General features: G+C 40.8%; 1 protein-coding gene and 1 pseudogene across 1 annotated transcript; one reads left to right on the top strand and one right to left on the bottom strand.

Annotated features, from left to right (window-relative positions):
- The first annotated feature begins 20,301 nt into the window (after positions 1–20,301).
- Positions 20,302–49,712, top strand: ERCC4 (ERCC excision repair 4, endonuclease catalytic subunit). Its single transcript, XM_050774078.1, has 11 exons — positions 20,302–20,660; positions 22,310–22,490; positions 26,837–27,032; positions 28,302–28,509; positions 30,984–31,164; positions 32,154–32,282; positions 34,169–34,279; positions 35,132–35,729; positions 37,785–37,877; positions 44,833–44,945; positions 47,700–49,712. The coding sequence occupies exons 1-11, from the start codon at positions 20,454–20,456 to the stop codon at positions 48,431–48,433; spliced, it is 2,751 nt and encodes a 916-aa protein (XP_050630035.1). The 5' UTR covers positions 20,302–20,453; the 3' UTR covers positions 48,434–49,712.
- Positions 22,609–22,955, bottom strand: LOC126944543 (40S ribosomal protein S26-like; annotated as a pseudogene).
- Positions 49,713–72,089: the final 22,377 nt, after the last annotated feature.

The following is a 72,089-nucleotide window of genomic DNA, read 5'->3' as shown; positions in this document are numbered from 1 at the left end:
CTCCCAAGTAGCTGGGATTACAGGCACCTGCCACCATGCCTGGCTAATTTTTGTATTTTTAGTAGAGACAGGGTATCACCCTGTTGGCCAAGCTGGTCTCCAACTCCTGACCTCAGCTGATCCACCTGTCTCAGCCTCCCAAATTGCTGGGATTACAGGCATGAGCCACTGTGCCCGGCTTTGCTATTACTTTTAATGACATTTTATAAATTTAGATAACCTTATATAAGAATTTTAAAAATCATAATTAAGTAATTTTTAAAATTACGATATCCTTACATAAGGATGAGTGTGCCCAGAAGCATAGAAGGAATGATGCCTTCTAAGAGTGATGGGGTGATGCAGCTGATGCCCCAGTCTTAGTTCTGGCAACCAAAGTAAAAATAAATTTCGGGGCTTCTCACTTACTGTGCACACGAATCACCTGGGAATTTTTTTTTTTTTTTTTTTTTTTTTTGAGACGGAGTCTCGCTCTGTCGCCCAGGCTGGAGTGCAGTGGCGCGATCTCGGCTCACTGCAAGCTCCGCCTCCCGGGTTCACGCCATTCTCCTGCCTCAGCCTCCCGAGAAGCTGGGACTACAGGCGCCCGCCACCTCGCCCGGCTAACTTTTTTTGTAGTTTTAGTAGAGACGGGGTTTCACTGTGTTCGCCAGGATGGTCTCGATCTCCTGACCTCGTGATCCACCCGCCTCGGCCTCCCAAAGTGCTGGGATTACAGGCGTGAGCCACCGCGCTCAGCCCACCTGGGATTTTTAAATGCCAATTCTGATACAGTAAATCTGGGGCGGGCCTGAGATTCTGCATTTCTGCCAAGCTCGCCGGTGAGGTCCATGCTGCAGGTGAGGTCCATGAACCACACTTTGAAGAGCAAGAAACTAGACAGTAATGACACAGGAGCCTGGGACACTTGGGAAAAACTGGCTGGCAGGGTAGAAAGCGGCAGTCTCATGACTTCAGAAACAAATGAGGCGGCCGGGAGTGGTGACTCGCGCCTGTAATTCCAGCACTTTGGGAGGCAGAGGCAAGCAGAACGTTTGAAGTTGGGAGTTCAAAACCAGCCTGGCCAACATGGAGAAACCCCGTCTTCACTAAAAATACAAAAATTAGCCAAGTGTGGTGGTGCCTGCCTGTAATCCCAGCTACTTGGGAGGCTGAGGCAGGAGAATCACTTGAACCCAGGAGGCAGAGGTTGCAGTGAGCCGAGATCGCGCCACTGCACTCCAGCCTGGCGAGACTCCGTCTCAATAAGTAAATAAATAAAACCAGTGAGGTTCTCTGCCACCTCATTGCAAGAAAAGCATTTAGGAAATCAGAAAAATGTGACTCCTTAATATAAAAACTGCAGGAAGATGAAGCTTGTTTGTGGTTTTATATTTCTATCTTGAAAAATTATTGGTGGTATGCAAATACCATCCTTTCCTTCTATTACCATATGCTTTCATTACCGTGACACACCCCAATCATAAATCATTGTTACTGTGATTTTAAATTTAATTTAGAGTTTTCTTTTGTGTTACAACCATGCTTAAAAGGAAATGCAAAATCGGTATATCATGCTTTTGGTGTTTTATTGGTTGGGATTTAAATTCATTTGTTCATTTGACTACTCACTGATTGCATCTTTAAGTATAACATATTTTAATGATATTTTTCTACTGCACACAAAATATTTTAAGGCAATACAATGTTGTGATAAATAGTAACTCCTTTTATAAACCAATGGATCAGTGATTCCTTTGAAGAATTTTTTGAAATCAACCTTTCAAAGATGCTATGACGTGGCTGTGTCTATGTGACACCAAAAACATCTGAAACAGAAGAGTTTTGTCTATATTGAGCCAAGTTTTTTTATATTTCCATGCATTTGAAGATAGAGAGGGAAAAGCATTCTAGCGAATGACTGAATTTTCACTTGACGTCCTACTCAGAGCAAGTAAAGAAATAGAGCACAGCAAATAATGTTTAATTAATGAAAATAAGAACGCATATTTAACTTACAAGCATACAGAGCAATCCATTAACACAAAGCCCATGCATTCCCACACCAACCAGAAAACCTTCCTGCTTTAGAAGGAATGGAACCAAAATATGACTAAATCGTGTTTTCAAAGGAACGCCAGGACAAAGCAGAAGTTAAAACAGAGAAAGATAAATAAAGAGTCAGCAGCAGCCACGAAGCATCCAGACACCCTGTGGAAATGGTAGTGCTCTTCAATCAATTAATGGCAGCTCCAAATGGAATCCAGACCACAGCTAGAAATCGGGGCCAAAATATTGTGGGGCAGTTTATATTAATACATCTGAGATGATGATTCCATCGAGTTTAGAGTCGAACTTGGCTAATTCTGTTGCAACGTGCACCATATTTTAAAAGTGGAGATGATGATTGGAGAGATCAGGACTCCACCGTGAGGGAACCCCAGATGTATCAATTATTATCACAATAATTCTGCATAACAATTCCTCCCTACCCCCTGCCCAAAAAAATTCTCAGTGGTTTACAAGAAGAAACATTTATTCTCATACTCACAGGTCTGTAGATTGGCTGTGGTTTGGCTGATCGAGGCTGTCAGCTGGGTGCCACAGCTCCAGGCTGTCGGTTCAGTTCAGGTTTGTTTCAGTGGCCCAGGCTGAAGGGGCAATGGTTTTGTGGTCACTAGAATGCAAGAGGACAAGTCTGACTGTAAAAGCACATTGCAAACCTCTGCTTCCATCGTAAGCTCTAATAACCCATTGGTTAAAGCAAATGGCATGGCTAAACTCAAAGTCAAGAAATGGGATCAAGGAATAAAAAACTGGGGCCAATAACGTAATCTACCACAGTAGCTATACCAGTATATCTCGATCTTGTCTTCTTTTCCCTTTTTTTTTTTTTTTTTTTTTTTTTAACAGCATAGCTCTATTTATTTTTCTTTTTAAAAAATTTTAAGTTCTGGAATATATGTGTGGGACGTGCAGGTTTGATACATAGGTAAACATGTGCCATGGTGGTTTGCTGCACCTATCACCCCATCACCTAGATACTAAGTCCCACATACATTAGCTATTTATCCTGATGCTCTCCCTCCCTGCGCCCCACAACAGGCCCCAGTGTATGTTGTCCATCTTGTTTTCATTATCAGCCCTCTAAGCAGCCTTTTTTAGACGTCTTTTTCCTAATCTCCCCTCCCACCATGAAAATGTTATTCCACAGATGTACTGCATATAATTCTTTTTACTATATCTGTCCTTTAAACATAAAAAGAGTAGTGTTTTTTACACAGACCCCAATAAGCACTTTTCCCCACTTTGGAGGCAACGCTGACTGTGTTGAGCATGCATGAGATGCATGACATGTACTTTATCAACACGAACATGAAATCGGCTCATCCTTCTGAACCCAATGTTGCAATGTGAGCCTACCTTCCCTGCTTTACGGGAAGAATAAAGCGGATCACAGCGCTTGGGTACATACGAATTCCCCCATCACATTTTTATTCCCAGAGTCAGTTTGCTGTGTATCCCTACTCAAGGCGCTGCTGTGGCCTGGGTTCACACACTGATGTGCACCATTTTATTACAATAAATCATCGCATTTTATGCATTAAATGAAGCATGCGTGTTACTACCCTCACCTAAGTTTGCATGGCCTCTCAAACAACCACCAAATCAGGAGGCACTGCTACCAAGATCCTGGCTGTGGGCCAGGAGTGGTGGCTCATGCCTCTAATCCCAGCACTTTCGGAGGCCAAGGCAGGCGGATCACTTGAGGCTAAGAACAGAGACATCGTGAAACCCTGTCTCTACTAAAAAAATATAAAAATCAGCCAGGCGTGGTGATGCAAGCACCTGTAATCCCTGCTACTGGAGGCTGAGGCAGGAGAATCACTTGAATCTGGGAGGCAGAGGTTGCAGGGAGCCGAAATCGCAGCACTGCACTACAGTCTGTATAACAATGCGAGATGCTGTCTCAAAAAAAAAAAAAAAGATAAAAGATCCTGGCTGTAGCAGCAAGTGTTGTATCCTATTAGGGTAATGACAGCTTGCAGCTATCTTCAGATCATACTATAAACGCTTCTTATTGATATTACTAGCTTAATGCTGAAGTTTAATTCCCTCTTAATAAAAACACTGCAGTTTTTCACATTAATTACAACAGTGAGTAATGGTTACTATTTGCCTATAAACATTCCACACTTTTAAATAACACAAGATGTCTCCACAACAGCTACGAATTACATTTATCAGCTAGTGACAAATCCCAAAAAGATAACAGTGGCTTCACAAATTAGAGGTTTATTTTTCTCACATATGAAAAAAGTCCAGAAGTAGATAAGCCAAGGCTAGAGGTAGATGTACATCACAAAAATTAAGTTTCTGCAATCTTTCTACTCTGCTATTCTTTCTCTCTCTCTCTCTCTCTCTCTCTTTTTTCAGATGGAGTCTCACTCTGTCATCCTGCTGGAGTGCAGTGGTGTGATCTCAGCTAACTTCAACCTCCACATCCTAGGTTCAAGTGATTCTCCTGCCTCAGCCTCCTGAGTAGCTGGGATTACAGGCACACACCACCACACCTGGCTAATTTTTGTGTATTTTGTTGTTGTTAGTTTTTTTTGTTGTTTTTTTTTTTTTTTTTTTTTTAAGATGGAGTCTCACTCTGTGGCCCAGGCTGGAGTGCAGTGGCACGATCTTGGCTCACTGCAATCTCCACCTCCCAGGTTCAAGTGATCCTCCTGCCTCAGCCTCCCAAGTAGCTGCGACTACAGGTGCATGCCACCACATCTGGCTAAGTAAAGACGAGGTTCACTGTGTTAGCCAGCATGGTCTCAATCTCCTGACTTTGTGATCTGCCTGCCTTGGCCTCCCAAAGTGCTGGGATTACAAGTGTGAGTCACCGCGCTCAGCCTAATTTTTGTATTTTTAGTAGAGATGGGGTTTTGTCATGTTGGCTGGACTGGTCTTGAACTCCTGACCTCAGGTGATCCACCCACCTCAGCCTTCCAAAGTGCTGGGATTACAGGGGTGAGCCACCATGCACCACCCTACTCTGCTAGTCTTAAAATATGGCTTCCATCCTGAATGTTGTCTAATGGTCACAAAATAGCTGCTGGAGCTCCAAATATCACATCCATATACCAGGCAGGAAAAAAAGAGAATGAATAGAAGGGCAAAAGGATGTGCCTCCCAGCTGATTTAGTTACTCATCATTTTTTGATGCTATTAATGTTATTTCTATTTACCATCTAAAATTATCTCAGGTATCATAGAAGATACGTGCTGCACACTTTTTCCATAAGTATGTGGGTGCATCATGGTCACTCTTGAGTCGGCTCTGCTCTGAAACATTTATCTTCCCCTTATTGCACTGTCATTCATTCTCCCCAAGGCCATCACCACGATGTATGCCAGTACTGTATTGTGACATTCTGTATTGAAGGGCTGGGACAGTTGCAGAAGGAATACTCAATATAAGAAAGAAAAGTTTAAAGTCATCACTGCTAAGGGTTTCCACTGAGTTGCAAAAGGAAGTAATCTAATGACATGGACCCGGCCAGGCGCAGTGGCTCACTCACTCCTGTAATCCCAGCACTTTGGGAGGCCGAGGTGGACAGATCACTTGAGGTCAGGATTTCAAGACCAACTTGGCCAACACGGCAAAACCCCATCCCTACTAAAAATACAAAAATTAGCTGGGTGTGGTGGCGCATGCCTGTAGTCCCAGCTACTAAGAAGGCTGAGGCAGGAGAATCGCTAGAACCCAGAAGGCAAAGGTTGCAGTGAGCCAAGATCGCGCCACTGCATTACAGCCTGGGTGACAGAGTGATCCTCCATCTCAAAAAATAAATAAAAAATAAAATAAAGACATGGACCCATCACAAGTAGTAAGATCTTTGCTGTGCCATCTCCCTCCCCTTAATCTGCTTGTTCAGTCTCAGCTCTGCAGCCCTCCCCAGAAACTCATTCTCCAAATCTCTTAAAAATTTTTACCACCTCCCTGAGAAAAGGGGAGCAAGATCCCTCATCTTCTTAAAGGGAAAGGCCTCCCCTCCCTGGACACACGTCCCTCTCCCCAACTTGCAAAGCCCTAAGGCTGAGTCAGTTTGCAACTACTGAAGGGATTGCTAGTCACCTACTAATTTTCACTTTCTCTCTTCTCTTCTAAAAGAACCTCATTTCATGGAGCAGTGTTACCAGCTAAAGGAGTATTTCCTGGCCTCTTTAATCCGTGGGGTTAATCAATGTTATACATGCAAAAGTTGTCGGGTGGAGTTTCCAGGGAGTTTCTTAAAAAGGCTGAACCAACTAAGAGATGTGCGTTTTTTCTTTCCCCTTTGCCTCCTACTTCCTGTCTGGAAAAACTGATGTGATTGCAGGAGCTCCAGCATCTATACTGAGCTATGAGGCACTTTGAATATAAAAGCCTACATTGTAGGGGGAAAAAAAATTATAAGGATCCTAAGCCTTTGATGATCATGAAGCCACCCTACCAGCTCTAAACTGCTACCCATCTGTACAAGGAAAATGAACATCTATCTTACGTAAGCCATTCTTATTTTAGTTTTCTTTATTATGCAGCTGAATTTTATCATAATTGACACAGTAATCCCTAGCTTAAATATTTTATTCCAAATTCACAAACTCAGTAGTTCTCAAACTTTGATGTGGATCAGAGTCATGTGGAGAGCTTAAAGTACAGATTGCTGTGTTCCATCCTCAGAGTTCCTGATTTGGTTGTGCTGAGGTGAAGGCTGAGAATCCACATTTCTGACACATCCTGTGGGTGCTGATGCTGATGTTGATGCTGATGCTCCAGGGACCACACTTTGAGAACCACTACACTAGTTGATTGCTAATATATTTGGATAATTTTCTTCTTGGAGACTATAAAGAAAACAAGCCACTGGGAACTGAGTCATTCTTGTTTTGCCTTTTATTCCTTTCCTAGACATATTGAACTGTACCTTTTGCCTATTTCCTTTTCTTTTTTGGCAGTGTGCCCCTCCATGTCTGCCATTATAAGAAAACTTGCTAAGTTGCTAATGTGGACTTTTAGTCCTGGCAGAGATCCATGTAGTTAATGTAAACCTACAATTTGTGAGCACTTTAACTTTCTATTTTCCCTTGATTTTTAATGCCAGGGTTTTCACAGACAATAGTTCAAAACCGTGTTGTGCAAAAGGTTTTTCTGTTTACAGCTTTGGGTTTTGCTGTTTTATTTTGCACTTGAAGATAGTGTCCATTTGTTTTCTCTAATATATGATTTGATTCATTATCTCTATAGCGGTTCAGTTCATCCCACTGTCAAACATGAATTTTTTTCTTTAGCATTCTTTCTCATCAGCCCACACACTTCCAGCTTCTAGAGCCCCCAAAGCAATAGTAATGTCACTGGACAAATTCTTTTGCCACCCAGCATCCTTTTACTGTATTTTAGTGAAAATATCCTGGTTTCTACTTAAAAATGATCTCCCCTCACTCAGCCCCAGTGGAACACACTACCCAGCCATGGCCAATCAGACCCCATCATCCCTTTGTTGGGGGCTACATTAAGTCCCCCTCCAAAGTCACGTGTTGACGTCCTAACCCCTGGGACCTCAATATGTGACTACATTTGGAGACTGGGTCTTTACATAGGTAATTAATTTAAAATGAGGTCATTAGAGTGGGCTATAAACTAATGACTAGTATCTTTATAAGAAGAGATAAAGACACAGACATACACAGAGGGAAGACTATCTGAAGACACAGGAATAACATGGTCATCCATATGTCGAGGAGAGAACCCTCGGGAGAAATCAACCCTGCCTATACCTTGATCCTCAGAATGTCTAGCCTCCAGAATTGTCAGAAAACAAATTTCTCTTGTTAGATTAACTTGGTCTGTGGTTCTTTGCTATGGCTGCCCTAGCAAACTAATACACTCCTGGCCCTGGGGTTGGCAGAGTTTTTTCTGTAAAGGATCAGACGATAAATAATTCAGATTTTGTGGGTCACATAGAGTGTTAGTCCGTTTTCACACTGCTATAAAGATACTATCAAGAGTGGATAATTTACAAACAAAGGAGATTTAATTGACTGAGAGTTCTGCCAGGCTGTGGAGGCCTCAGGAAACTTACAATCATGGCGGAGCGGGAAGCAGGCACATCTTACATGGTAGCAGGTGAGAGAGAGGAGAAAGTGAAGTGGGAAGACCCCCTTGTAAAACCATCAGCTCTTGTAAGAACTTGCTCACTATCATGAGAAAAGCATGGGGGAACCACCCCTATGATACAATCACCTCCCTCCCTCTACCTGGGGACTACAGGTCCCTCCTTAGACACGTGGAGATTACAATTCAAGATGAGATTTGGGTGGGAACACAGAGCCAAACATATCATATGATCTCTGTTACACGTCCTCACTTCTGCTACTGTAGTGGCAAAGAAGCCATAGTCAGTACTTTAAATAAATGGGTGTAGCCATGTTTCAATAAAACTTTATTAACAAAAATAGACAACCTGCCCATAGCCTGTGGTTTGCTGACTCCTGCCCTTATTGATTGGTTCAAAAGTGAGCATGTGACTCTGGCCTGGCCAATCAGTATGATTCCATTCCTCTATCCAGAATGATGCAATGCGCGTAGCCAGCTCAGGTAAATCCAATTAGGGCTACTGTCAGAACTTGCTCCAAACAAATGGGAAAAGGCACTCTCTTTCCAGTGAACTATAGTTATGAGAATGTGAGGCTGCAGCTGTCATCTTCAGAATAAAACCCAAAGTCCTTTGCATGTCTCCAAGACATCCCAAAATGCAGGCACATACCTGCCATCTTTCATTTTTTTTTTTTTTTTTTTTTTTTTTTTTTTTTACCAGATACAAGTGTTCAGCAGATGCACCACAAATGCCTTAAGAACAAATGAGTAGTAATCAACAATTTACTTTTAAAAATATCCAGATAAGTGGGCTTGGCTTCTTGCTTGGATCCAGTTAACTAGAGAACCGTCAATTTCGGTTTGCTCTGCTCACTCTTCTGTGGGTAAATGAAACCTCTGGTGGCAGACTTCCATTTATAGTCTTGTCTATTGGCAGTCTTTCCTGGGTATTTTTCTGGGTACTCACTCATTGCTATGAATTTTGGGACCAATCTGCTTCCCACTTCTACTCCAGCAATGATTTGTCTTTTTTCCTCTCCAAAATCTGTGCTTGCTAAAGTCCAATCCATTGAACATTTGCAAGTATTGTTACCTTTGTGCATACTTTAAGATATAATTTGTGGGTCAGGCATGGTGGCTCACGTCTGTAATCCCAGCACTTTGAGAGGCTGAGGCGGGTGGATAACTTGAGGCCAGGAGTTCAGGACCAGCCTGGTCAACATGATGAAACCCTGTCTGTACTAAAAATTCAAAAACATTAGCCGGACATGGTCATGGGTGCCTGTAGTCCCCCAGGTTCAAGTGATTTGAGAGGCTGAGGCAGGAGAATTCCTTGAACCTGGGAGGCAGGGGTGCAGTAAGCCAAGATTGTGCCACTGCACTCTAGCCTGGGGGGGGGGGGGCGGGCAACAGAGCCAGACTCCATCTCAAAAATAAGATAAAATAAAATAAAATAAAATTTGTAAAAATTCCAATATGCTGGGGTTGTATTCATGTTCTTAAATCAGGCTCTGCAGTTTACTATTGCCATGTTCATTACTAAGTGGATTTTTTAAAAATTTTAAATAATAATGTTAAAATACTAATATTTTACTATTTTTATTTAAAGTATACAATTTGATACATTTTGACATATGTGTACATTTTGAAACCATCACCAAAAGCCTGTTCTTGGGAGTAAAAGAAATAGTGGTTGACTGTCCAAATGCCTCCATCAAATCAGCTTGTGTCTGGCTGGCATGTACATGCCCTTCTCTCTGGATAATGCATGGGTTTCTCAGCCAAGGAAATGTCATTGTGCAGAATCGAGCCACCTGGCAGTGCCACAACCACCAGTACAAAAGTCCAAGTCTTTCACATTCTTCTTAAGTGAGGAATCATTGGGGTTTTGCCATTCAAATATTTTTGTAGAACTGTTGACTCTGCTTATCTGTACTTTCAGCCATAGTCAAAACAGATTGTAACACACTACGCTCAAAAACTGAAAACTCTTGTCAAGGCATAAAATATTTTCAAAGTCCAACAGTTTATACATTCTTTTCAAATACACATAAAATATGTACCCACAAAAATGCCCTTGTGTTTAAGCCACAAAGGAAGCCTCAATAAATTTCATAAAAATTGATCTCATATTGATGACAGTGTAATAAAATTATAAATCTACTCAAAAAATTTATTATTCAACCTCTATACATTTAGAAACCTAAAAATACTAGCTGGGCATGGTGGTTCACGCCTGTAATCCCAGCACTTTGGGAGGCTGAGGCGGGGGGATCACTTGAGGTCAGGAGTTCAACACCAGCCTGGGCAACATGGTAAAACCCCATCTGTACTAAAAATACAAAAATTCTCTGAGTGTGGTGGGGCACGCCTATAATCCCAGCTACTCAGGGGGTTGAAGCAGGTAAAAATTGTTTGAACCCAGGAGGCAGAGGTTGCTCTGTCATCCAGGCTGGAGTGCAATGGTGCAAACTTAGGAGCCGAAATCGTGCCACTGCACTCCAGCCTGGGTGACAGAGCAAGACTTCGTCTAAAAAAAAAAAAAATAATAAGACCTAAAAATGCTTTTTATTTAATGGGTTAAACAAGAAATCCAAGTAGCAACTACAAAATATTTGGAACCAAATGACAGTGAAAGCGCTATGTGCAATGTAGACAAAGTGGTATTTGGATGGATGTTTATAACCATGTACATTAATATACTAGAAATGCAAATTTAAAAATTGAGAAAAGAGTGAACTAAACATTCACCTGAAGAGCTTAGAAAAAGAACAACAAAATAGAGCCAGAGATCCTTGAGAAAAAAATAAAAATAGAAATTAAATAGAAAAAGTGCTAGAATTGATCTACAAAGACACAAGCTGGGTCTTTGAAAAGACACATAAAATAGATAAATTTCAGCAATTTTGATTCAGAAAAACAAAGAAGTGACAAGTAAACAATATTAGCAATGTAAAGGATGGCATACCAATGGGCGTTGCCATGATTTAAAAATCAAAAGAGATTCTAATGGACTTTATGTACTATTAAATTTTAAATCCTGAATGAAATGCAGTTTCCAGTTGTATTTATTGAATGTGGCCAAAGACCAAATAAAAAACTTAGAAACTAATTACCATAAAAGAAATTTCAATCGTAGTCAAAGGTCTATCACAAGAGAAAGAGGAAAAAGGCGCCAGGCCCATAGAGTTTGACAGACAAGTTCTCCCAAATCCTTAAACAATAGATTCCCTCTTCAACAGTAAAAATAAAAAACTACCTGACTCCTATTTCAAAATTATTGCAATCTTGACGTCTAATTCAAATTAACATAGCAAGAAAACTCAAACCCTACTTCACTTAGGAAAACAAATGTAAAAACCCTTCATAAAACATTAGCAAGTCAAAAGTAGCAGTGTAGTAAAAGGATAGTAAATAAATAGTTGGAGAATATCTAGGGAGGCAGAACAATTTTAGAAAGAGCCCTGGACTAGGAGTTTTGAGTCCTGACTTACTGGGTAAAGATTATCAGCTTACATAAACCTCAGTTATGAGCCTCAATTTCCAATATTACAGTTAGATAGAGCCACCATTTGTTGAGTACTTAGTCTTGTCAGGAACTGTACTGAATGTTCTACATGGATTACATTAATTTAATTCCATGATGAACCACAAAAAAAAAAAAAAAAAAATCCCTCCACAGCCAAGGCAATCATGAGCAAAAAGAACAAAGCTGAAGTTATCACACTATATGATTTCGAACGATGCTACAAAAACAGATACACCAACCAGTGGAACAGAAGAGAGAGCCCAGAAATGATGCTATGCATGTATAGTCAATTAATTTTCAACAAAGGTGCCATGAATACACAATGGGGAAAGGACTGTTTCTTTAATAAATGGTGTTGGGAAAATAGGATATCCACATATAAAAAAAATAAAATTGGACCCTTATCTCATATCCATACATAAAAATCAACTCAAAATAGATTGGACTTAAACATAAGACCAGAAACTGTAAAACTACTAGAAGAAATATAGGACAAAAACTATATAGCATTGGTATAGGCAATGACTTTTTTTATTTGACCCCACAGGCAACAAAAGCAAAAATAGACAAATGGAATTACATCAAACCAAAACGTTTCTTCACAGCAAAGCAAAAATAATATGTAGAGACAACCTATGTATTAAAAGGAAACGTCTGCCAGCCATATATCCAATAAGAAGTTAATATCTAAAATATAGAAGATGCTTGAACAAGTCAATGGCAACAAAACAAGCAAACAAAACTGAAAAATAAGCAAGGCTGGACACAGTGACTCACACCTATAATCCCAACACTTTGGGAGGCCAAGGTGGGCAGATCACTTGAACCCAGGAGTTGAAGGCCAGCCTGGGCAACATTGTGAAACCCCACCTCTACAAGAAAATACAAAAATTAGTTGGGCATGGTGGCATGCACCTGCAGTCCCAGCTACCTGGGAGACTGAGGTGGGAGGCTCTGTTGAGCCCAGGAGGCTGAGGCTGTAGTGAGCCGTGATCACGCCACTCCACTCCAGCCTGGCTGACAGAGCAAGACCCTGTCCCTAAAAAAACTAAAACTAAAACTAAAACTAAATAAATAATGGGTAAGTAACCAAAACAGGCATTTCTCAAAAGAAGACATACAAATGGCCAACAGATACATGAAAAATAAAAAATGCTCAACATCACTAATCGCTAGAGAAATGCAAATTAAAACCACAATGAGATAATCTCACACCTGTCAGAATGGCTATTACCAAAAAGACAAAAGGTAACAAGTGTTAGCAAGGATGTGGGTAAAAGAGAACCCTTGTACACTATTGGTGGGAATGTAAATTAGTATAGCCATATGGAAAACTGTAAGGAGGTTCTTCAAACAACTGAAAATAAAAGCGCCATATGATTCAGCAATCCCACTTCTGGATATTTACCCAAAAGATCTGAGATTATTTTGTCAAAGAGACATCTGCATTCCCATGTTCACTGTGGCGCTATTCACAATAGCCAAGGTATGAAATCAATCCAGCGTCCACGACACTTAGCTAGCTTGGCTGCAGCTCGCTTTTGCTTCCTATAACCTGCCCCTGCCACTCTTCCACAGAAGCTGCTGTGCCTGTATTTGCAGACAACAAAATGTGCCTGGGAGTTTACTCCCCTCCCCTCGGCCAATAGAAAATAATTGATAGTGCAAGTTTATGAAAGCCCAGCTCCCTTGCCTCAGGGCAGGATAGCTCTGAGGGGTAACTTCAACTCCTTGTACTCCTGTAGGATAAACCTAGGCTTTGCCTGAAATCACACCTTGCTTGGCTTCTTTCCCTTTCCTATTCTCCTTCCCCCACTTCCTTACCAGTTTCTCCTGAGATCCCTCCCTCCCTAAATCACTTGCACAGCACAGTGATTTGCACTGTTGACGCAAGACAAGCAAGCCCCACCATTGGGGCTTATCCCAGGAGGGTTCTTGGCTTCACCCAGGAAGGAGTTCAAGGGCGAGCTGGTGGTATTAGACAGCAGTTTTTATTAAAGCGGCAGTCCACAGCAGCAGAAGAGGGACTGCTCCTTGCTGAGCAGGGCTATCCTAAAGGCGATGTGCCCAGAATACCTAGTTCTGCAGTCATAGTTATACCCACTTTTCATTATATGAAAATTAAGGGGCAGTTTATGCAGAAATTTCTAGACAACGGTGGTAATTCCAGATTACCGGGTTGTTGCCATGGAAAAGGGCAGTAACTTCTGGGTGTTGCCATGGCAATGGTAAGCTGACATGGCACACTGGTGGGTATATCTTATGGAAAGCTGCTTCCACCCCATGCCTGTTTTAGCGAGTTCTCAATTTGGTCCTGTGTCTGAGCCCCACCTACAGAGTTGAGTCCCACCTCCTGAGTTGAGTCTCGCCTCTTACCTCACATGTCCGTTTAGCTAAGCTGGAACCACATAACCTAGAATTCCCTTCCCTATACAGTTCTGGAATAGGTTTGGCCACAGAATTTAGCATCCAATGGGGAGGGCAAGAGTGAAGCAGCATCCGACAGCAGATGAGGGTCACGTAGTGTTGCAACTCATCTATATTGTCATTGGTTCCCAGGCTTACCTGGTTGGTGAGGGGTGGTGAGCAGGTCCACAGCTACTCCATCTCCTGACAGCCCTCCCCATCCAGTCTTTCCCCTTTTAGTTTCTCCTCCTTCTGCATCTCTGCTTCCTGGCCAAGGTGAGTGTCTAAACCCATGATGACAGGCACCACCTTCCCCTACAAGAGACTCCACATCATGGAAGTCGGAGGCATGCAAGTGGTTAACAAACCAACATGCGTTCCAGCTTATCCCCATAGGATTCAGTTCTTCCTCCCCTCCTCTCTTCTACACCCATCTTTCCTTCCTGTCTGCCTGCCCTGCTGACTTCAAGCCCAGCACCAAACACAGAAGCGATGACCGTAAACAATTCAACCATCTCCCATCACTGTGTTTGGCCACAACCCTATAACCAATCCCTTATTCCATATTACTCCTTGTAGATCTGTTTCTCTGATGGAACCCTGGCTGATACACACAGGAATCCTCAGATTCTCCTTCTGGGAAATATGACCTAAGACAGTTGGGTTTTTGTTTTTTTGTTTGTTTGTTTGAGTTAGGATCTCACTCTGTCACCCAGGCTGAAGTGCAGTGGTACAATCTCAGCTCACTGCAACCTCTGCCCCACCAGGGGTCAAGCAATTCACCTGCCTCAGCCTCCCGAGTAGCTGGGACTACAGGTGCATGCCACCATACCGGGCTAATTCTTGTACTTTGGGGTAGAGACAGGGTTTCACTATGTTGGCCAGGCTGGTCTTAAAGTCCTGACTTCAAGTGATTCGCCCACCTTGGCCTCCCCAAGTGCTAGGATTACGGGCATGAGCACCCGGCCACCTAAGACGTATTGTTTAATAAATGATGGGCTTTGTGACTTACCAAGGCCAAGTGGTTATATGGGCAATGCTGGACCTCAGTCCAGGTCTGCATGACTAAAGGCCATGTTCTGTCCCCTAGAGCACATGGCCACTGTAGATACCGAGCCATGCCAAAGCAGTGGATTCAGAGGGACCTCTGGTTCACAGTCATCTAATGCATATTGACAGAATTCCTCCAGATGTGCAAATATTATATTTAGTACTTAAATTCATTAAATTCAACATGCGCAGCCTGCATGCCAGCAACAAGAGGGAGTGACCATTGCTGAGAATCATTCAGCAGGGAGTCTGAGGGCAGAAACTCACTAATTCTCAGCACAAGCACTCTTGTGGAATATTGATAGCTGGTCTGATATCTAAATAGAATATCTCTGGCTCTTCCTACACCAGCAGGTGTTTCTTGCTTCCGGCGCCTGAAATGTGTGTGCCTTCTAAGACTGTAAAAATAGGCACTTCTCATATTTCTATATAGGAACACTTAGAAACAAACAACATTTGGAAAGCTGCGTACATCTTATGTGAAGCCATTCCACTTTTACAAGAGTCTTGCTAAGCCTGATGTAGGAGCATAGATATTTGTATGTCTATAAAGTTCTGGTGCTGATGTCCTTAAAATTCTCTGTTCCAGAGAAAAGTAGGGAGAGGCAGGACAACTGTGACTAAGCATTGCTTTGCTTGAGAGCTCTTCACTAAACACACTGACTTTCTAAAAACTACGGACAAAACTATTTAAAATTACTTGTTGTGGTTCCAGGACTCCCCCAATCCCTATATATTAATACCAAATTCCCTGATGCTCAAGTGCCTTACATAAAATGCTGTAGTATTTGAATATAACTTATGTACATCCTCCCATACACTTGAAAGCATCTCTACATTGCTTATAATACACAATACAATGTAAACTTTATGTAAATAGTTGTTATACTGCATTGATTTTTTATTTGTACTTTTATCGATAATTTTTTTCACATTTTATTCACTCTGAAATTATTTTGTTGTTGTATTGTTATTTTTTATTGGTTTTTGTTTTCTATATTTTCAAACCACAGTTGGTTGGATCCACAGATGCAGAACCCACAGAGGGCCAACCGTAAGTTTCTATCTATCTATATCTGTGGTTTAGATATAGATAATGTATATTTATATCTAAATATATCTAGGTAGATATATAGATAATCTGCATATATCTAAATCTATGTAGATATAGATAGTTTAATAAATATAAATATAAAATCAAGAAGTTTCTATGAAACAAAAGTAGGGAGCTATAGAGGTAAAGGCAAAAATGCAGAACAAAAAGCCAAATTAAACAAGAAAAGATTTCAAGAAAATTTAAATTCTAATAGAATAATTAAAATCCACACTGGAGATAATTTAAAGCAGAAAGGACATCAAAAACTACGTGTGATATAAAGAACAAACTTTAGGCCGGGTGCAGTGGCTCACGCTTGTAATTCCAGCACTTTGGGAGGCCGAGGCAGGCAGATTACTTGAGGTTAGGAGTCAGGACCAGCCTGGCCAACATGGCAAAGCCCCATGTCTACTAATAATACAAAATTAGCTGGGCATAGTGGTGTGCGCCTGTAATCCCAGCTACTCAGGAGGCTGAGGCACGAGAATTGCTTGAACCCAGGAGGCTGAGGTTGCAGTGAGCTGAGATCATGCCACTGTACTCCAGCCTGGGCAACAGGGCAGGACCCTGTCTCAAAAAAATAAATAAATAAATAAAAAATAACTTCACCTTAAATTGAAAGCTTTTACCCAGGGACAAAAGTAAAATGTGTAGACACAACCTGTCACAACTTATAAAAGTCTATTTTCCCAGATACTAACATTTGACATGAAATGCTGCCCACCACATACATTTAAATCTAGGATTCACAGGTGATATTTTTTAGTACTGATGAAGTATTTATACAGTAGCTGGGAAGTTTTCTTCTTTCATTTTTATTATAAAAGCAATATAAGTTCATGATAAGAAAGTCAAACAGAGCAGAAAGGCATATACTGAAGTACAAAGGTCTGATCCTGAAACCCACTACTCATTTCAACTCCCCAGAAGTAAATTGCTGCGGTTATGATCTGTTTGTTCAGCTGGGCGCGGTGGCTCACGCCTGTAATTCCAGCACTTTGGGAGGCCAAGGCAGGCGGATCACGAGGTCAGGAGATCGAGACCATCCTGGCTAACATGGTGAAACCCCATCTCTACTAAAAATAGAAAAAATTAGCCGGGCATGGTGGCGGGCACCTGTAGTCCCAGCTACTTGGGAGGCTGAGGCAGGAGAATGGTGTGAACCCGGGAGGCGGAGCTTGCAGTGAGCCGAGATCTCGCCACTGCACTCCTCCCTGGGCGACTGAGTGAGACTCTATCTCAAAAAAAAAAAAAAAAAAAAAAAATCTGTTTGTTCTAGAACTTTTCTACGCAATCACATGCAAGTACCATTTACCGTTTTGTTTTTATACAAATGGGACCATACTATACATTACTGTTTTGCAACTGCTTTTTTCAGTATGCAATAATGCATATTGGGTATCTTTCCATATACAGGTTTTCATGGCTAATATTCTACTTATCAGAGACGCATGAAGAAATTTTAACTACTCTCCTATTCTTGGACATTTAGGAGAAATATATAGTCCACACAATGATATAACAAATACACATCTTCATATACAAGCTCCTCACTAGAATATAAGTTCTATGCCTGCTTTGCCCACTAGTAAACTCCCAGCACTTAGAGCAGTGCCTGACACATTGGGTGCCCCATAAACTCTCACCAGATGACTATGTGTATATGTATCTATACATGTATTTAAAATTTCTATGTAGATTGACCAATCGCCTTCCAAAAAGATTATTTCACTGTATACTCCTATGTATAGTTTTTTTGTTTGGTTGGTTGGTTGGTTATTTTGAGTCGCAGTTTTGCTTTTGTTGTCCAGGCTGGAGTGCAATGACACCATCTCGACTCACCACAACCTCTGCCTCCTGGGTTCAAGCGATTCTCCTGCCTCAGCCTTAGCTGGGATTACAGGCATGCACCACCACGCCTGGCTAATTTTTGAATTTTTAGTACAGATGGGGTTCCACCATGTTGGTCAGGCTGGTCACGAACTCCCGACCTCAGGTGATCTGCCCAACTCCGCCTCCCAAAGTGCTGGGATTACAGGTGTGAGCCACCACGCTTGGCCCTATCTATAGTTTTTCAATGTTGTTTTGTTTCGATCAGCTAGGAATGTCATCTGATCAAACGGGCTTAACACAATACAAATTCATTATCTTCCAGTTCTGGGGGTCAGAAGTCCATAATGGGTGGGTAGAGCTGCAGTCCTCCTGGGAGCCCTAGGAGAGAATCCATCTCCTTGCCTTTTTCAGCTTGGAAGGGCCGCATTGCTTGATGCAGTGCTCCTTCCACATCACTCTGAACTTGGCTTCCTGTCACATCTCTGAATCTGATCCTCCTACCTCTCTTTCTCTTATAAGCACATTTGTGATACATTGAGTCCACCTGGATAATCCACATAATCCCCCCCATCTCAAGAACTTTAACATAATCACATCTGCAAATCCCCCTTTGCCACGTAAGGTAACATGCAGGCTCCAGGGATTAGGATGTGAACATCTTGGGAAGCCAATATTCTGCCTATCACCGCTTGGGAATCAGGTTTGAATTTCAGCCTTGTCATTTCAAGCTTCATTTCCTAAATACGTGTTGAGTGCCCTCATATCACGTCCTGAAATAGATCTAAGAAATTCACTAACTAGCTCCCGTGGCCTCGCCCAAGTTATATAACCTCCCTGTACCTCCATTTTTCTCATTGGCAGAACTGACTAAATTAATATCTGCCTCGCAGGAAACGCTGTATGTAAAGTGTTTGCAGGCAACCCCTTCCACTTAAACAGCATTCAGGAATTATATGCTATTTTCATCTTGACAAAATGTAAGCAAAATACCGGATTAAGCAGTAAAGAGGTAGAGGAACAGATCCTCTTGGAAACGGCTGGTGTGAATGCAAATTGGTAGAGGCTTTCTAAAGGGCAATGTGGCAATGTGAATGTAATGAAAAGCCTTACAATTTTTTTTCTCTTTATCCCAGTAATTATTCATTTCCAGATGTGTATCTGAAGGCCATGGTTGAATTTACATACAAAGATGTTTAGTGAAGTATTATTTATATTACTGGAGGGGGAAGAAGCAGAAACAGACTAAATGTCCTCTAATAAGCAATTAGATAAGTACACCCACATTATGGAAATCTGATCGGCCATATAAAAGGACTTTGTAAAAGAATATGAAACATCATGTTCAGAGGTTTGCCAAATGTTAATGACAAAGTTGGGGATTTAAATCAGAGATATTAATTATCTCATATCGGTAAAAAAAAAAAAAAAAAAAAAAAAAAAAAACTCTTGTGTGATGAGAGAAAGTGTGTATAGATAGAAAAAAAAAGGAGTAAATAAAATAGATTTCATGATGTTAACAGTGGTTATTTCCACGTAATAGAAACGAGTGATTTTCATTTTTGCTTACTCGTATTTTCTATCTTCTAATAATAAAGGTGGGGAGTTTCTATACAAAACAATTCCTCTGCTAGTTCAATTATCAGGCATTTCTAGGTATAGAACAAATACTGCGGGATGTGTCCCTCTAGTGGAAGGAGGGATTTTTAAAAATAGTTTATTGTATTGAAGTCTTTTGGAGGCAAACAGGGGTCTGATGTTAGTGAAGGATTCTGCTTATTCCACAACCACTGCACTCCAGCCTGGGCAACATGTCAACACCCTGTCTCGAAAAAAAAAAAAAAAAAATTAAAAGAGGGATGGAGACCAATCGCAAAAGGAAGGGCCAAAAACCACCCTAGGAAACAGGTGCTACTAACTCTAGGAGCATTTGGAATATTGACCAGTAACTTTTTCAGTTGTCGACGTATGGGGATTAAGCTCCTTAGGCTTACTTCCCCTCCCCTTGCTTTCTGGCAGCTTGCGTCTATGGTACCACGGAATGTGGACCCTCAAAAAAGACGTGGATGAAGCCTTTTGCCTGCGAGCTACACCTATACGGAGCGCCAGCCCCTCCAAGTGACTCTGAATCTTCGGCTCCACTCGGCTCTTCTTCGGCTGAGTTCGGTCGACGCTTGCCTTCTCAGGCTCGGCTCTCTTCGGCTTTCTGAGCGCACTCTCGTCCTGGCCTCGGCTCCTCTTCGGCTGCGTTCGACCCACGACCGCCTCAGTCTCGGCTCTCCTCGGCTACATTCGGCTGGCTTTCGTCCTCTCGGACTCGGCTCTCTTCAGTTGAGTTCGGCCTACTCTCGTCTCTGAGTCGGCTGCCCTTCACTCTCGTCTCTGAGTCGGCTCCCTTCGTCTGCGTTCGGCTGCGACCCGGAAGAGCTTCGATGGAGCTGGAGCTGCCGGCTCGACGGACGGCTATGGCGCCACTGTTGGAGTACGAGCGGCAGCTGGTGCTGGAACTGCTCGACACTGACGGGCTGGTAGTGTGCGCGCGCGGGCTCGGCGCGGACCGGCTCCTCTACCACTTTCTCCGGCTGCACTGCCACCCAGCCTGCCTCGTGCTGGTGCTCAACACGCAGCCGGCCGAGGAGGTGCGGCCGCGCCGGCACGGGAGTGAGGGAGTGTTGGGGGACTCCTGAGCGGATGCGAGGCCTCTGACAGGGATGGAGGGGCTCTGAGGGGGATTCAGGCCCCTGACACTACGCAGTGACACAGAGAAGGATGTCAGGGGTCCCCAGGGGGATGCAGGTGTCTCACACTGCGCGGACACAGACGTATGGGAGGGGTCGCGAGGAGGATACCGGTCGCTCACACTGTGCGGGGACACTGAGAAGAATTGGAGGGGCCCGGAGAAGGCTGCAGGTCCCTGGCAGGAGTTAAAGAACACTAAGAGGAATGCAAGTCCCTGACACTGTGCGGGGACTCTGGGAGGACAGGGAGGGGTCCCGAGAAGGATGCAAGTCTTTGACCAGAGTTCAAAAACATTAAGAGAAATGGGAGGGGTCCCCAGGGGATGCAGGTCCCTGACACTGTGCAGGCACAATGAGACTGATGGAAGGGTTCCCGAGAAGGATGCAATTCCCTGACAGCACTAAGAGGGATGGGAGGGGTCCCCAGAAGGATGCAGGTCCCTGACATGGGTGCAAGGGCATTGAAAGGTGAAGGGGCTCTGAGTGGTAGGAGAGGATCAGAGGTCCCTGCAAGGGAAAGGGGAGATGTCGAAAGCAGGATCTGCATAGGAATAACGGGAGAGTCCTGAAGTTGGCCATTAAGGGAGTTTCTGGGGGCAGAAGGATGGTCCCTGAAAAGGAACAGTGATGAAGATGGAAGGATCTCTGAGGGTGATGGGGAGACATGAAAGGAGATGGTGAGGCTGGAAAACCCCAATAGGGAAAAGAAGGGACCAGGAAATAGGGCATTCACTAAGGCTGTGTTAAGAGGGCCATCGGGTCAGAAACGGATTGGATCTGGAAGCTGAGGATGTTAGCAAAGGTTAACGACAGTTAGGGAGAATAAAGAACACTGAGAAAGATGGAAAGGCGCAACACTTGGGGCTGGGGGATGTTGAGAGGGGACACAGCTTGGTCTGACAAGTCTGATGATCCCCTAGATAGATCAGGTGGCCAGGACAAAAATGTCAGCTGAGAAGAGTGAGCACAGTCTCTTTGAGGCAGGGACCCTGTTTGATTCATCTAGGTATCCCCAGTACTTGGCATAGGGGCCTAAGGCAACACATAGTGCCTAGTAAAAGTGGTTTTAAACTGGGGATGTAAATAAACCAAGCCAAGGGATCCAGTGACATGAAGTCCCTCTAGGATGGATCAGCACAGAACTGATAATCTAAAACATTGTCTGGGAAAAGGATTCCCTTGTTATCTTCTCATAGAATGCGCTTGGCTACAAACCTGGCTTTGATGGGAAGTATTTTTTAGGTAGCAGAAATCTTTTACTCCACGCTTTTAAAAGTTTGAGGTTTTGTGTGTGTGTGCATATGTTATTGTAGTTGAGTGCTGATAATGACTGAAGTTCAATTATTCCTTAGTGTAAACCCCAAAACAAGAAAAACCTCATTAAATGTAGACTGTTTGGTTGAAGTTACTATAAAGAAGTAACTTAGTTTGTATATTCATTATTAAGTTCATTATCTCAGAGAAAGACAGCACATTATTTTAAATATCTGCAACCTAATAAAAACTGCCCTGTATTAGGTTGCCTACTAATCAAGTTTGATTTGATTTAGGAGTATTTTATCAATCAGCTGAAGATAGAAGGAGTTGAACACCTCCCTCGCCGTGTAACAAATGAAATCACAAGCAACAGTCGCTATGAAGTTTACACACAAGGTGGTGTTATATTTGCAACAAGTAGGATACTTGTGGTTGACTTCTTGACTGATAGGATACCTTCAGATTTAATTACTGGTAAGAATTTGGATTCTTATTTGTATATGAATTTGTACTTTCTTTTTTTTTAAGTACAATTTCTATTTTATTTTTCTCCAGAGAATAGTCTGTCTTCAATCTGGAAGGACTCAACTCCCTACATGGGCTTTGGTGGGGGTCGTGGAGCAGCACCCGCAGGTCTAAATCGGGGTGGGGTGTTTGGTTCTTGCAGGCTTCACAAGATCGATTCCTTACTACTTTGTTGTGAATTGCACAACTCACACAGTGATGTAGCTTCACGTACAGCTTGGGAAGCACATAAGCATCGAAGACGCTCTCTTCAGAAATATCCCTGACTGCCGCAGCCTCCACTATGTTTCGAATGACAGATTTCTTAATGGCCTTGTCCTTGGGCACGCCTCAGGCACCGTTCATGCATCGAGTAGGCTGTACATGGCCGCAGCCCATTTTGGCACGACCATTGTTCCTTCTTTTCTTTGTCATCTTGGAGGCACAGACCGGAGAGAGCAATTTGTACATTTTTATTTTTGTCTGTCCCCTCTGCTAAACGCTCTGTTAGAACCTTCTAGTGGGCACTACTGGAACCTTTTGCTCAACATTGTGCTTCCAGCTTTCAGCCTGATACCTGACACATTGTAGATGCTCAATAACTATCTGTGACCTGAATAGGTAACTAAATGTAAGATTAACTTTTCCTTGTTTTCTAAGCTCTTATTCAGTAAATACTTGCAATTCATTAGCATTTGCTTTTAGAACGTAATCAGATTTGAAATGTTTATAAATAATATTTGTGTATTTCGTAAAATATTTAGTTTTCCTCTTTAAGATTTTTTTGGCATTATTGGAAATTAAATCAAGTAGTTACCTGCTTATTTCGAGGAAAAAGTTTTTTAGCTAGAATTAAATAGAAAAGAAATTCATTTTCATTATCCTTTCCAAAACCTTTTCTGATGTCCCCAAAGCTAATGTAGGGGCTGTGCCTCTGTGCCCTCATATTACTCTGTATTTCTCCCCACTCATAGTGCTCACAATACTACATTGTATTTGTGTGTTTGTCTGTCTGTCACTCACAAGATAAGCTTAAGCACAAGGAACAAGTTGTTTATCCCAGGGTAAGTAACTGGCACATGGTAGGTACTAAAGACATATTTGTTGGGTGAATGATGGACGTATATAGTACTGTGATCATTGGTGAACTTCTGGAGGCGAGAGACTCTGAAATTCATAAACTTACTTCCCACCATATCTGTCATATTACCCTGAACCTAGATGACCCTCAAGAAAAATTTGATAAATGTGTGAATGAATGCTTCAGTGGTAAACCGATTGAAGAAGTTTGGTTACTCTTTTATAACTTTTATAATTGTTATAAACAGTATCATAGGCTCACCTGATTTTGAATGCGAACACCCTGCTTACGAAGCAAGCTTCTTAACTTTCATTCACCCCAGTTTTCTCATTAAGAAAACTGTTTCCTAAAGTTATTGTAAGGATTAAGTTAATAAAATAATTGCTTAGTCTAGTGCCTGGTACACAACAAACTCTTAGTAATTGATACCAAATAAAATTGGCCTTTTATAACCAGAAATCTTGATACACCAGTCTTTTACCGTTTGCTGCTTTCTTATAAGCTGGTTTTACTTTATTTTTTAAATTGATTAAAAAAAATTTTGTGTTGTGTTTGAAACTACCACTAGGTGTCAGTAATACTCTGTGACTTTCAGTTACAGTGCAACCTAATCAGGCAGAGAGCAATGTGAATCTATGCAATGTTGAAGTCTGGCTTATATGTAGCTCCTAATGAAAAATGCCAAATTTCCTCTTCCTTTCTGATCAAAGCCCAACCAATAATGAAGCTGAAGCTGTTACTGATGCTTGGCTGAGTGGAATGTAAATGAATGCCAAAAATGACTTCTTTCTAGTTCTTTCATTCCCTGGAATCATCCCCCAGGACTGACCAAAGGGCAGTCCATGAAGTGCAGGTGACCCTCTGGAAAGGCTGAATCCCCCAGCCCCAGCTTCTTCACCTGTCACTACCCATTAGTCCCACCACACCCCACCCTGGGAGTCCCTGCTAACCAGAACTCCTAACACGTGGGAGAACTGTGTAAATACCTGCTGAGATTGTACTTGGAAAAGAACAGGACAGGAGGATGCTTTCATTACCAGAATGACCGTGACATCTCCAGACGGAACTAGGAACACACTTTCTGGGGAATATATATGTGTTTTTCGGTTACACTTTAGATTTGTGTTCCCAGTGCTGTGCCCCCACCTTACGTTCATTCAACAAATGTTTAACTCACTGAGGGTCCCTTGCGTGGCAGGAAGGGTGCTGAAGATAGACGGATGAATGGGACAGTATGGTGACCTCGTGAGTTAGACTGCTTCTGGGTTTGAGTTCTCTTCATCTCGCACCAGCTGTGTATTTTTAGGCAAGTTTCTTAATGTCTCTGTGCCTCAGCTTATTCACCCGCACATTGGTGATAAACATAGTACCTTCCTCCTAGGATTGTCAGGGTGAAATGAAATGCCGTATGTAAAATACTTGGTATCATGGCACATAGTCAGCATTCTGTGATCTCTATGATCTCTGCCTGGTGGTGTTACGATGTTCCTGTTCTCGGGCAGTTTAGTGGAGGAGACAGATAAGTAAAGAAGTAATTATAGTACAGTATGAGATACAAAATGTTACAGGAACAAAAAAATCTACAGTAGGCTTTTGTGGGACCAAAACTCCTTCCAAAAACCCAACCTGCTTCTATTATTTTTATTTTTATTTTTCGAAAAAGTGTGTCTTGAGTTGGTGTGACTAAATAGAATACCATGATTTTACATGTGATTTGGAACCTTCAGCCTCCCTCTTACTTGCTGGATGACCTTGGTCAAGTTGCTTCCCTTCCTTGGTCTCGTCATGATACCTACTGCATGGAATTATCATGAGAATTAAATGAAATAAAAATCTATAGAAACACCTAACCCAGTTATCTGGGATGTAGTATTAGTTCTCTTCTTCCTCCTGGGTTCCAACCAAAATGAAGACAACTTTTTGGAGCACAACATTTTCTTAAATTGAGTTGCTCCTTTTCTTTAGAAGTTCATTTTTATTATTCTTGACTTTATGTAATATTTCACTCCAGGCTAACAAAATGTGGCCTCTTAGAGTCTTTGGGAAAGCCCACCCACTAGGTACAGAATCTCTTCTGAGTAGTAAATTAGTTATGTACATGTATTGGGGGGTTATTGAAAATCCTTTGTCTATAAATTCCTAAATAACACTATTAATTTTTACCATATTTGAAAGATAATTAGCTGAGCTAGAGTAAATTTTAGCTCCGTCTACCTCTAAACAAAACTTAAACATTAAAATAGAAAATCTGAGTTTATTGAACTCTTAGAAGGGTCGTAAATCACTGTTAGTATCATTGTCCAGACCCTTCCAGACAGGAGAACTGGATCAAAAGCATGCAAGCACATTATCCCAAATATATGTAAGGTAACCAACTTGATTTAGGTCTAAAAGACAGACTCATCATGGAGTAACTGAGGTTTTGATCTAGAAAGGATGTCTGTATGCCTTTATGTCATCTCATGTTTCTCCCTAACTTAGCACTAATCACTGCATCAGATGACACAATATGTGTGAAAGATCTGGGTCAGTAGTCTCATTTCGTAAATAATGAAGCATGTATAATTGTTCTTATTTTTGAGATTCAGAGGTGTTATCATCACACACACACCCCCGAGACACATTAAGTATGTCGATTGAAGGCTTTTGTTTTAAATGGACCAGTTGACCTCTGAATTGACTATCTTCTGATTCTGAAAATTGAATTCATCTAATAGGTGATATAGATGTTGTCCAGACTTCTAAACTGCGGCTATTTTGTATAGTCCACATCTGATTCATATATTTTTTTAAAAAATTCCTGACTTACTTTGCTTTCAGAAATTCTTCCCCTAACATGCCAGAAACACCCCACCCCAGGGCCTGCACCCTCATTGTCCCCTCAGCCTGGCAGTCTGGAACTCTCTTGGCCCAGATGGTCACAAGGCTCCATCCAGCCTTTATTCGGGTATCACATTGGTGAAACCACCCCTCATACATACTCCCTCTCCTCCTCCTCTCATTTTTTCTTGTCAGCACTTGTAACATACTAAATATTTTACTTATTTATACTGTTTATAGTCAATTCCTTGAGGACAGGGATTTACGTCTGTTCTGTGCGTGGCTATATGCCCAGTCTAGAATGGTGCTTGTTCATTCTCATGTAGGTCCTTAAGAAAAATGTGATGAATGAATGGAAATGAGCATAAAAATTACCTACTTGTTCTGTAATTTAAATTACGTTTCTCCCTCTCAGGCATCTTGGTGTATAGAGCCCACAGAATAATCGAGTCTTGTCAAGAAGCATTCATCTTGCGCCTCTTTCGCCAGAAAAACAAACGTGGTTTTATTAAAGCTTTCACAGACAATGCTGTTGCCTTTGATACTGGTTTTTGTCATGTGGAAAGAGTGATGAGAAATCTTTTTGTGAGGAAACTGTATCTGTGGCCAAGGTAAAGAACATTGTGTGACAAATAATGATGACGTTATTTGTCATCTTTTTTTGTGAGACCTACTGTATCTTAGTTGCACTTTGATGTAATGTAATGTAAAATTCATTGTAATCTTGTTTGATAGAACCTAGTCAGGTTTGTAACAAACATATCCAGCTATAAATATGTATGCACCAAGTTTGTGATTTTATTTAAGTCGCGAGCAATTTGACGATTACTTTTCTGCTGCTCTATCAAATCCATCCAAGACAGCCACTTTATTCTTATATATTTAGTGAAACTCCCAGGGATCTAGAGACCCACATATACAACAGCTTTAGGTGTACTGCAGATTTATTGGCTAAGGTACCACTTCTGCTTTGAAAATTACTCAACGGGGAAATAAAGCACAAAGATTTTGAAGAAGTTTTGTTAATTTCTAGGAATAACATTAAGGTGTCAGTTTTCAAACATTTTTGCAACCTATGCTACCATGTATTTTGGTTATATGTTATTTTAAGAGTAGTTGTACACCAGGTGCAGTGGCTCACACCTGTAGTCCCAGCACTTTGGGAGGCCAAGGCAGGCGGATCACCTGAGGTCAGGAGTTCGAGACCAGCCTGGTCAACATGGTGAAACCCCGTCTCTACTAAAAATACAAAAATTAGCTGGGCGCGTTGGCACATGCCTATAATCCCAGCTACTTAGGGAGGCTGAGGCAGGAAAATCACTTGAACCCAGGAGGCAGAGGTTGCAGTGAGCCGAGATTGCGCCATTGCATTCCAGGCTAGGCAACGAACGAAACTCTGTCTCAAAAACAAAACAAACAAGCAGAAAAAGGGTAGTTATAGTATTTTTTACTTTCTTGATTATACCTTTGTTTTGGGAGTCAACAAACTCTTCCTGTAAATGGCCAGGTAGTAAATGTTTTGGGCTTTGCAGGCCATATAGACTATCACAATTACTCAACTCTGTTATTGCCCAAAACCAAGTATAGACTGCTTACATAAGTAATGGGTGTGACTGCATTCAAATGAGACTTTAAAAACAGGTACAGGATTTGGCCCAGACCGTAGTTTGCTGACCCTTGCCTTATCTGAATAATATAATACTTCTCTTCATTGAGGTTCAAAGTGTTTTTGAAAACGTTGTTCTTTTGCTTTTCATTTGTTTGTTATTTTGCTTTTCATGTTGTTTGTAGCATTTATAAAAATGGAGTGTTAAACCAAGACCAGAAATATATAGCTGCTGAAACTGTAGAAAATTGTTGAAAAATATTTGTCTCTTTAGGTTCCATGTAGCAGTAAACTCATTTTTAGAACAGCACAAACCCGAAGTTGTAGAAATCCATGTTTCTATGACACCTGCCATGCTTGCTATACAGACTGCTATACTGGACATTTTAAATGCGTGTCTAAAGGAACTAAAATGCCATAACCCATCGCTTGAAGTGGAAGATTTATCTTTAGAAAATGCTATTGGAAAGCCTTTTGACAAGGTACTGTTTTTCCTTTTAAGCACAGTTTATTATGTTGTAATTTTAAAGAATGCAAGTTATTTTAATATTTGCAATGTTGTTAATAGGAATTTGCTGTTGTTTAAGAATAAGATTGGAGGTCATTTAAAACATAGGTTATTTGGTTTACTGGAAAGTAATAATTTATAGTAAAATAGGAGTGGCATATAAGCATCACTCTGACTTTTGCAGTTATATAGTAATTATCTCTTATTATAACTATAATCAAGAAGAAAATAAATAACTTTTTTACTTTGAAGTGACAACATTTGGATATCTACAGGTAGAAGAGTTTTACATAAGAATGCTCCATAATTGTACATGAATTTATGATCTCTTACGGAATAAAAAATAATTTGGATGAGTTTTCATTACTGAGGAGTGTGAAACTTGCTCTGTCTTAAAATTACATTCTGAATTGAGGAAATGGTAAGACATCAGTTCCAGGAATTTTTATTCTAACTAATTTTTCTATTATTGATTAATATTGCAGATATATAAATGTCTACTTTTTCATTATAGATTAATATTATTACAAATACATAAATGTCTAGTATTGAACTGGAGATCTAGAAAATGCTGACCTTTTAGAAATTCTTGGCAGCTTTTTTGTCATATTCTGGTAGAAAAAGTTCCTGTCTTTTAAACTGTGAATCAATCTCTCTGTCACTGGAAATAATGCATGGCGATTATAAAAAAGGAAAAATTTAACTTCTTATTTCTCTGATTCTTCAAAAGAGTCAGTTGACTATGAAATATTGATACATAAAACTAATTTTATATATTCTGTTTTCCTCTATGCTTAAAGTTTTTTATAATTTAGTCCTTGGTGATTTTTTTTAAATCCCACACAATCTTTTAATAGAATGTATATAGCCCTAGAAAAATAAAATTGTAGCCTAACATGTTTCACACTAAATTTCTGTTGATTATCCCCCTGGTTAGTAACAGTCACTTCATTGTTTTAGATATTCTTTTAGTAACCATATCTAAATATAGATATCACATGTGTCTTGTTAAAATATTTAAAGTTTTGTAGATAATTTTACAAAAGAGGCATGTAGTTAAATATCCCAGTTTGTTCAGGACAGTCCCAGTATCTACCTGTTGTCCTGGAGTGATTATAAAGAGTGTATCATTTCTTTTTCCACAAGTGTCCTGGTTTAGACAATAAACTATATGGTCATCCAGATACTACTCCTGCTCATTATTAAATTTGTTAGATAAGATTCCATGCAATGGTACTGCTTTTATATCAGGCTACAAATCTCTGATAAGAAAATCGGATAATTCTTACCTAAAAAGTTACAGAATCAGTCTGTGAAGGAAACATACATATACATAGCTGTGGATATGTAGGTATGTACATAGTATATACATAAAGCTGTTCTTTGTTTTAGATAGCATTTTGGAATCTTAAAAAATAATCAGCCGGGCGCGGTGGCTCACGCCTGTAATCCCAGCACTCTGGGATGCCAAGGAGGGCAGATCATGAGGTCAGGAGATGGAGACCATCCTGGCTAACACGGTGAAATCTCGTCTCTACTAAAAATACAAAAAATTAACTGGGCGTGGTGGCAATGCCTGTAGTCCCAGCTACTTGGGAGGGTGAGGCAGAATCGCTTGAACCTGGGAGGTGGAGGTTGCAGTGAGCCGAGATTGTGCCGCTGCACTCCAGCCTGGTGACAGAGCGAGACTTCATCTCAAAATACTACTACTACTAATAATAATCAAACTTAGTCCATTGTTAATTTAACAAATATTTTCCTATCATGAATCCACTTTAGAAAAAACACTAAAGAAATTTTTACATCAACAAATTACGTTGTTATTTGATTTGGTAATTGTTATTTAATTTGTACATGAGCATCAAACTAAATTTTTCATTTCTTGGTTATACCTTATTTTAAAGGTCAAAAAACTTGATACTCATGTACAAATTAAATAACAATGTACCTTAATTTGTTAGTAAGTCATCGTGCTTGGTTTATGCCCTCTGCTTGGTCCATTTGGATCCCATGTCTTTATCCATCCAGGATAGTCAGAGTCAAACATGGCAGGAATTGAACATATCTGAGCTACATGCTTAGAGTCTGTTCATAAAAACAAATAATTGATTATCTGATGTTTATCAGGTCTTTTCTTTCCTAACAGTAGTATATATTTGGATAATGATAGATTGACTCTATCTGATCATAAAGATTCTAGCAGTAAGACATTCTTCTATATTTGGAAATTTAAACATTATTATTAGAATTTTATTAACTGAAATGTTCTAGCCACTTCCTTGAATAATGTTTGGGGTTTTCTATTGTAGTAAAACATATATGACATAAAATTTACCATTTTAACCATTTTTAGTTATACAGGAAACAATCCTTTTGAAAATATGATTTGTATTAAGAATAACTATACTTAACATATTTTAGCAATACCCAATTTTATTCTTGTTTTAGACAATCCGCCACTATCTGGATCCTTTGTGGCACCAGCTTGGAGCCAAGACTAAATCCTTAGTTCAGGATTTGAAGATATTACGAACTTTGCTGCAGTATCTCTCTCAGTATGATTGTGTCACATTTCTTAATCTCCTGGAATCTCTGAGAGCAACGGAAAAAGCTTTTGGTCAGAATTCAGGTGAGAGATTAAAATACTAATAATATTCTAAGAGCTGATTTGAATAAAGTGTTAGGTTTTAGGGGGAATCAGGTGTGAAAAATGCTATATTCAACTATATGTTATACTGAGATTTCAAATTATGTTTTATGTTCATAGCACAAAGATGTAGGTTTTATTGATAGCTAATGTTTCCGCCTACTTAACGTCTGTTCTGTGTAATAATAAATATTCATATCCGTTCCGGGCAATTTTATTTCTAGAAAAGACTGTGTAGTACAGGCAGTCCTCAACTTAGAAATAGGTTGTGTTCTGGAAGTTTAGTTGTTAAGAACTTAAAATTCATTTCCCTCAAAGCAAAAGCAAGGGAGTATGGGGTTTCCATCAGCCAGAGTGCCAACGACTGAAGAGCAGAAGAGATTTGTAGGGGAATATACATATACAGCTGGCCACCATCTTGTTTTGCTATCACTGCTTTGGCCTCTGCCACTGTTTGACCAGACCAGCGGTTTCCAAAGTGTGGTCTGTGAACCCCTGGGGTCAAGATTTAATACAGTTAATAATTTTGATGCTTCTTTAGGGACATTCTTAAGTGATGAACTGCAGAAGCATGACAGTAAAGAATGCATTGAATGCCAGTACACTTTCATGGCACTGCCTTGGTTCGTGCTACGGCACCAGCAGTATTACCCAGCATTGCTTTTACACCATCACTGGAAATGTCAACACAGTGAAAAAAGTCAAATAATGTCATAGTATTGTTATGAGAAAAGTTTTGACATCACACAGCCCTGAGAACATCTTGGGGACCCCCGGGAGTTCATGGACCACACCCAGAAAACCACTGGTCTAGCCAGCCGAACAGTGAGAGATCACAATAGTGGGAGGAGGTGTGATTGGTAGGAAAACAGGATGGTAGCCGGTTACATATGTAGGTCATGTGACCATCAGAGACTATATTAAATTAACCGTAAATTGATGGCACTTTTTCTTTTAACTTTTCATATTAGGTTGGCTGTTTCTTGACTCCAGCACCTCGATGTTTATAAATGCTCGAGCAAGGGTTTATCATCTTCCAGATGCCAAAATGAGTAAAAAAGGCAAAATATCTGAAAAAATGGAAATTAAAGAAGGGCAAGGTATCTTGTAGGGTTAAGTCTTTAAATGTGTTTTTTATTTCAGTATTTGGTATAGATATTTAAAGCGCAATTTAAAGTCTCCTTTGGCCATGTGAAAAGTGTGTTCCTTGATGAAAAGTGTATGTATGTTTGTTATATGTAACATGTAATGTATGTCAAAAGTATATGTGTGAAGTATATGTGTAATGTATGTCGAAGTATACAGCATGACAAGTCTTGAAATCTATTTCCCAGGGGTTGCAAATAACGAATGCCAAATATCAATCAAAAGTATGCTACATAAAGAACTATTTATTGATTTTTTTTAAACTTCAAAGTAATTATTATTTCTGAGTTAGGGTGAGGTTGGGGCATGGTGGCACACACCTATAATACCAGCCCTTTGCGAGGCTGAGGCAGGAGGATTGCTTGAGCCCAGGAATTCAACACCATCCTGGGCAACAAAGCAAGACTCCATCTCTACAAAAAAAATTTTAAGACCAGGCACAGTGACTCATGTCTATAATTCCAGGACTTTGGGAGGCCGAGGCAGGCAGATCACCTGAGGTCAGGAGTTTGAGACCAGCCCGGCCAACATGGTGAAACCTGGCCTCTTATTAAAAATGCCAAAAATTAGCCAGGTGTGGTGGCGGGCACCTGTAATCCCAGCTACTTGGGAGGCCGAGACAGGAGAATCACTTGAACCCAGGAGGCAGAGGTTGCAGTGAGCTGAGATCGCACCACTGCACTCCAACCTGGGCAACAGAGTGAGACTCCGTCTCAAAAAAAAAAAAAAACTTTGAAAGTAGCCTGGCAAGGTGATGTGCACTTACCATCTCAGGTACCTGAGAGGCTAAGGTGAGCCCAGGAGTTCAGAGTTACACCAAGATACCATCACACCACTGTATTCCAGCCTTGGTGACAGAGTACGACTGTGTCTCAAAACTAATAAATAAAGTCAGGGTAGAATATTTGAATATCCTTTTTAATGTTTAAGCAACATAAATATACTAGAATGAGGCAAATATGGGTTTTATTCCAGCATCTATCTAGTGATATCATAAATATCACTAGGTTTTTAAGGCATGGGATAGGGTTAATGCCTGCTTTCTGCCTAGTTTAAAGGTCTGTTTCAAAACTTAATTGTGGCCAGGCGCAGTGGCTTATGCCTGTAATCCCAGAACTTTGGGAAGCCAAGGCAGGCGGATCACCTGAGGTCAGGAGTTCAAGACTAGCCTGACCAACATGGTGAAACCCTGTCTCTACTGAAAATACAAAATTAGCCAGGAGTGGTGGCACATGCCTGTAATCCCAGCTACTTGGGAGTCTGAGGCGGGAGAATCGCTTGAACCCAGGAGGTGGAGGTTGCAATGAGCCAAGATCACGCCATTGCCTCCAGCCTGGGCAGCAAAAGTGAAACTTCGTCTTAAAAAAAAAAAAAATCTTTTTAAAGAAAACATAATTAAATATATTATTGATATGTTTGTGTTGGAATGCTTATAGAAACAAAAAATTTAATTATTGTCTCCTTTTATCCATGTTCAGGATTATGAAAGTCGTGGAGATTTTAGAAATAATAAATACTGTCATTCTGTACCAATGCCTTTATTTTGTATAGCTGCTTATATACAGTGTCAACAGAAACAACTAACACAGAATGGTCTCTCATTAGTGACCATGCATGTAACTTTCTACTAAGGCATTTTGAAAGCCATGTTAATGGTTTGAAGTATCTTTCATTTAGTAGATCTTTTTCAGGAAAGCAGAGTCCATCTATCATTATAAAGAAAGCTTAAATAAATGGGCATATGTACTGATGCTTGTGTTATCTGTTGTTTTAAAAGCCTTTGGAAGACTTCATGGGTAAATGTTATCACATAGAATGGGATATTTTTATTTCTCTACAGAAGCAAAAAAGGAACTGGTCCTAGAAAGCAACCCAAAGTGGGAGGCACTGACTGAAGTATTAAAAGAAATTGAGGCAGAAAATAAGGAGAGTGAAGCTCTTGGTGGTCCAGGTAGGAAAAAAGGAGATGAAAACACTTGCTTTCAAAATCTATCAAATGAGTCCTGATTTAATTAGCTCTTTAAAAGTAGTTCAAGACTAGCCTGACCAAAATGGTGAAACCCTGTCTCAATTTGAAAACCCTGCTATTTTATCTATAAAATGTAGACAAATAAATGGCAAATGAACACTGGGATCCTAGTGGCAACCTCATTTCTGTTCATTTGATGTAATTTTCTCCAGGTTGAATCATTGTATATTCATGAAAGCTTTTCATGAAGGCTTTTTCACTAGTTGGGTTCTTAGAACTTCTATTTAAAGATTGAGCTAATCTCTACACATATTCACCAAGCTTTAAATCTGGAATCTCAAAGGAATAAACTAATGGGTCTCCTGTTTTATATCCTCAGCCAAGTATCTTTCCAAAGAAGCCTCAACTCTTTATTACTTTAATATGTAATGAGCCGATACAAACTGAAGACATTGTCTAAATTGGCAAAGGAGACTCAGACAATTCACAAAAGAGGAAAAATCCATTTGAAATTAATTTAGGCATATATAAGACCCTCTGAAAAAAATATATTAATTAAAAAGAACTTCTTTAAAGCCACCATTATACCACAGTTGTACTTTCATAAGATTGAGTAGTCCGGCTTCAACTTTACTGAAAAGATCTAAGTAATCTTGCCAGAGAGGAGAAAGCATTTGATCAATACCTAAGACCCTTTTTAAATAGTTTGTAAATTGTGGATCTTTAATACCAACGGGTAAGATGTCTTCCCTTCAGGTGAAGGAATAAGGGGACACAGGGAAACTAGGAGGACAAGTGAGGTAATAGTAACATAATGTTGTTTTCTATTTTCAGGTCAAGTACTGATATGTGCAAGTGATGACCGAACATGTTCCCAGCTGAGAGACTATATCACTCTTGGAGCGGAGGCCTTCTTATTGAGGCTCTACAGGAAAACCTTTGAGAAGGATAGCAAAGCTGAAGAAGTCTGGATGAAATTTAGGAAGGAAGACAGTTCCAAGAGAATTAGGAAATCTCACAAAAGACCCAAAGACCCCCAAAACAAAGAACGGGCTTCTGCCAAAGAAAGGACCCTCAAAAAAAAAAAGCGGAAGTTGACCTTAACTCAAATGGTAGGAAAACCTGAGGAACTGCGAGAGGAAGGAGATGTCGAGGAAGGATATTGTCGAGAAATAAGCAGTAGCCCAGAAAGCTGCCTGGAAGAAATTAAGCATGAAGAATTTGATGTAAATTTGTCATCGGATGCTGCTTATGGAATCCTGAAAGAACCCCTCACTATCATCCATCCGCTTCTGGGCTGTAGCGACCCCTATGCTCTGACAAGGGTACTCCATGAAGTGGAACCAAGATACGTGGTTCTTTATGACGCAGAGCTAACCTTTGTTCGGCAGCTTGAAATTTACAGGGCAAGTAGGCCTGGGAAACCTCTGAGGCAAGTTATAAAGAATCAAAGCTTTCAGTTGCACAGTTCTTTAGGATTTAACCCAGAAACTATACCAGTTGCATGTTAGTTTTCTTTAATATCCGTTACGATGCTGCTTATGTTTATGAAACCTTATTTTGCTTCCTGATGAATCTGGGAAGTTGGATAGGAAGGATGTCAAGTATCATAGCAGGACAACAAACCAAGGGGACTGCTCACGTTCTCATTACGTGCTGCTGTGCGTTCTGTCCTTTATTCTTTGGGCATTAATTTGCAGCATATGGGGTGCTGTATCTGAAAAAGTCTAAGAAATGCATAATATTCTAATTTCTACCAAAAATTAATATAACTGTGACTTGGCTAAGTAATTTTAATCTTCTAAAATGTCTTTCCTATAAATTTTAAGAAATGACTCTAAATTACATCCACATAAAACTGAAGTGTTGGGGGAATTACTGTACCAGGTTTACTTGAGTTTCAAGAAATATCAGATAAAACATCTACAGAAATATCAGATGAGAAAATGATGCCTCCCAAAGAAGATAGTGTTCTGGCTTTCCAATTATCTGAGGGGAAATAAACAGCAAAATTAATATCCTGAACTCAGTCTGAACCAAAAACGGAGCCAAAAGAAACCTTCCCCTAGCATTTTAACTAACACAGCCTTTCAGAGTAGAGATGAATGGAGGAGCTGGATCAGAAATAATGCAGGATGAAGAGATTAGATGAGGCTGGTAAAATAATTATAGGCTGGTAAATTTTTTGTACTTTGCTGCTGATCAACTTTGTAGATAGCTTATGTACACCAAGCTTCTTTCTTGCCTGAGAACAGATTAGTGTGATATTTGGGAGCAAATTGTTAGAATCAGAAGGGACCTGGGAGTGCAACCACTTACTCTGTCAACGGGAAACTGAGGCCCAGAAATGGTGACTTGGCCTTGGCCACATGACACATCCGTGGGAGAACTGAGTCTCTGGACTCATTACCCAATGATCTTTTCTCTGTTTACACTTCAAAGAATTATCATCTAGGAAGATAACAGCTAAAAGAAAAACCAAGGCTCAAAAAGGAAAATAGCTTTGACTGAAGGTGAACCTAAGGGACAGAGGAGGTGCTTAATTCAGCTCTCTTAGCAACAAACAAGATGGAAAAGCAGGACTTTTCTCTTTTTTTTCTTTTTTCCTTTTTTTTTTTTTTTTTTTTTTTGAGACAGAATTTTGCCCAGATGCCCAGACTGGAGTGCAGTGTTGCAATCACGGCTCGCTGCAGCCTCAACACCTCCCCCTTTCCCTGACTCACCTGATCCTCCCACATCAGCCCCAGGTGGCTCGGACTACAGGCATGTGCCACCATGCTCAACTCATTCTTTTTTTTTTTTTTTTCCTGTAGAGATGGGGTCTCACTATATTACCCAGGCTGATCTTCTGGGCTCAAGTGATCCTCCCACCTCAGCCTCCCAAAGTGCTGGGATTACAGGTGTGAGCCACCGTGCCCAGCCTAAAAAGCAGGCCTTTTCTAAGAGAAAGTAGATCAAATTATTCTTTGAGATATAATCCTGATATAATCCATATGTCTTCTATGCCCGTGTATTTATATAAAATGTGTGACTGCTGTGTTCTCTTAAGACATGAATAAAAAAAAAAACATTCATAGGCTGGTTTTCATAACTTTCATAACATACTACCCAACTTTTTCAATGATTGTTTGGCAGAGGTGCCAAGGAAGAATTGGAGAAGCCTCTAAAATTTGTGTTTTTTTAATTTGTTTATAGTTATGAGAAAAGAACTATTATATCCCTCTAGTTATATTTCAATGTTTACCTAAACTCTTTTCTTCCTTTTGGCAAAAGAAAATTTAAAAAGCCCTGTGTGGTAACAAGACCTTTAACAGGTGGGGTTTAGGCAGCTTAATTTGAGCTAGTGTGTGATAAATGAAACCGTTGATTCTTAGTCAAATATTTATTATTTGAACACTCTAGGCTGCTGATTTCAAATGTTCTGCTGTTCCTTTCAGGGATTAAAAATGCTGTTTTTCCAATCTAAAAGTTCTGTCTTAACATGCAGGGTTTACTTTCTTATATACGGAGGTTCAACTGAGGAACAACGCTATCTCACTGCTTTGCGGAAAGAAAAGGAAGCTTTTGAAAAACTCATAAGGTAATACATAGAAAATCAGTATGAAAGCCCCAACTACACTGGAAACCTTTCACGGTCTGGAGGCTTCTCTGGATGGGGGAGTATCAGATAGCCCTGCTCAGGAAGGATGGGGCAAGGAAGAAGTTGGAGAGGATCACATTGAGATAAACATGTAGTCTGAATTGTCCTCCAGTGTAGACCTCGGCACATACTTCCTTTTTCTCTTCCCCCCTCTTCCTTTATCTCCAGTTGCTTTTCAGTGGTTTGTTTAATAGAATATTAGAAATGTAACAAAGACAACTGCTTTTTTGTTTATGAAGCAGTATGACAAAACACCAGAAATATAGCGAAAATACTGCTTTTCTAAGAAATATGTTGGTAAATCTCCCTCCTCCCTGCCTTATGCACAAGATTCTCCCCTCCTTTGAATGATTTTTTTTTCCTTGTAAAATTTCCATTGTCTGTGGGTGGGTGACTGCCTTACCATTTATTGGGAAATGCTTTTACAGCACAGCCAGTTAGGATCACCAATAGAATCACTCTGGGAAAATATTTCTTAGGAAGTGTGTTGTTTGTCTGGACATACACATGTGTGTGTTTTTAAGAATGAGTATCTGGTACTATTCCAAATCCAAGTAGAAAATGCCTTTCCATTTTACAAAAGGAAAATGTTGAAATACTCACAAACTGGATGGCTACTTCTTGCCCTGAAGGCATTCGAGAAATCTGATAACCACCCACCAGGGGTATTGTCAAGGAGATTGCAGCCTGGTGTGGGAAGATGGGCCAGGTGATCTCTAAGGGCCTCAGAAGCCAGGGTAAGGGCTGGATGGGGCATCACGGAGCTGAGCCAGAGAAAGTTAGACCAGCAGAGACCATGGCCTGGACGGAGTGGGCTGGGCCAGACCAATCTTCCAAACCTCAGACATTGGCAATGGAGGGCAGAAATTATATTTAGCAGTAGTCAACCTGCCAGGACCCTAGGCCAGATTTCAAAATGGATAACCATTCTACAGTCGTGTCTTTGGGTTTTCCGTGTACGTGCAAAATATACATATAACCCGGATAGTCCAGGAGAAGAATTTTTGGAAATCGGAGTATTTGCTGAATCAGTGGCATGGAGCCCCACAATGGGGGTCAACATGGTGCATGGGCAGTCCCCTCTTTTCCCTTCACATCCTTTCTATTGGTGGTATGCCTTGGCCATGGATTCATCCAGCTACTAGTCATACAAGTATTGCTCAGTCCTCTCAGCCTGTGAAAATATGTTTTCTACCAATGTGCTTTATGGTATTGTTTATGTCGTATATGTGGGTGTATATATTTTTCAAAAACACAGTTCAGAAATCATGTTATAACAGACCAAGCATTATACCAGCTGCCTCTTCTTGTTCCAGGCTCTTTGCTCTTCTCTGTCTTACTCTTTGTCTTCTAGACCTTCACGCCACAAGGCTCAAATAGTAAACAGATATTTATTAAGCATCTGGTATGTGCCAGGCCCTGTGCTAATATTAAAGTACTGAGGTTACAAGTGGTGCAGGAAAAGTCTCTGCCCTCCTGGAACTTACCCTGTAGTGGAAAAGAGACAGTCAATGATTATAAATATTGTAATAAGTAGAAGGATACAGAGTGCCGCTGGCTGCAAAGGTAAAAGAAGAGGGTGTAATAGGAGAGTACATTGAAGACATCACCCAGACCATAAGCTGATCAGGAGCCGCTTCCCTGAGGAAGGGATATTCAAGCTGATACTAGGCAGATGGGGTGGAAAGGGGGTTATGTTGAACAAAGGCGTGTATGAAGCCTCCGAGGTACAAGAGGCCCTGTGAAGGATTTAGGACTTCATGGGCAGTAAGACCGCACTGAAGCATTCTAAGTAGGAAAGTGACTTAAGTATGTTTGTAAAGGCTCTCTCTGGCATCAGACTGAGGAGTGAGTGAGTGTGGAAACCAGTCAGAATGCTATTGCAGTCTGATGAGAAGGTGGTAGCCAAGATTAGGTTAATAGAGGAAAGAAGACAGATTTGAGAGAGATTTGGGAGATAGAATCAAAGAATTGGTGATACTGGATGTGAGCCAGTACATCCTGACCATCCTTCACTCTTTTTAAAACAGCCTTTGCCCAAGTTTTTGCTCATTTAAATAATTGTCACCTAGATAGAAATGAGCGCATAGAGCTAAAATACTCAGATTGGGTTTTCAGTATTCATGTCAGGGTTCCCCAAGATCATCCTCAGGCTCGATGATTCACTAGAAGAACTCACATGAGTCAGAAAAGGTGTTATACTCGCAGTACAGTTTCTTCCAGCAAAAGGATACGGATTAAGACTGGATGCAGTGGCTCATGCGTGTAATCCCAGCACTTTTGGGAAGCCAAGGCACGCAGATAGCTTGAAGTCAGGAGGCATTCACGACCAGCCTGGCCAACATGGTGAAACGCTGTCTCTACTAAAAATGCAAAAAGTAGACAGGAGTGGTGGCGCATGCCTGTCATCCCAGCTACCTGGGAGGCTAAGGTGGGAGAATCACTCAAACCCCAGGAGGTGGAGGTTGCAGTGAGCTTAGATCATGCAACTGCATTCCAGCCTGGGCAACAGAGTGAGACCCCTTCTCAAAAAAAAAAAAAAAAGATACAGATTAAAATCAGCAAAGGGAAAAGGTACATGGAGCAAAGTCCAGGAAAAACCAGGCCTAAGCTTCCAGGTATCCTCTCATAGTGGAGTCACATGGATGTGCTGAATCCTCCCAGCAACAGTGTGTGACCACACATGCAAAGCGTTGTCAACACGGAAACTCACCTGAGCCTCGAGGCCCCACATTTGTACTGAGCTGAGCCACATAGACACAGAGTACCTCCGTGGCTGGCTACAGCTCCTCAGACTCCAGCCCGCAAAGCAACAACAGACATTTACCATAAATCACATCGTCAGCATAAACTGTCTGATCCAACTGGCACATTGTGACCCAGGGCCTCAGGCATATAAGAGCCTTCTTATCAGGGAGAATACTATACCGGCTCAGAGCTCATCTCCCAGGAGCTGACCAAGAGCCAGTGTTGAGGAGAGAAGCCTTTCTTGGAAACATGCAGAGTTTGAGCAGTCCAGGCCTGCCGAGTTAATCCTTTCCTGCACAATGTTAGAGCCAGAGGAGCCTAACAGAATGGGAGGAAGACACCACCTGAGTAGGTGAGTTTCATGCTTCGCCTGTCTTCATGCAACTGCCTCTTCTCCAGTGCATCAGGGAATCTAATCTAGAAAAGAGCACTTTTAGTAGATAGTAGTAAGGTATCGCATCCCATGCCATTCCTGATTTATGCACCTGCTTCTACACATCAGAGGACTCAGTGACAAGCTGTGGATTAGCCTTATACATTACTGGAAAACGTCACTCAGCAGAGCCTGGAACATGGACTCTCTCCCACATTTCAGTCCATACAATAATTTCTGCACCAGGTTTTAACATAATTTTATCTTTTATCTGGCATAATTTTTTAATGCTTTCCATGGTGATTGTCCACTTGTCGTAAATAATATCTTCCCATTTTACCCAGCAGTCAATCAGATGGTTGCACTATTTAGAATCTTAAGATACTTACTTTCCCAGGAAACTTGGGAAATTTGAGAGGTGCTTCTTTTGCAAAGCAGAAACAGATTTGAGGTGCATTGTTCAAAAAACATTTGCACTGTTGCTGTACTTAGAGAAAAATTTAATATGAAGATAAGACAGTGTGCTTTTACCAAGACCTCCTTGGGTGATATTGTAAGAACAAAAGCAATTGTGGCTCTTTAAAATAACCCGGAAAGGAACAAGTCAGGTGAACTGACAGTGAAAGGATTGTGTAGCTGGATTAAAGATCTGTAGATTACAGATAACAGGTAAAGAGGAAAAGATTACATTGCTAAATATCAATCATAATTTTATTTCTACCCAGGGAGCACTTTAGCTCCCTGGGTAGAAAACTTAGTAATAACATCCTCAGTATACATAGCTTTGAGGAGGTCACTGCTTTTCAAAGGAAGGGGTAGGATGATTTGAAATTTTGCAGTTTGAAAATATCACAAAATGGGCTAGCATGAGGGCTTAAGTAAATGCCCATTGGAAGAGACTTCTAGTTCAGTGCCACTTTCCTCTGTTGGCATAGGAGTATGTTGTACACGCTATTCAAATACCATTGAAGACTGGGTGCAGTGGCTCACGCTTGTAATCCCAGCACCTTCGAAGGCCAAGGTGAGAGGATCACTTGAGCCCAGGAGCTCAAGACCAGCCTGGGCAACATGTGAGAACCCATCTCAATTTGTTTAAAAATTACAATAAATAAATTTTGATAAAAATACCATTGAAGATACTAAAGCAAACATAGGAAAGCTTGGTGCTTTAAGCAGACATAGAAATCTGAATTTTTTTATTTTGGTTTTGTGTCTGGCACATAGGGGAACTTGGGTAATTATGCCACATGTTGAAAGCAAGAGACTGGCTGTTTATAATTGTGATAAATTTCTGTTAAATTGAATTACTGGTTAGGAAGGCTTATTTTCTTCATAGTCCAGGTTTCATCTCTGGAATATATTTTTTCTCAGATTCGACTTGTAGTTAAGTTGTAACATTTACTGGTAAACTAGCTGTTTTCTGTAGCTATTAGTGGAAACAATTGTGGAATTATTCGAAAGCAAATCTTCAGTTTTTTAGTATAATCGTGGATAATTAGACAGAGATTACCATGTTATAAGAAAAGTACATAATAATAACACCTAACATTTATATAGTGCTTACTAGGTGCCAGACATTGTTCTGAGCACCTTACATATATTATGTAATCCTCGTAACAGTCTTTTGAGGTAGGTTTTTAAATTATTATCCTCATTTTACCGATAAAGAAATTGAAGTACAGAGCCATGAAATGACTTGCCTGAGGTCATGTGGCCAGTAAATGGTTTCAAATCCACACACTTTGGAACCGGAATCTGGACTCTAACCTCCTAAGATTATACAGACTACAAATTAACCAGGAAATTGGGATGATCCCATGTGTGATACACAGCTTAGCCAGTGTAACAAGTAGCAACAAAGTGGGGGGCACAATGAACCTAATAATACCAAATGAATGTTAAGGAAAAATAGAAGAGCGATAATTCTTTTGAATGGTTTGCCCTTTGTCCTAACCAGACTGCAATAGACAGAATGGAGTGGTAACGAGAGGCAGCCAGAGCCATTGCCATTGCAAAGGGCTTTTCAGCAGGTAGCGCTTGAGTCTGGTATTGAGAATAATGGGAAAACACATGGAACTGGAACCACTGCCTGCCCTGTTGTGATCTAGTTATGAAATTTGTACTAATAATATATTTGCATTTATAGGTTGTTTCAAATAGTATAAAATTTAAAATTACAATTTCTGTTCTTTAGTAGTATCTTTTAGTGATACCCTGCTCTAAAATATTTCTCCAGAGTGGTTGAAGAATTGGACCCTCTGATTTCATTTCCTCTAATGGGTGTATTAGTCCATTTTCATACTGCTATGAAGAAATACCCCAGACTTGGTAATTTGTGAAGAAAAGAAGTTTAGTTGATTCACAGGTTTCACATGGCTGGGGAGGCCTTGGGAAACTTACAATCATGGCAGAAGGGGAAGCAAACTTGTCCTTCTTCACATGGCAGCAGGAGAGAGAATGAGTGCCAGCAGGAGAAACGCCAGACACTTATGAAACCATCAGATCTCGTGAGAACTCACTCACTATCACGAGACTAGCATGGGGTAAACCACCCCCATGATTCAGTCACTTCCCACCAGGTCCCTTCCAGGACACATGGGGATTATCGAAACTATTAATTCAAGATGAGAGTTGGGTGGAGACCCAGCCAGACCATATCAATGGGAAAATCTTGATTGTTTTAACCCTTGTTGAAATTAACTAATATTGATGGTTCCTCTTCTATTCCCCTCACCTTAGTCTTTTTTATTGCAGTTCCTCAGTTCCAGTTTTTTTTTTTTCTTCTCATGTTTGCTTTGTTCCCTCGACTCAGTTGCGAACCCAAGGAGGGAAGAGACTCAGCTTATATATCTTTTCTGTCATACCTGACAGAATTAAGTATAACATATTTTACCAGTTTTGAAAAACAAGGCTACTGCAAACCTGGCTTACTCTTTCTGTGATTATTAAGGATCTTGTCATGATATGGTTCCAAATTGCGAATCTTAGTTATGATTGTACTGTCCTCTAGATCTACTGTATAAGATATGAGCCACCTCGAAGACAGGAATTCTTGCTGGATCACAATTATATCCAAAGTACCTAGAGCACCACACAGGAACACTCCACAAATGTTTTTCAATAAATGCATGAGTGAGTAATGAATGCTGCTCCCAAGGCAGAACCTGAGCTGTTGATTTTTTGTTTTAATCTCTGATAGAAATTTGATTTCTTGTATCTATTTCAAAGTCTTGATCTTGATTTTTCTTTAAAACTCAGGGTGTTTAATGGGGCCTCCCACCTGGAGTTTTTAAAAATCAAAATTGTATCATATATGTTTTTTAGTTTCTTAATGATTTTTAACCCCTACTTATGATTACCCTGAAAATGTTTGAATATAAATGATTTACATTTTAACATCAATAACACTTTAACCTTATAAACAGTCTCAGGAATCTCTTGGTGGCATTTTTTACATGTGGCGTTTTTTTTTTTTACATGCTTATGTTGTTTCTTAAATATTTGAATATAAAATCAAAATAAGCAACTGCTTTTTTTACTCTGGAAAATCAAGAAGTAGTACCCGACCAAGATACTTTTTACCTTAATTTTTTCTACTTCCTTTACCTATCACTGGTCTTGGCATATTTACTTCTAATATATTCCTTGTTGTTATTTTTTTTTTCTCTTACTGCCATCATCATGTAGATAATTTTCAATACTACAATTTACAAACGATAAAATCTAGAATTTTGAAATTCATTTCAAAAATGTTGACAATGTTTTCTCCCGCAGGGAAAAAGCGAGCATGGTTGTCCCTGAAGAAAGAGAAGGCAGAGATGAAACAAACCTAGACCTAGTAAGAGGCACAGCGTCTACAGATGTTTCCACTGACACTCGGAAAGCCGGTGAGTCCTGCACTTTGTCAAGCACCTCCATTGCCTGAAAAGGGGGCCGTGAAGTTCCAGAGTTACTCTGCCAAGGCTTGGTCTGTATCAACAAACTCTTAAAAACGGGGTTTAGGCCAAGGAGAGGATGTGTACTTCCCTACTCTAATCTCAGCTCTACCATTTACTCACCATGTGTCCTCCTCAGAGTGAAGGCACTGTGTCATCTGCAAATCATGTGAGGTTGAGTTCTAGGCACCCCAGCTTAGAATGGGTTATGTTCCAGCTTTGCCTTTATATTTGGTTGGTTGAGACTCAGAATGTACTTTTGCAAATAAACTTTGGTAAATGGTGGTTAGGTTCTTATCTCAACCTAAAAAGCCAGTTTAACCCAGAGTCGTCGAAGGAAGTTTCTCTTCCCTCCTCTGCCTCTCCCCTTAGCTGTACACATAGGTGGGCTGCATACACTCCCCCTCTCCTTTTGTATTCATGTCTTCTTGGTAGCTCCCCAGATCTCCGGTGTCTGGTACACATTGCTGTGCAGTGTCCGAACTGGGGCATGCCACCAAGACCTGCTGAATTCCAAGTGCACTGTGATCCAGAAGTCCCCATTTCCCCATTCCCCAAGTTCCTAGTTTCCCAGGCCAGCAGCTGAGTCCAGCCAGGCGGCATGAGAAGAGCAATACGATTGAGTTGGATTAACCTTTGGTGAGGCCAAATACAGTTAGAGCAGTGGGTGTCAGAATTTAGTAGACTTTAGAATAACCTCAGATGCTTGTTAAAACTGTAGATTCATAGCCCTCAATTCATAGAAATTCTGACTCAGTGGATGTGAAATGGAGCCAGCATCTCGGGGGCTTCTCATGGAAGTGGTTTTTGGACCATACTTTGGGAAACACTGCCTCAGAGCCTCTGTGTCTTGTTCAAAGAAGATTCTTTGAAAAATCAACCAGTTTGTTGACATTTCACGAAGAATGACAGAATGTAAGGCAGTATGAAGGAAGACAGATTGGAGTGTATGGGTAGCTGTTCGTAGAAGTCTGTCCCTAGAGGTCAGTTCTCATGCCTTCATATTAGTTGCCTATGGCTGCTATAACGAATACCACAGACTTAGTGGCTCAAAACAGCATATGTTTTATTATGTTACAGTTCTGCAGGTTCAAAGTCCAAATGGGTTTTATGAGGCAAGATATTGGCATGGCTGCATTCCTCCTGGAGGCTCTAGGAGAGAAACCCTTTCCTGGCCTTTTCCAGCCTCTACAGGTCACCTGAATTCCTTAGCTTATAGCCCCTTCCTCCATCTTCAAAGCCAGTAGCATAGCATCCTGTCTTCTCTGATCATCCTGCCTCCATCTTTCACTTCTGAGAACCCTTCGGCCTACCTAGATAACCCAGAAAATCTCCCAATCTCAAAATACTTAACAGAGATACATTCTGAGAACTGTGTCATTAGGTGATTTCGTCATTACATGAACATCACAGAACGTGCTTACACAAAGCTAGACGGTCTGCCCTGCTGCACATCTAGGCTATGTGGTGTGGTCTGTGGCTCCTGGGCCACAAACCTGCATAGCATGTTACCGTACTGAATACTCTGGGCAAGTGTAACACAATGGTAAGTATTTGTGTATCTAAACACATCTAAACATAGAAAGGTATGATAAGAATACAGTATTGTGATCTTATGGGATGACTGTCTTACAGGCACTTTGTCATTGACCAAAACGTTGTGTACAGCACATGACCGTATTGATAGGTTGCAGGGATTTGGATGTGGACATCTTTACGGGGTACCATTATTCTGCCTGCAGCAGCCCTTGATACTTAAAAATGTAATCCTTAAACAAGCAGCATTAACATCACCTGGGATTTTGTTATAAATCCAGATTCTTAGACCCTTTAGATCCCAGACCTACTAAATATAGAATCTGCTTTTTTTTTTTTGAGACAGAGTTTCACTCTTGTCGCCCAGGCTGGCGTGCACTGGCGCAGTCTCGGCTCACTGCAACCTCCGCCTCCTGGGATCAAGTGATTCTCCTGCCTCAGCCTCACAAGTAGCTGGCATTACAGGTGCCCGCCACCATGCCCAGATGATTTTTTGTATTTTTAGTAGAGACGGGGTTTCACTATGTTGGCCAGGCTGGTCTCGGACTCCTTTCCTCAAGTGATCCACCTGCCTCAGCCTCCAAAGTGCTGGGAATACAGGTGTGAGCCACCCCGCCCGGCCCGAATCTGCTTTTTAATGTTAGAATGTGAGAAACTGTGGTCTAAGATGTTCGTGTTTTTCCCAGCTCCTTCCCTTTCTCCATCTCTGGACTCTTTGATGTAAACACAATAGTTCCTAAATCACTAGATTTACTCAGTGAGCATTTTGAAGCATCTACCGTGTCTGCTATTTTAAGCATCTGCCCTCAGGCTTTGTCCTAGAAATTGGGCATACATTGACCAACAAAATGTGGTCAGTGCAATAATAACGGGCTATGAGGAAACTACGCAGGGGAGACCTTAGCAGATATGTGTGGATTTACAAATCGTTGCAAGTAAGGAACTACTGACAGAGTCTGACTTTCCTATTAGCTCAGTTTCGTTCAAGGGAAATTGCTTCTACTTTATAAACAAATCTGTTTGAAAATATAGAAATTATATGGAATATTACTGTATAGAATTATGTAACCATCCATCAGTGTTAACAACAGAAACATCGATTTTTAGATTTTGTTATATTCCTTCTTTGATAGTTCTTCCCCAGTGACATTACTTACTTTTTCTCTACAGGTGGCCAGGAACAGAATGGTACACAGCAAAGCGTAGTTGTGGATATGCGTGAATTTCGAAGTGAGCTCCCATCTCTGATCCATCGTCGGGGCATTGACATTGAACCCGTGACTTTAGAGGTTGGAGATTACATCCTCACTCCAGAAATGTGTGTGGAGCGCAAGAGTATCAGTGATTTAATCGGCTCTTTAAATAACGGCCGCCTCTACAGCCAGTGTGTCTCCATGTCCCGCTACTACAAGCGTCCTGTGCTTCTGATCGAGTTTGACCCCAGCAAGCCTTTCTCTCTCACTGCCCGCGGTGCCTTGTTCCAGGAGATCTCCAGCAATGACATTAGTTCCAAACTCACTCTTCTTACACTCCACTTCCCCAGACTACGGATTCTCTGGTGCCCCTCTCCTCATGCAACGGCGGAGTTATTTGAGGAGCTGAAACAAAATAAGCCACAGCCTGATGCGGCGACAGCACTGGCCATTACAGCAGATTCCGAAACCCTTCCCGAGTCAGAAAAGTACAATGCTGGTCCCCAAGACTTCTTGTTAAAAATGCCAGGGGTGAATGCCAAAAACTGCCGCTCCTTGATGCACCACGTTAAGAACATCGCAGAATTAGCAACCCTGTCACAAGACAAGCTCACGAGTATTCTGGGGAATGCCGCAAATGCCAAGCAGCTTTATGATTTCATTCACACCTCTTACGCAGAAGTCGTATCGAAAGGAAAAGGGAAAAAGTGAACAGTGATGGCTGTTTTCTTATCCCACACCTGTGCTTTTCAGCTGCTCCTTGCCAGACATCATAGGTCGTCATTAATTATTAGGTTGGTATTTCATTCTTTTCCAATGCTCTCAATGGTTGTGCGGGGGACCAGAAGCCAGGATTCCTCTCTTAACTCTGCAGTTAGGCATCACTTTAACTTGCCTGTGCCTGCTCTTGTCCCTCCCTGCACCATCCATGCCAGGCTTAGCATGTTCCGGTTTGCAGGATCAGGTAAAGTTCCTACAAGTGTTTACAGAAGGTAGAAATTTTACCTGATCCTGACAGATCTCATTTAGAAAGGAACATGCTTTCTGTGAGGGACAAGAGGAGGCACAAGAAAGCTACCATTTTTAACAGTCCTTGTTATCTGGTGCAACATAAATAACAGTCTTAATTGCACTTAATACCAGTGCCCCGTGGCTCTCCAAATCTGTTCTTTGCTGTTGTGTCTACTGGACGTTTGAACTGATGTTTGTGTAGGAATCATGTTCTGACCCTTTTGTCTATGAAGGAGCCTTCTGGAACACTGAGAAGGAACATCTCTCTGCCATTCCTGACCAGTTCTCTCTACCATTTTCTTCAGCTCCATACTTCTTCTGCCTGTCTGCTCTAAGGAAATTTCATGGAGCCTTTAAGGTAGTCTAATTCAAGACAGTCTCCTCTAAAACTGGCTGACTAGTCTTCTAATGACCCGAACATATGTAGCATATACTATAACTTCATTGTTCAAAATTAGTATTTTTAAAACAAAATGAATTACCTATTTGCAAAAGTTAATGATGAAGAAGCTCTTAGAATTCTCAATTTTTGCACATATTCAGTCTCCTAATATCCGAGATCTCTAAGTCCAAATGGCTAGTTACAGAATTTTTTCAGACTTCCTCGTTTCCCAGCTCTTATATCCTAAGACACCAGCATCAGATCTTCTAGAAATATGACCTAATTGGCAGTGAGCCGAGATCGCGCCACTGCACCCCTGCCTGGGCAACAGAGCGAGACTTCGTCTCTATTAAAAAAAAAAAAAAGAAAGAAAAAGAAACACAACCTAAGCTCACCTTCCTGTGATTCGTATTTCTCACAATCCTGTGCCAGCGTGGCCCCTTTCTTCTCTGTGTGAAGACTCAAATGCAAGCCAATGAGTGGCCCGCTAAGCTCTTAAGATTTGGTTTTTCTGCCTTGAGATAAAAAGGATTGTCGGTAAATGAAAGATCAATGTATGGAATATATAAAAATTCAAAAGAAATACATTTAAAAATCCATAAAGAAAAAAATCTCATTCTAAACTTCCTGATTAAGTTGACTTTTTACGTAAGTATACAAATAGGATATTCACAGCATCTTTGTACAGTTTTTAAACTTTTATATTTAAACATTATTAACTTACCTGTTGTTCACACGTTGAGTAATGAGTAGGAAATTTTCTACCTCAGGAGCTGATACAAACATCAGTTCTGCTAGCCATATCACACATTTTAATGTTTCATCAACAGCTATTTTTTTGTTTTTTACAGTATTTGAACTAATAGTGGATCATGTAACACAAAACTGTCTTCGACTTTAACAAAATTATCATTATTATTATTATTATTATTTTTTTGAGGCAGAGTCTCCCTCTGCTGCCCAGGCCGGAGTGCAATGGCACGATCTCAGCTCACTGCAACCTCCGCCTCCCAGGTTCAAGCAGTTCTCCCTCCCAAGTAGCTGGAATTATAGGCGTGCACCACCACGCCCGGCTAATTTTTGTGTTTTTAGTAGAGACGGGGGTTTCACCATGTTGGCCAGGCTGGTCTCAAACTACTGACCTCAGGTGATCCACCTACCTCAGCCTCCCAAAGTGCTGGGATAACAGGCGTGAGCCACTGCACCCAGCCAACAAAATTATTATTATTTTTTTTTTTTTTTTTGAGACGGAGTCTCACGCTGTTGCCCAGGCTGGAGTGCAGTGGCGCGATCTCGGCTCACTGCAAGCTCCGCCTCCTGGGTTCACGCCATTCTCCTGCCTCAGCCTTCTGAGTAGCTAGGACTACAGGCGCCCGCCACCGCGCCCGGCTAATTTTTTGTATTTTTAGTAGAGACGGGGTTTCACTGTGGTCTCGATCTCCTGACCTTGTGATCCGCCCGCCTCGGCCTCCCAAAGTGCTGGGATTACAGGCTTGAGCCACCGCGCCCGGCAACAAAATTATTTTTAACTGTCCTTTCTGAACTGAACCTCTCACATTGGCATCTTGATTTATTGGTACTTAACAGTTTATATGGATTTTGAACTCTACACAAGGATACTACCAGAATGAATTGAGGGGTATCAGAACCAGATTGGTTATAGTAGAACCCTGTAAGATGATGTGGAGAGTAAGGAGAAGTACAAGAAATAAAAATTAGTTTAAGATGGAATAAAGATTTGGGCTGCTAATTTTTTCCCAGGATTCACAATATACCCGCTAGAATGGAAAACAAAAATTTGAATGATTACAACATTATTGTTAACATTCAATTTTGTATTTATTTTATTGAGTATAGTTCAGAGTGTATTAAAATAGACCTACCACTTCAAATGATGATTATTATAATGTCTCTTCACCCTGTTCTAGCACTTCTTGCAGTATGTGGTTTCTGTTTTTTTCTTGTATAATTCCACTTGCCTTTTATTGTTGTTTCATTATGTAAAAGGAACATCTTCACATAGCATATCCTATGAAAGGGGTTTCATTCCAAGTTGAGTTTTCAAAAATAAGGTCTTAAAGCTACCATTTTCAACAGTCCTTGTTATCTAGTGCAACATAAATAACAGTCTTAATTGCACTTAATGCCGGTGCCCCGTGGCTCTCCAAATCTGTTCATTGCTCTTGTATCTGCTGGACGCTTGAAGACAGGTGCACTGTCTCGTATGTATTTGAATTATGAACATTAATTTCTAATGAATTCTAAAATTGTCATTGTAAGTGAAAGCCTCTCGCTGCCACTTCCTCTTCCAACTACATAAATATATTTCAATGTATTTCCAGTTTTGGAAAATTTTCAATACATCCATCAAGTGTTTACTTAGATTTTTGTACAAATATTTTTACAATCTAAGAATCTTTGGTAAAGGAACTAGAGATGCATGCAGTTGCAAAATTAATGTATTTATTTTCCAGCAGAATTTTATTAACTTCATTTTTTTTCTCTCAAGATAGTAAATATCCAGTGTACTTATGAACTCATGTTTAGCTCTTTTAAAACCTTTTCTAAAAGCTAAATCAGCATTATTCTATTTTACAAGTTTTTTGTATAAAAATGTGAACATATGAGATATTGTGAGAAATCATTTTGTTTCATTTAAATCATAGTGCCTCTTTTGATACTTTCTTAAAATTATGCAAGAAGAAAACATTTTTAGTAGTGGTCATAAATATTATCCTTTTGGCAGTAAGTTATTACTTCTTCAGCCTGAAGCTCAGTAGACAATATGTCTATATATGTTTGAGTACATCCTGGTTACAGTTTCCCAGCTCATGAGGAACTGAAAATAGTCTCATTCATCAACCCACTAGGATGTGAAGGGTTAAGTCTAGATTTGGTCGCGTTGAAATCCCACAATATAGAATTAATAAATGGCCTTCAGCAGGAAAACCTACACTGAAGCAAATCCGAAAAAGTGGGTCATGGGAGACAGGCATTACCGGTCTTTCCTTTTGTTTTGCAAGCATAATTTGATTTTCCTTTGGCTCACAAAACTTCTTTGGGGAAATTCTGTTTTGTGTTCAGTTTAACCTGGAAATATCCTCTTAAAAACCAACATTTAGGAAAGTTCTTTTTTCATGATGGAGTATATTAAAATTAAGCCAGGCTTTGACATGAATTATCACTTTTCTTTATTATTTTGTTTTCTATTTTGGTTTATAGCTATTTCTGGCTCAGTTCTGAACTTCAGCACTTAATCATCTTTATCAACCACGTTTTTGGTGGCCTAAACCACTGTGCTGTTGTTTTTTAATTTAAAGATGCATAAGCCAAAATTTGGATGGAAGTGAGACATAACTGATTTATATGAATTTTAATGGGGTTGTATGTGTGTGTGTTTAATAAAATATATATTTATTCAGTATTTTCCTCAGCATTTTATGGGCAAAGTAAAAATAACAATGTATAGTGAAAGGGCATCTATTACCAGCACTGATAATTTAAAATCCTGAAAATGTTTCATTTTTTTTGTTTTTGTTATGAATAAACGATTAAAGGAGAAATGCTCTTTGAACCGCTGCTTTTGCTGTTTAATTCATTTGGTAACCTACTTTCTAAGACTTGAAAATACTGGTTACTTTTCCTTTCTGCTTTTCATTCTGTATCATGTCTCCTTAAGGAGGAAAACAAGACAAAACAAAAAAACTATTCTTCGGAAAATATTCATCTGTCAGTTTGTGATGAGTGTGCAGTGAGCACAATGCCTGGGATATCTTAGCTCAACAAAGGTGAATTCCTGGACACTCCTGCCTCGTACATTTTTGTTCCTTTAATGTCAGAGTTGGAAGAAATGAATTATCCTTTCAACACCTCTGGAATTTATTGTAATCTTTCAAACAAGCTTAATTATTGGTTATTGATTGACTCAATGATTTAATTACATTTGCTTCTGCTTCAAAATGTAGATCTGTATCCCTTTTTAACAAGGTGTGAGACAGGTTATTTCTCAACATGTTTTAGTGTCTGAATAAAACTTTGGCAGACTAACCCCTTCTTAGCAGCAGCGCTGCAACTCACATTTTTTAAAAATCACTTAGGCATTATCTCATTTAATCCTCATAACAAAGCCATGAAAGTACTATTATTTAATCTTGTTTTACAGTGATGAAACTGACACAGAGATGCTAAGTAATTTGCTCAAGGTCACCTAGTAGTAAATGGTGGAACCATGATTTGAAACGTTAATGTACAGCCCATAATGAAACAGTGGGGGCTGTGGGGAGTAGTGGGAAACATTTCTGTACGCTTTTATGTATCTGATTACAAATATGTCATAGAAAAAGCAAATTGGTTTTTTATTTTGTCTTTTGAGACGGAGTCTCGCTCTGTCACCAGGCTGGAGTGCAGTGGTGCGATCTTGGCTCACTGCAACCTCCGACTCCCGTGTTCAAGCTATTCTCCTGCCTCAGCCTCCCAAGTAGCTGGGATTACAGGCACCCGCCACCACACCCAGCTAATTTCTTGTATTTTTAGTAGAGATGGTGTTTCACCATGTTGGCCAGGATGGTCTTGTTCTCCTGACCTTGTGATCCGCCCGCCTCGGCCTCCCAAAGTGCTGGGATTACAGGCGTGAGCCACCGTGCCCGGCTTGCAAATTGGTTTGTTTTTTTATCTCTCTTAAAGTGTCAAAAGCAAGTATATAAAACTTAGATAATACTGAGTCTCCTCTCTGTGTAGAGCTAGATATTCAGCAGTAGCCTAGGCTGTCTGTGATTTTCTAGGGCCATATGCCTCTTGGTCACTGATTAGGAGGGCTATTTTGCAACCTCATAAGAATAGAGGTTAATTTAAATAAAACTATTGGCCATGCAAATGATTCTTGTCCGTTGCATTGCAAAAGCCATTGCCTAGTGTAGCATTAACCGGTTTTGCATTTTTTCAGAAATGTATTTCTGCACTCCTTTGACCAACAAACTCCAAATCTCCAGGTCTTTGACTTTCTTCTGAACCAGTCTTAATATCTTCCTGATTTCCTCATTGATTGAGTCAAATAAAATCTTTGACTTCTGTTTTGTTCTTTTTGTATGAGAGTCATGGTTTTAACTTTTTTTTTTTTTTTGAGATGGAGTCTTGTTCTACCACCCAGGCTGGAGTGCAATGGCACAATCTCGGCTCACTGCAACCTCCGCCTCCCAGGTTCCAGTGATTCTCCTACCTGAGACTCCCAAGTAGCTGGGATTACATGCACACACCACCACGCCTGGCTAATTTTTTGTATTTTTAGTAGAGACCGGATTTTGCCATGTTGGCCAGGCTGTTCTCGAACTTCTGACCTCAAGTGATCTGCTCGTCTGGGCTTACCAAAGTGCTGGGATTACAGGCATGAACCACCGTGCCCAGCCTATGGTTTTAACTTTTTGAAAATTGTCCTTTGTAATGGTATTGCCAGCATGAGCTCCTGAAGCTCCCATATAAAGATAAAACCCTGTTTCCAGCCTCATGCCTCCTAAAGTTATAAAATAGAGGAGGGTATATATATAAAATTGTATATATATAATTTATATATGTGTATATATATATATAATTAAGAAATATATATTTCTTAAATATGCAAGAAGTATAACTGGTACTAATACATTAATATGTTGAAAACTATAAACTGATTAGATATTAATTTTAAGAACTACAAATTTTAAGATGCTGGCATTTTTCAGTGGACTCATCCTCATTCTGTTTACAAAAGCTCCGCTGAATATTTAGTCTGAGTTCCTTTTCTGTGTAGCCGTTGACTATCAGTGTTAAAGAGGCTGATTCATGAATGAGAAATAAAAGGAATTTTAGATACTCCCAAGGATCTATTTGTGTGACTAAGATATTTCTACGTGAGAAGAACACAGCTCTCTGAGGCCTGAAAGGTAAACAAAATCAACTCAAGATTTTAAATAAAAGGGTTTTCTGGTTTCATGACAGTAGCAAATAAACCACGTCTAATGAAATGGTAGCATGGCATATTTGAGATGATAATATTTAGGGACCCTTTCCTATAATTATGAGCTCCAGAACTTGGCATCATTTAAAGAGTGCTCTTCACTGAGTAAAAGATGTACCTCCCCGTGCAGCTTTATTTCTGGGAAGGGTGACACCCAACAGAAGCTTAGGAGAGAAGACAGTTTAGTAGACCAAGAGAAGCGTGACCGGGTGGGTTTATTTTCAGCGTCAGGCATTATTGCATAAGGCAGAGGGCGCTCTCTGGGTTTGATGCTATAACAAACAGTCCACGCCATCAAGAGACATTCAGTCTTGCAGTGAAGAGAAGTCAAAGGTAGAAAATGAGCAGGTGGAAGAATAAAAATGCCACAAGAGAGAGAGATAAGTGTTCCTGAGGTCAGAGGAAGAAGTCATATCCCTGCAGGGAACAGGAATAGCCTCAGAGAGGAGGTAGAATTCGAGATGGGTCTTAAAAAACAGCTAGGATTTCAGCAGACAGATGCAGGGCACTCCACTTCAGCCCTGGTCTACTGCTTTGTGAAGAAACAGATGGGAAATAGGATAATGATGTTTCAAGAGGGAGTTGTGAACGCTAAGTAGGAGAAATAGGAGGGCCATATTGTAGGAGTCTCTTAAGGGCTAGGATGAGGAGTTTGTTCTTATTTCAGTAGAAAAGTGAATGTTCAATTAAGGAAAAAATGAAACAGAAGCCTTTTAAAATTTTGGTCTGGCAGTAGAGATTTTGAAATGGAAAGGAACTAATATTAATTGACAGTGTGTCATGTGGGTTATGGATGCTACCTTTACAGACAAAGAGACAGATACTGAGAGATTAAGAAATTAAAGCCACAGTGGAAGGACATTGCAGATTCAGACTCCAAAACCTGTCATCTTTCTGCCAGCCGTTGCTGGCTAGAAGGGAGGATTGGAGGTGAAAAGTCCACCTCAGAAGCTGTTGTAACAATCTAAGCAACAGACAACGAAAGCCAGAACTAGGATGACAGCTTTGGAAATGGAAGGAAAGACAATCTTTGGAAGGTGGCAAATGAAATGTATGCCTGGGAAGAGTCTAAATAATGCCTAGCTTTTAAGCCTGGGCTCAGGAGATGAGACTGTTGAAGAGAAAAGTTAAAGTCTGGAGAAGGACTTGATTTGGGAAAGGAGAAGTACGGTTTTAATTAGGTTGATTTTGAAAAAGCAGAGAGTCAGGGGACAGTCTTAATACAAGATGTAGTAGGGGTTGGGCGTGGTGGCTCATGCCTGTAATCCCAGCACTTTGGGAGGCTGAGGTGGGCGGATCACTTAAGGCCAGGAGTTCGAGACCAGTCTGGTCAACATGGTGAAACACCCATCTCCACTAAAAATACAAAAACTAGCGGGGCGTGGTGGTGCACACCTGTAGTCCCAGCTACTCGGGACGATGAGGCGTGAGACTCTCTTGAGCCTGGGAGGCTGAGGTTGCAGTGAGCCAAGATTGCACCACTGCACTCCAGCCTGAGTGACAGAGAGAGATTGCCTCAAAAAAGGGGGAAAAAAAGAAAAAAAAAGATATAGTGGGCATCTGCATTGAAGTGAGAGCTGAAAACATTGGTTGAATAAATAAGTGGTTAAGGTTAAGAAACCTGAAACGACTAACAGAACGCTAAAAACGCCTACACTTAGGAGGTGGCAAGATAGAGACAGAATATGAGAAGAAGAAACTGAGTCATCCAGCAACCAGAATGAAAAGAGGAGGGAATTTCAAGGGAGTGACCCACAACATCAGGAGTTGAGCAGTGTGAGCGCTGGTGGCCTGGTGGCCTTGGAAGCAACAGTGAAGACAGCGCTGGTCATCCTGTGTGGTGCGTCCAGGAGACCTAGGGGCATGTGCCCGCCTGAGGGTCTGAGGAAGCCATGGGGGATGGTGAGGATGAAGAAAATGAGGATGAGGCAGGCTGAACAGAGGGGCGATTTTGCTCGTTGGTGATCAGGATGAGGAAGCAGAGCAAAGTGGGAGAAGGAAGACCCTAGAGAGAGAACAGAGAATTAGGTAGAACCAAAATTTAGTATTGTGGGGGATGGGGGTGGAGGGAAAAAACCGAACTTGGTTTTGCTTTTCTTCCTTTCACACCTACAGAAAACCTGTTTTTGTATTGAATTGCCTCTTCTTAAAGACCAGCATTTACATGATCCTGCTCCCCCCACGTGAAATGGAACAGGCACGCCACAATAAGTAGTAATGAGCCTTTTCGGCAGCCTTCTGTTTTAACAAAACGCTGCTGTTTGGCATTGAAGTTTGCTTGTGTTTAAGCTCGCGTTGGAACAGCCTAGAACCCCTCTCTGTTTGTAACCTGACTTTATAGTTTTGTTATTATTTAAAGCCTCCCTTTCAGCGATTTTTTAAAACCAAAATATATGCTGGCTAATGTCATCTGGAAACTGAAAGTCGATGTTCAGCAACTCTCACTCGCCAATCCTACAACTTGGTAAGGATTTTTATTTTGGTCGTACTGAGCTTACTGTAACTGGGGCGGCTGAGTTGCTATGGTAATTTGTTCTCAAAACAGAGCACTTTGCTTCAATGCATTGAAACAGCAGATAAATCTACTTCATGTTGACTTGATCGTGACATTAATTCTGGTTGAAACATCCTCCATGCTCCCATCAGGACTGGTGTATAGGAATTTTAAATTGGGGCCAAGAAGGCATTGGCTAAAAGAATTGCAACTTCGGCTTTTTAAACCCCGGCCTTCACAATTCATACAACTGAAGGCTGTTGGCTCACAGCCTAGAGCTCTGCCCCGGGGGCGGCTTGCAGCTGGGGAATGGTTCATCATTGAAGCAATTATGTGGTTAATGGCTCCAGTGTGGGCTTGGGCTGAGAGATGTGACTCATGCCGCCCTCTGTCACTAATAGATGGGGGTTGGGGGTGGGGTGGACAGGACTCAAGGACGCCCTGAAAACTCAGCTGCCTTTTCCCATTCCTCTTGCAAATAAATCCGTAACTCACTAAGATCTGCCCTTGGGATTATGGGAGGAAGATCTCAACTCTAAGACTTGGCACTCCCGGCCTCCATCGGTAGGGGTCCCCATTGAGTCACACGTCCTAAACTACACTGGCGCCCCCGAACACTTTAAGGATGACTGCCCTCCGAATTGGGGTGTATCTGCCTCCTATTCTTGCCTAACCATGACAGAGGAGAGACAAAAAGTAGATGCCTGACTTCCAGCATGACTCATTATAAACAAATAGAGGACAGATTGACTTCCTCTTATCAGAGCCCGAGTCTGTGCCCCAGGACAGAGCGTGAGTCAGAGCTGAAGTCCCAAGTCTTGTTGGGAATTTTCCCCCTGAGAAAGAGGTGGATTTTTCAGTAGAGTTCTGTTGATTTCTTGAATACTATCGGTGACCCCATGTTAAGCCCTGGGCTTCTGCCTGAGGTCACATCCCTTCAAAACCAAAAGAGCTTCCAGCGTAAGGATAAAAACTGGCTGGGCCCACAAAGAAACTCATTTGGAATTGATAGAAATGTTTGTAATTTTAGCGGTGATGGTTTTGCAATATATAGATGTCAAAATCGTAAAAGCATACACTCTTAATATGTGCAGTTTATTGTATATAAATTATACTTCAAATATTTTTTAAAAGAAACATAGTTTAGCAGGAAAAAAAAAAGATGTAGTAGACACCTGCATTGAATTGAGAACTGAAGACACTGGTTGAATAAATAAGTGGTTAAGGTAAAGAAACCCGAAACGACTAACAGAACACTAAAAATGCCTACACTTGGCTGGGCACGGTGGCTCATGCCTGTAATCCCAGCACTTTGGGAGGCCAAGGCAGGCGGATCGCCTGAGGTCAGCAGTTTGAGACCAGCCTCAACATGGAGAAACCCTGTCTCTGCTAAAAATACAAAATGAGCCAGGTGTGGTGGCACATGCCTGTAATACCAGCTACTTGGGAGGCTGAGGCAGGAGAACTGCTTGAACCTGGGAGGCGGAGGTTGCGGTGAGCCGAGATTGTGCCATTGCACTCCAGCGTGGGCAACAAGAGCGAAATTCCATCGCAAAAAAATAAAATAAAATGCCTACACTTAGGAGATGGGAAGACAGAGACAGAATATTAGAAGAAGAAACTGAGTCATCCAGCAACCAGAATGAAAACAGGAGGGAATTTCAAGGGAGTGACCCACAATATCAGGAGTTGAGGAGTATGAGCGCTGGTGGCCTGGTGGCCTTTGACGCAACAATGAAGACACTGCTGGTCATCCCATGTGGTGTTTAACTATTACTGTGATTTATCATGAAGCTCAGCGTTCCCTCCTCCCTTCCCCATCCATACCGATTTATCGCTTGTATTTGGGTGCAAACACACACAAAGTACCTGCCTGAAGGGACCATGAGGTCACAGCATCTAATGCTGATCTCAAACTCCCAGAGTGTGTGTTAGTAGGTGACATTTATTTTTACTCAACTCCCTATTTCAGTAGGCAAAAGAGAATGAAGGCAGTCAGGATAGGTGAAACCCAGGTTGGTGACAAATTTGGAGGAGGGAGGGGGAGATGTTGGATATTAGGTTGGTGCAAAAATAATTGTGGTTATTATGCCAGGAGCGGTGGCTCATGCCTGTAATCCCAGTACTTTGTAATCTTACTCTGTAATCCCAGTACTGTAATGCCCAGAGGCTGAGGCAGGAGGATCACTTGAGGTCAGGAGTTTGAGACCAGCCTGGCCAACATGGTGAAACCCGTCTCTACTAAAAATACAAAAATTAGCCGGGCGTGGTGGCCAGTGCCTGTAATGCCAGCTACTCAGAAGGCTGAGGCAGGAAAATCACTTGAACCCAGGAGGAGGAGGTTGCAGTGATCTGAGATTGCACCACTGCACTCCAGCCTGGGTGACAGAGCAAGCCTCTGTCTCAAAAAGAAAAAGAAAAAAGAAAATAAAACATTTTTTAAAAAGTAATTGCAGTTATTGCTGTTACTTTTAATGGCAAAAACCGCAATTACTTTTTTTTTTTTCTTTTTTTTGAGATGGCGTTTCCCTCTTGTTGCCCAGGCCAGAGTGCAATGGTATGACCTTGGCTCACTGCAACCTCTGCCTTCCAGGTTCAAGTGATTCCCCTGCCTCAGCTTCCCGAGTAGCTGGGATTACAGGCATGCGCCACCACAGCCGACTAATTTTATATTTCTAGTAGAGACGGGGTTTTGCCATGTTGGTCAGTCTGGTCTCGAACTCCTGACCTCAGGTGATCCACCCACCTCAGCCTCCCAAAGTGCTGGGATTACAGGCATGAGCCACCATGCCTGGCCCACAATTACTTTTACAACAACCTAGTAACAAAGGAAAAAGAAGCACCTTCAAGGTACCCCACCCCAGGCGGCCACAGGACAGGAGAAGGCTGTTTACGCCTTCAGATTTCAGCAAATGCAAGTTGAGTCAAGCCAACAGCATGACGGCATGCAAGGTCTGTGCCATTGGGCTGGGGGGGCCACAAAACACGCACACGTGAAATGACTTAACACTTGGAAACCAGCACACCAGGGAGCAAATTAATTTAGGGAGAAATGAACACATGCATTCTTAGATGGCACAAAAGAAAGGTTTGTGCAAGCCAGGTTAATCAAAGAGCAAGCAACCATGAGGGTGGAGTGGCCTGGATTTGTTTTTAAATGTAAATAACTTCAATTGGGAAAATATGAACATGTATCCATGCATGGACTTGCTTATGATCTTCAGAAAAGTACATGATCCCTCTCTCTTTCACATAAATGCCCTTCATGATGGAAAAGGAGGCTTTGCCTTCCTCTTGCTATAGGTATTCTCTTGGGGATACCTACTTCTGACTGCTAACCTTATGGGAAAGGTCTTTCATTTCGACTGCTAACTTCATCCAAAAGGAATTACTTATTTCTTTCATTTCCCCTTCAGTCTCTGGTAAGGCCAGCATTTTCATGCTGCCATCTTTTGGCAAACAAATTCAACATACACAAGTAATTTGGAGAACTTGCCATCTTAACAGGAGGGTCAGCTGGGCCCGGTGGCTCACGCCTGTAATCCCAGCACTTTGGGAGGCTGAGGCAGGCGGATCAGTTGAGGTCAGGAGTTTGAGACCAGCCTGGCCAACATGCTGAAACCCTGGCTCTACTAAAACTGCAAAAATTAGCCGGGCATGGTGGCAACTGCCTGTAATCCCAGCTACTCAGGAGGCTAAGGCATGAGAATGGCTTGAACCCCGGAGGCGGAGGTTGCAGTGAGCTGAGATCGTGCCACTGCACTCCAGCCTGGGCAACAGAGAGGCACTCAGTCTCCAAACAAACAAGCAAACAAACAAGAGGGTCATTAATGTTGGCAGTCTTTTTCTGAATCTCCTAACCTCTCAGTCACTGTCACTAAATCTGTATGTGCAATGTGTGTGTGTGTGTGTGTGTGTGTGTGTGTGTGTATTTTTTGACCCTCTGGATTCTGTACCTATTTTGAAGGCGTGTCCTTGCCACAGTGGCTGATCTTACATATATCTGTCCGTGTCCTTAATTTCTAAAGACAGTCCCAAATTTTCACAATTTTTTTGACATACCTCCATAAATATACATTCATACTTTGTAGGTCATTTTCTGCTATTTAAATATGATCTATCAGAAGAATGCTTCATTCAACAAGTATTTTCTCTTGACATTCGGGGTCTAAAAAATTATTGTTTGGAAAAAAATGTCAATTTATTCCACAAACATTCAGAAAGCGTCTTCTGCGTGCCAGAACAGTCAAGCCCAGCCCATAGTTTGGAGTTAAAGTTGTAGTTTTCTCCAAGTCTTAAAGAGTGCAAAAAGCAAAGCCAGCTTTTGTATTTGTAATGATGGAATTACAGTAAAGTGCTCCTTAGATATACATTTTTTTGAAAATAACACTCATTGCCTGGAAATGAGCAAAGCTTCACAGCACTGTGATCTGTATTACAGAGTTCTGGGTGCTAAGAGCATAGGTTACAGGAGCTGTAAAAGTATACTTCTCCATGGCAGACTGCCAAGCAAGGGCTTATTTCACATTTAATGCCTTGTAGGAAAAAGATAGCCCAAGTTGAACAGATGAGAAAGTTCAGTCGTCTTGAAAAGCGAAGAACCCATGTCCTCAGCTGTTCGGATCTTCAGGCTGTTCGCCAGTTTCGAGGAGTGGTGTCAGAGGGCAGTTTTGAAATGAGAGAGAAGGTTTATAAAAGGAAGGACGTGTTCCAGGTAGATCTTTATACTGTATTCCTTAGAGCTGTGCTGGAGAAGCTTTTGTGATATGGTTTTTCACTGGGGCTCCAAACCTTTGATGTATCCCTTCAAACTGAGTCTTCCATCTGTAGTCCAGATTGGAGCTTCCTGCATTTCCTTGAGTTTATCATCTTGTTTCTTTTCTCATACACTACTGTTTAAAGATAGGTGTTTTTGTTTTTAATCGGGCCACTAGTGCATAGAATCAGAATAATCATAATTATTGGTTTATCAAACACATCATGGACCCATGCATGACCTGCTCTGATTCATTTAGTTTGTCATTTTTATTTTGTATTTTTTTATTTTATTTATTTATTTATTTATTTATTTATTTATTTGAGACAGAGTCTTGCTCTGTCGCCCAGGCTGGAGTGCAGTGGCACGATCTCAGCTCACTGCAATCTCCGCCTCCCGGGTTCAAGCAATTCTCATGCCTCAGCCTCCTGAGTAGCTGGGATTACAGGCAGCTGCCACCATGCCCGGCTAATTTTTGCATTTTTAGTAGAGACAGGGTTTCACCATGTTGGCCAGGATGGTCTCGAGCTCCTGACCTCGGGATCTGCCCATCTTGGCCTTCCAAAGTGCTAGGATTATAGGCGTGAGCCACCATGCCCAGCCCATCTTCTTTCTTTTTCTCATACACTACTGTTTGTTTAAGATAGGTGTTTTTGTTTTTATTGGGGTCACTAGTGCATAGAATGAGAATAATCATAATTATTGGTTTATTAAACACATCATGTATCCATGCATGACCTGCTCTGATTCATTTAGTTTGTTATTTTTAATAATGCAGAAAGTAATGAAGTGACCACTCCCCACAACCCAAACAGGACCTTGACAATAAGATTGTAACTTTCATCTAATGATCCAGACCCACACTCCACCCTATTTCCCTACCTCTCCCGAGCCACAGTGAATCCTCCTTCTGATGTATGTGGTTTGCTATTCCCTGGCTTTCTTTTTCATACAGTCTTATTCTTGTATGTATTATGTTCAGTCCAAAAAGTGTGTGCGTATGTTCATAAGTTTATAAAAAGTGTAGTTTTTTAGGACTCACTTATATTGGTAAGATTTCTCCTGTTGTTACACGCCGCTGTTCTTCACTCGTTTGGACGCCTCTTTAATATGTCATTAGATGAACATACCACAGTGGATCAGCAGCCTTCTCCTGACTGGTCACTTGGGTTGCTCACAGGTCCTTTTTTAAAACATTTTTAATTGTTGTGGGTACATAGTAGGTATATATATTTATGGAGCACCGGAGATATTTTAATACAGGCATACAATGTGTAATGATCACATCAAAGTAAATGGGGTATCCATTACCTCAAGTATTTATCTTTTGAGTTACAAACATTCCAATTATACTCGTTTAGGTTGGTGTTTTCTTTTTTGGTTTTTTTTTTGAGACAGAGTTTCACTCTTGTCACCCAGGCTAGAGTGCAATGGCGCGATCTGAGCTCACTGCAACCTCCGCCTCCCGGGTTCAAGTGATTCTCCTGCCTCAGCCTCCTGAGTAGCCGGGATTACAGGCGTGCACCACCACCCTCGGCTAAGTTTGTATTTTTAGTAGAGATGGGGTTTCACTATGTTGGGCAGGCTGGTCTCAAACTCCTGACCTCGGGTGATCCCCCTGCCTTGGCCTCTCAAAGTGCTGGGATTACAGGCATGAGCCACCATGCTCTACCATGTTTAGTTATTTTTAAATGTGTAATAAGTTACTGTTGACTGTAGTCACCCTGTTGTGCTATCAAATACTAGTTCTCATTCATTCTATATAATAATATTTTTGTACCCATTCCCCAGCCCCACTCCCATCCCACAGTACCCTTGTCAGCCTCTCATAACCGTCGTTCTACTCTCTATTTCCATGAGTTCAATTGTTTTGATGTTTAGCTCCCACAAATAAGTGAGAACACAGGAAGTTTGTATTTCTGTGCCTGGCTTATTTCGCTTCACATAATGACCTCCAATTTCATCCATGTTGTTGCAAATGATGGGATCTCATTCTTTTTTATGGCTGAATAGTACTCCATTGTGTATAAGTACCACATTTTCTCTATCCATTTGCCTGTTGCTAGACACTTAAGTTGCTTCCAAATGTTGGCTTTTGTGAATAGTGCTGCAGTAAACATGGGAATGCAGATGTCACTTTGGTAAACTGATTTCCTTTCTTTTGGGTATATACTTAGCAGGGCAACTGCTGGATTATAAGGTAGCTACATTTTTAGTTTTTTGAGGAACCTCCAAAGTATTCTCAACAGTGATTGTACTAATCTACATTCCCACCATCAGTGTACAAGGGTTACCTTTTCTCCACATCCTCGCCAGCATTTGTCACCTGTCTTTTGGATAAAAGCCATTTTAGGCCAAGTACAGTGACTCATGCCTGTAATCCCAGCACTTTGGGAGGCCAACGCAGGTGGATCACAAGGTCAGGAGTTCAAGACCAGCCTGGCCAACATAGTGAAACCCCATCTCTACTAAAAATACAAAAAATTAGCCAGAAGTGGTGGTGGGCACCTCTAATTCCAGCTACTTGGGAGGCTGAGGCAGGAGAATCACTTGAGCCCAGGAGGTGCAGGTTGCAGTGAGCCAAGATCGCGCCATTGCACTCCAGCCTGAGTGACAAGAGTAAAATTCCATCTCAAAAAAAAAAAAAAAAAAAAAAAAAAAAAAAGCCATCTTAAGTGGTGTGAGGTGATATTCCATCATAGTTTTGATTTGTATTTCTCTGATAATCAGTGCTGTTGAGCACTTTTTCATATGCCTGTTTGCCACTTGTATGTCTTCTTTTGAGAAATGTCTATTCGGGTATTTTGCCTATTTTTTTATTGGATTATTAGATTTTTTTTCCTATGAAGTTGTTTGAACTCCTTAAATATTCTGGTTATTAATCCCTTGTCAGATGGGTAGTTTGCAAATATTTTTTCCCATTCTGTGGGTTGTTTCTGCATTTTGTTGATTGTATCCTTTGCTGTGCAGAAGCTTTCTAACTTGATGTGATTCCATTTGTCCATTTTTCTTTGGTTCCCTGTGCTTGTGGGATATTACTGAAGAAATCTTTGCGCAGTCCGATGTCCTGGAGAGTTTCCCCAGTGTTTTCTTGTAGTTTCATAGTTTGAGGTCTTAGATTTAAGTCTTTAATCCATTTTGATTTGATTTTTGTATGTAATGAGAGATAGGGGTCTAGTTTCATTCTTCTGCATATGGATACCCAGTTTTCCCGGCACTATTTATTGAAGAGATTGTCCTTTCCCAATGTATGTTCTTGGCACCAATGTTGAAAATGAGTTGACTGGAGATATATGAATTCATTTCTGGGTTCTCTATTCTGTTCCATTAGTTTATGTGTCTATATTTTTGTGCCAGTACATGCTGTTTTGGTTACCAAAGCTCTGTAGTATAATTTGAAGTTAAGTAATGTGATTCCTCCAGTTTCATTCTTTTTGCTCAGGATAGCATTGTCTATTCTGGGCCTTTTGTGGTTCTGTATAAATTTCAGGATTTTTTTTTTCTGTTTTTGTGAAGAATGTCATTGGTATTTCAACAGAGATTACATTAAATCTGTAGATTGCTTTAGGTAGTATAGACATTTTAACAATATTGATTCTTCCAATTCATGAACATGGAATATCTTTCCATTTTTGGCATGCTATTCCATTTCTTTCATAAGCATGTTACAGTTTTTACTGTAGAGCTCTTTCACTTCTCTGGTTAATTCCTAGATATTTTATTTTATTTGTAGCTATTATAAATAAGATTACTTTCTTGGATTTCTTTTTCAGATTGTTCACTGTTGACATATAGAAATGCTACTGATTTCTCTATGTTGATTTTGTATCCTGCAACTTTGTACTCAATTTGTTCATCAGTTCTAATAGTTTTTTGGCAGGGTCTTTAGTTGGAAAAACGTATAAGATCATATCATCTGCAAACAAGGATAATTTGACTTCTTCCTTTCCAGTTTGGATACTCTTTCTTTCTTTCTCTTGTCTGATTGCTCTAGCTAGGACTTCCAGGTACTATGCTGAATAACAGTGGTGAAAGTAGGCATCCCTGTCATGTTCCAGATCTTAGAGGAAAAGCTTTCAGTTTTTCCCCATTCAGTATGATACTAGCTGTGGGTCTGTCATATATGGCTTTTGTTGTGTTGAAATATGTTCCTCCTATACCCAGTTTTCTGAGGGTTTTTATCATGAAGGGATGCTGAATTTTATTAAATTCTTTTTCAGCATTAATTGAAATGGTCGTGTGATTTTTGTCCTTCATTCTGTTAATATGATGTATCACACTGATTGATCTCTGTATGTTGAACCATTCTTGCATGCTGGTATAAATCCCACTTGGTCACGATGAATGATCTTTTTAATGTATTGTTGAATTCATTTTGTTAGTATTTTTTTGAGGATTTTTGTATCAATGTTCGTCAGGGGTTTTGGCATATAGTTTTCATTTTTTGATGTTTCTTTGTCTGGTTTTGGTATCAGGGTAATACTGGCCTTATAGAATGAGTTTGGAAGTATTCCCTCCTCCTCTATTTTTCAGAAGAGTTTGAGTAGGACTAGTAGAATTGGTATAGTTCTTCAAATGTTTGGTAAAATTCAGCAGGGAAGCCACTGCATCTTGGGCTTTTCTTAGCTGGGAGGCTTTTTATTATTGCTTTGATTGCATTACTTGTTATTGATCTGTTCGGGTTTTGGATTTATTTGTGGTTCAATCTTGGTGGGTTGTATGTGTCTAGAAATTTATCCATTTCTTCTAGGTTTTCCAATTTATTGGCATATAGTTGCTCATAGTAACCTCTAATGATTCTTTGAATTTCTGTAGTATTGGTTGTAATATCTCCTTTTTCATTTCTAATTTTATTTATTTGGGTCTTCTTTCTTTTTTTCTTCTCTCTCTTTTTTTCTTAGTCTGGCTAAGAGAGTGTTGATTTTTTTTATCTTCTCAAAAAACCAACTTTTCATTTCCTTGAGCTTCTGCAATGTTTTCTTCATTTCAATTTTATTTATTTCTGCTCTGATCTTTATCATTTCTTCTCATCCACTAATTTTCGGTTTGGTTTACTCTTACTTTTCTAGTTCTTTAAGATGAATTGTTAGGTTATTTGAAGTTTTTCTCTTTTTTTGATGTAGATGCTTAGAGCTATAAACTTTCCCCTTGGTGCTGCTTTCACAGTAGCCCATAAGTTTTGGTATGTCGTTTCCATTATCATTTTTCTCCAGAACATTTTTAATTTCCTTCTTAATTGCTTCACTGACCCACTGGTCATTCAGGAGCATATTGTTTTAATTTCCATGAATTTGTATAGTTTCCAAAATTCTTGTTATTGATTTCTAGCTTTATTCCATTGTGGTCATAGAAGATACCTGCTACAATTTCAACTTTTAAAAAACTTTTAGGATTTGTTTTATGGCCTAACATATGGCCTGTCCTTGAGAGTGATCCATGTGCTGAGGAGAAGAACGTGTATTCTGTAGTTCTCGGATGAAATGTTCTGTAAATATCTATTAGGTCCATTTGGCCAATTGTACAGATAAGTCTGATGTTTCTTTGTCAGTTTTCTGCTGGGATGATCTGTCCAATGCTGAAAGTGGGATGTTGAAGTCTCCAGTTATTATTGTACTGGGGCTTATCTCTCTCTTTATCTCTAATAATATTTGCTTTATATATATGGGTGCTCCACTGCTGGGTGCATATATACTTAAAATTGTTATATCCTCTTGCTGAATTGACCCTTTTATCATTATATAGTGACCATCTTTGTCTCCTTTTATAGTTTTTCTCTTGAAACCAATTTTGTCTGATATAGGTATAGTTACTCCTGCTCTTTTTGGGTTTCCGTTTTCAAGGAACATCTTTTCCTATCTTTTTATTTTCAGTCTATGTGTGTCTTTATAGATGAAGTGGGTTTCTTGAAGGCAACAGATCTTTCAGTCTTTTTAAAAAAATTCCTTCAGCCATTCTATGACTTTTGATTGGAGAGTTTAGTTCATTTATATTAAATACTATTATTAAGGATTTATCCTGCCATTTTGTTATTTGTTTTTCTGATTGTCTGGTGGTCGTCTCTTCCTTCCTTCTTTCCTTCCTTCCTGTCTTCCTTTTAGTGAAAGTGCTTTTCTCTGGTGGTATGTTTAAATTTCTTTGTTTTTATTTTTTGTGTATCAGTTGTATGCTCTTTGTTTTGAGGTTACCATGAGGCTTGCAAATAATGTCTTATAATTCACTATTTTAAACTGATGATAACACTGATTGCATAAACAAACTAAGAAGCAAAGAGAAAACTAATAAAAAATCTACACTTCAACTTCATTCCCCCATTTTAAAACTTTTTGTTGTTTCTATTTATATCTTATTATACTGTCTATATCTGGAAAAGTTTTTATTATTTTTATTGGCTCATCTTTTAGCCTTTCTACTCAAGACATGAATAGTTTACACACCATGATTACAGTATTATAATATCCTGTGTTTTCTTTGTACTTACCAGTGAGTTTTGTACCTTCAGATGATTTCTTATTGCTCATTAATGTCCCTTTCTTTCAGATTGAAGAACTCCCTTTAGCATTTCTTGTAGGACAGGTCTGGTGTTGATGAAATCCCTCAGCTTTTGTTTGACTAGGAAACTCTGCATTTCTTTTTCATGTTTGAAGGATATTTTCCTATCCTGGGATAAAAGTTATTTCCCTTCAGCACTTTAAATATGTTATGCCATTCTCTCCTGGCCTGTAAGGTTTCCATTGAAAAGTCTGCTGCCAGACATTTTTCTCTTGCTGCTTCCAGGATCCTTTCTTTATCCTTGACCTTTGGAGGTTTGATTATTAAATGTCTTGAGGTAGTTTTATTAGGGTTAAATCTCCTTGTTGTCCTATAATCTTCTTGTAATTGAATATTGATGTCTTTCAGGTTTGGGAAGCTCTTCGTTATTATCCCTTTGGATAAACTTTCTACCAGTATCTTTCTCTACTTCTTCTTTAAGGCCAATAACAGATTTGCCCTTTAGAAACTGTTTTCTAGATCCTGTGGGTGTACTTCATTGTTTTTTATTCTTATTTCTTTTGTCTCCTCTGACTGTGTATTTTCAAATAGCCTATCTTCAAGCTCACTAATTCTTTCTTCTGCTCAATCAATTCTGATGTTAAGACACCCAATGCATTCTTCAATATGTCAATTGTATTCTTCAATTCCAGAATTTCTGCTTGATTCTTTTAAAGTATTTAAATCTCTGTTAAATTTATCTGGTAGAATTCTGAATTGCTTATCTGTGTTGTCTTGAATTTTGCTGAGTTTCCTCAAAATAGCTATTTTGAATTCTCTGTCTGAAAGGTCACATATCTCCATGTCTTCAGGATTGGTCCCTGGTGCCTTATTTAGTTTGTTTGGTGAGATTATGTTTTCCTGGATGGTCTTCAGGCTTGTAGATGTCTGTTTGTGTCTGGACATTAAAGAGTTAGGTATTTATTATAGCCTTTGTAGTCTGGGCTTCTCTGTACCTATCCTTCTTGGGAAGGCTTTCCAGGTATTCAAAGGGACTTGGGTGTTGTAATCTAAGTTTTTGTTCGCTGTAGACAAATTTTCATTAGGGGACACTCCAAGCCCAGTAACACTGTGGCTCATGCGGACTCGTAGAGGTACCACCTTGGTGGTCGTGGATAAGATCCAGAATTCTCTGGATTACCATGCATAGATTCTTATTCTTTTCCCTTACTTTCTCCAAACAAATGGAATCTCTCTCTCTCTTTCTCTCTCTCTCTCTCTCTCGCTCGCTATCTGAAACTAGGAGAGGAATGACACAAGCACCTCTGTGTCCACTGCCACTGGGACTGTGCTGAGTCAGGCCTGAAGTCAGCTCACTGCTCAGTTTCACCCAAGGCCCATGGTAACCACTGCCTGGCTACCACCTATGTTCACTCAAGGCCCTAGGGTTCTACAGTCAGCAGGTGACAAAGCCAGCCAGGCTGGTGTTCTTCCCTTCAGGGCAATGAGCTCCCCTGAAGCCCCACGCAGCTCCAGAGATGCCAGGAGTCAAGGACTGGAGTCAGAAACCTTAGGAATCTACCTGGTGTTCTATTCTACTTTAGCTGAGCTAGCACCCAAGCCATGAAACAAAGTCTCTCCCACTCTTTCCTTACTTTCCTCAAGCAGAGGAGTCTCTCCCCATGGCCACCACCACCCCAGGCCAATGATGGGTCCTGCCTGGCTACCACCAGTGTTCACTCAAGGCCCAAGGGTTCTCCAGTCAGCTTGTGGTGAATGTTGCCAACCCTGGGACTCACCCTTCAGGGCAGTGGGCTTCCCTCTGGCCCAGGGCAGGTCCAGAAGTGCCATCCAAGAGCCAAGACCAGGAATCAGGGACCCCAAAAGCCCACCTGGTTCTCCACCCCACTGTGGCCAGGCTGGTACCTAAGCTGCAAGACAAAGTCCCCTTTATGCTTCCCTTTCCTTTTCTGTAGCAGGAGGAGTCTCTCCTCATAGCCACAATAGCTGGGAATGTGCTGGGTCACACCTGAAGCCATCATGTCTCTGAGTCTTACCCAAGGCCCACAGTGAGTACTGCCTGGCTACCACTGCTGGTTATTCAGAACCCAAGGGCTCCTTAGTCTAGAAGTGATAAATCCTGCCAGGTCTGGGTCCCTCCCTTCATAGAACTGGGTCCCCTTTCTGGCCCACGGTGTGTTTAGAAATGTCGTTCAGGAACTAGGACCTGGAATGCGGGCCTACTGCAGTTGAGCCGGTATCCAAGTTGCAAGACAAAGCCTGTTTTTTATTCTTCTCTCTCCTCTCCTCAAGTGAAAGGGAGGAGTCTCTCCCAGAGCTGCAAGCTGCACTGCCTGGGGTTGGGGGAGGGTTGGTGCAAGCACTCCCTTAGCTGCCCTACCTGTTGTCTCACTAAGTCGTGTGCCCTTCAAGTCCACTGGTTCCAAGCCCAACACAGCACCAGGACTTATGCAGAAATTGCAATCCTTGTGGCCTAGACTGCCTTTTAAGTTTACTTAGGACCCCGGAGCACTGTAGCCCCTGGTGACAAGGCTGGCTGGAATTCAGGTTCTGACTGCTGGGATGGATGACTCTCCTCTGGCTAGGGCTGGTCTAAATGCTGCCTCCATTGGCTCTGGCTGATTTCTCCCCCATGTTGCTTTCCACTATGACAGGGCAGCACTGGGTTCCAATGCGAGGTCCTACAATCACTGTGCTGTCCCACCCCCAAGTGCACTGATTCTCTGTGCCACACAGCCACTGCTGGGGAAAGGAGGAAGGGTAGCATTGGCAACTCAAGACTATCTTTCCTACCTTCTTCAGTGCTTCTTTCCTTAATGTAATGTTAAAACCAGGTACTGTGATTGCTCACCTGATTTTTGGTTCTTATGAAGATGCTGTTTTGTGTGGATAGTTGTTCAATTTGGTGTTCCTGTGGGCAGGAGAATTGGTGGAGGTTTCTGTTTGGCCATCTTCCTCTGCCTCCTCTCCTCCACAAGTTTTCGGTATTACTCTAAACAGTGCTTTTATCAACATTCTTGTGTCTAGTCTTATGACTTATACAAGTGTGTGCAAACATTTCTCTTAAGTATGTACCTAGAAAGAAAATTGCTGGGTTGGATGGTTTATGTATGTTCAACTTCAGGGTAGAGGGCCAAACTGTTTTCTGAAGTGCTTGCCCTTACACTCAGGTCAGTAATGTCTATGAGAAATGATGGAGCCATATTCTCTCCAACACTTGATATTATCAGACTTTTTAATTTTTGC

Source organism: Macaca thibetana, chromosome 20 (assembly GCF_024542745.1).
Source record: "Macaca thibetana thibetana isolate TM-01 chromosome 20, ASM2454274v1, whole genome shotgun sequence".
NCBI lineage: Eukaryota > Metazoa > Chordata > Mammalia > Primates > Cercopithecidae > Macaca > Macaca thibetana.
The sequence above is the reverse complement of the archived record's forward strand: the minus strand, read 5'-3'. Positions and strand labels throughout refer to the sequence as shown.

What these genes read in the sequence shown, in the direction of transcription:
- ERCC4 (XM_050774078.1), top strand. Translation starts at nt 20,454, where the DNA reads ATGGAGCTGGAGCTGCCGGCTCGACGGACGGCTATGGCGCCACTGTTG. An exon ending in ACACGCAGCCGGCCGAGGAG is followed by an intron (nt 20,661 to 22,309) that starts GTGCGGCCGCGC and finishes GATTTGATTTAG; the next exon opens with GAGTATTTTATCAATCAGCT. An exon ending in AGGCCTGGGAAACCTCTGAG is followed by an intron (nt 35,730 to 37,784) that starts GCAAGTTATAAA and finishes CTTAACATGCAG; the next exon opens with GGTTTACTTTCTTATATACG.